This window comes from Lissotriton helveticus, chromosome 2_1 (genome assembly GCF_964261635.1).
Source record: "Lissotriton helveticus chromosome 2_1, aLisHel1.1, whole genome shotgun sequence".
Classification (NCBI taxonomy): Eukaryota; Metazoa; Chordata; class Amphibia; order Caudata; family Salamandridae; genus Lissotriton; species Lissotriton helveticus.
The window spans coordinates 167,411,076-167,483,164 of NC_136059.1; positions in this window are offsets into that span (position 1 = coordinate 167,411,076).

A 72,089-nucleotide genomic window follows, 5' to 3' on the forward strand; every position below is an offset into this window, starting at 1 on the left:
CTTGACCCCTTTTTGGACAGACATTCCAAGGCTCACTTTGTTCCTAATAAGTCACATAAACTCTTCTCTCAAGCTATCTCTCAACATAAACTCACTGATGCCTGGCGTCTGTGTAATCCAGAGCTGCAGGAATTCACTTTTTACTCTCCTTGTCATCATTCACAATCCCGGATTGATTACATTTTCGTTACTCATGACATTGCCCAAACCCTTACTCATGCAGAGATAGGCCCGATACTACTTTCAGACCATGCCCTCACTCTAGTTCAACTTGACATTCTCCCTAAATCAGTTGGACCCAAGCGATGGCGTTTCAATAATTCCCTTCTTTTAGACCCCAAGTTCACTGCATCCTTCACTGAACTTTCAGATGAATTTGTTTTACTTAATGACACTCCCTCCATTCCTAACCACACCATCTGGGATACCTTCAAGGCTCCAGCAAGAGATTTTATAATTGGCTTTGTGGCAAAGAAACGGAGAGCTGCTCGTAGCTTCACAGCTACTCTCCTTCTTGACATTAAGAAATTGGAGCATTCTTATTGTACCTCTCGTTCGCAGGACAGCTTAACAGCCCTGATTAATGCCAAAATGAAATTTAACAAAAAGTCCACAGATGATGCGTCTTTATATTTATTGAAATCGAGTGCAAAGTTTTACGGGGGTAAAAATAAGGCTGGGAAGATTCTTGCTAATTATTTGAAAGTAAAGCATAACAAATTAAATATTGAATCAATCTATGACACACACTCTGCTCCCAAACATAAAGATACAGATATTCTTGCTGAATTTTCTGCCTTTTACAAAACCTTATACTCTTCCGAAACCCAACCCTCCTCTCAATCCTTAGACCGCTTTTTCTCCAATATCCTAAAACCAGCTCACTTCCCGCTTGACCTCTCTCATTTAGAGCTTGATATCTCTCAGCGAGAGTTACTTACAGCCCTTCAGAATCTCCAAAAAGATAAAGCTCCTGGGCCGGATGGCTTTACTGTTGAATTTTTCCTTCACTTCTCAAAACTTCTCATACCTAAACTACACTCCCTCATTGATGCTTTCCTCACCTTGGGTTCTTCCTCAGGCTCTTTCTCTGATGCACATATCTGCCTCATACCCAAGGAGGGTAAAGATGCTCAACATTGTACGAATTATAGGCCAATCTCCTTGGTTAACATTGATTATAAAATATTTGCGAAGTCTCTTGCAGCCCGTCTTGATCTTCTTCTCCCGGATCTTCTGGGTGAGGAACAATCAGGCTTTGTCAAAGGACGCTTTATCACTGACAACACTAGACTGCTATTCAATGTTTTATCTAAGTCCCGTCATTTGCCCCATTCCCTTGCGGCCATTGCCCTTGATGCTGAAAAAGCTTTTGATAGAGTTGAATGGACCTATCTTTTTCACACCCTTCATTGGTTTGGTTTTGGTCCCAAATTTATTTCTCTGATCTCTTTACTTTACTCCAATCCACGTGCAGCTGTTTGTGCCAATGGTCAAATATCCTCCTTTTTTGATTTGGGAAGGGGTGTTCGTCAAGGGTGCCCCTTATCTCCATTTCTTTTTAATTTGGCCTTAGAACCCTTTTTGTCTAAACTTCGTCAGAACCCTACCATTCAAGGCTTTCAAATATCAGATTCTCAAGTTAAGCTAGCCGCATACGCGGATGACATCCTTCTTTTTATTTCTAACCCTACTGATTCTATTCCCGCCTTCCTTGCTGAAGTGCATGAATATTCTCAAATATCTGGCTATAAACTCAATAATGATAAATGTGAGATCTTACCTTTAACGAAATTCACATTTAAACCCGATTTTATTGCCTCCAACTTCACATCGAAATCCTCCCATATTAAATACCTCGGCTTGCATATTACTTCTACCATTCCAGATACTGTTTCCCTCTGTTTATCCAAATGCACCCAAAAATTAGTGGACTTAACGTCCAAGTGGCATCCTCTTTACTTGTCCTGGTGGGGCCGCCTTGATACTATTAAAATTATGTTATCTCCCATACTCCTCTATACTATTTCCAATATTCCTGTATCCATTCCTTCCAAATAAAAAAAAAAAATTAACTCCATTCTGATGTCCTTTCTTTGGAATAAGAAAAAGCCTAGAATGTCTCTTGCCCGATTGACTCGTCCTAAGACGGAGGGTGGAGTTAACTTTCCAAATTTCCCTGCTTACCATAAAGCGTTTTTATTACGACAAGCTTTTTTCTGGCTGCAAGATCCTAGCATCCCTTGTCCTTTATGGGCTAAATTCGAACGCCTCCTTCTTTCTCCTTTTTCCTTCGCTGAATATCTTTCCTTCTCCCGTAAACCCTCTTCCATTTCCACTCCCATCCATAAATTTACTACTAAACTGCTCCTATCTTCCTCCCATTCCCCCCCCTCGACCATTGCTGATTTCCTTTCCTCCACCATTTGGCACAACACCGCCCTACTTATTCGTAACAAACCCTTCTTTTGTAAAACATGGCATCACAGAGGATTGATATGGATCTCTCAACTCTTTTCTCAATCCTCTTTCTTATCTTTCACTACTCTCCGTTCCCTCTATGGCTTACCTACCTCTTTCACTCGTAACTATCATTTACTTAGGGAGGCTGTACTAACAAATTACAATCAGCTCTCTCAGCTACATCCATCTCCTGCTTCTCCCACTCCTGTCTCCTTACTTCACTCATTTTTGTGCAAGACTCCAAAGGCCTCCTCCATTTATAAATACCTACACACTATTGACTCTCCTAGGCCTAAATCCAAAGTAGAGGAATGTTGGGAACATGACCTCTCCACATCCTGGCCAATTTCTTTATGGGACAAAGTTTGGATAAAGATCCGTAAATCCTCAAGAGCGGCAACCTTGACACAGTCCCTGTTTTTTATTTATAACAGACTTCTCTATACACCTTTTGACCTTCATAAACGCTTCCCAAACACTTCTCATACATGCTGGTCTTGCTCATCCCCACAAGCAACTTTGTTTCACATGTTGTTCTTATGTGCCTCTGTTCATGCTTTTTGGTTACAGGTCTGGGCTCAAATTAACTTGATTTTTCACACAAGTATCCCTTTCTCTCACATAAACATTTTTCTAGGCAGCCTTTCCCCTTGCTGGGATAATGTTGAACTTAAGCCTCAGATTATTGACTTGTTATTGGCCGCTGCATTCCAGCAGATAACGGTAAACTGGAAGGACTCCTCCAATGTCTCCTTTAAGGCGTGGTGGTTTCATGTTTGCCATAACCACAGACTTGACACTGCTTTTGTTTTTCCGGCTCACTTGGCCGCAAAGCGTTTAGACTTATGGCTCCCTATCACGCTTTACTTGGATACTTGTGCTAATCGCTCGTTTCGTCCACTGCCCTCGCAACAGGAAGTCCTTAAACCTCCTTAAATACTCACTGCATTCCATTTTTCTTTTCCTCATTGTATCATTTTTATATTTCATTCAGGTTATTTCTTGCTTTTATGATTAATGTTTATATGCCTTTTCCTTTTTTCATTCCATTGCCCGGATTTTCCTTTTAATACTATTTACAACCTTGTGCTTGTTTTTTTTTATCATAATTCTCAATGTTTTACATTTACATTGTACTTTGTATTGACACCTTGCTTTTTTTTAATTTTTTTTTATATCAAATAAAAATTTTCTTGAACTTAAAAAGAAATTAACATGGTAAATAAGAATATGGTGATATTGATACTAAAGTACAGGATAGAAGCTTGAAGTTTTGAGGGATGATACTTAAAGTGATATAGATTATGAATAACTAAAACCGATTTTGATCTTTTAGAGAATCGGAAATGTGGAGATTGTGATGATAACAAATGTGTGCAGTAATAGGGTATATTTAGTGATGAATAACATGAGGAAAATGAAATATACAAGTATTAATAATGATTTATGAAGAAGTATTGAAATGACAGCAAATGATTTACTGTATGACATGATAATGTGCTTCTGCAGATCATGCAATGCTTCATGGCATTGCTCAGCCAGTTTAAACATGTTCTAAGACGAACAATGGTCTACTCATATTAGAAATTGTTATATTTTTCCTATGCTTGCAGAAGCGAACATTCCCATGGATGTAATGTGATTCGGTGCTCATTACGATATTTAGACCTTGGGAGCCATAGTAACCGTAGGATGTATATTACTATTATTGTTTCTTTTCGGCATTTGATAATGGACTTGTACTTTTGCATTCTCGTGAAGCGCATGAGAATATTCCTTGATGTATTTACTTTTCTAAATGAGCTAATTCTACATCCTTGGCTGGTGATGTGATGAAATGGTGGTGGGACACCGTCTGACATGGACCTTTGCAAGAAACATTATATAATGTAATACCCCAGAGGAGGGGCTAGAGCATTTCATTGTTTTGAGGCTGCAATGAATTTGATGCCCGACGCCTTAAAGTTTTGATTTCATTACTTTGTTTTGGATGCAATTTATGCTTTTGATTCGACCTGATTTTTGAGGATTCTAAATTCCCTTTTTGAATGTAGGGCTCAAAGCTACATTCGGTAGCAGATGAACAGAGCTCGCCTTGCCCAACCAAATGAACTTTGATGTGAGATAGGCTCTCTTTAGCTAATGGACTTTGCCCCTAGAGACTTTCATTTTCCAAACCGTGGATTAGTGGAGCATTTTCTTGTTAGGCCCTGGAGAATATTCCTCTATTTACCTATGGGAAGAATGATTCTGTACCCCCGTATTTGCTTTTGACGTATCTTGCTCAACAAGCTGAAACCGTTGATTTAAGCTATTGTATTACTAACTGAAATATGGAAAAAAGTCTTGTTATTGACGAATTTTGAATCTTTAATACAATAACTAAACTAAATACTGGCTTATGACTTTTATTTGATGTCTATGTCATTTCATTGAATTGTGCAAATTACTCGAGAGTTGGGGTGACAGAGCTTTATGAAGTGAGTGGGAAAGTCCACTCCTATCTAAGAAAAGGCCTATCATAATGGGGGTAGTTTAAAGGCAGAGTAAGAAAAGACTAATTTGAGTAACTCTGCCCATAGGAGGACCCTGTGTGGTGAGAGTAGTGCAGAAGTAAATAAGCTTTACGCTTCCACACAGAGAAGAAATTATAATTATATAAAGAAAAACTCTAACACCCCCTTTTGATTGCTGAGATTAAACATTTAGTTATCTGACCCACATATTTTGGAGTGGTCCCTCTACAGCGGAACATAATTGCCTCTGATACAGTTCCTATCCCTTCCATTTTAAAAACCTGTTTCAAGTATTTCCCAAGAATATCCAGTAACCCATTGTTGAAACTGGCCCTTCTTGCAGGGTCATCCTCAAACTTTTTGCTTCTTCCTCCCTTATTTTTCCTGACCCGTGGCAATAGGACTCAGCGTACTTTACCACTGCTGATCAGTGCTAAAGTGCATACGCTCTCTGTGTAAATTGTTATTATGATTGGATATACATGATTGGCATATTTGTATCACCATGAAGTCCCTAGTAAAGGGCACTGGGTGGGCCAGGGCTGGCGATGACAAATGCTACTAGTGGGCCTACAGCACTGATTGTGCCACCCACAGGAGTAGCTCTATGTAGTAACCAAGTCCACGCTGGTAGTAGTATTTCAAGAAAATGTATTCAAGTTGGTTACAGCATAGTAGTACAGTAGATATAAGCCCCACCAGGAGCACCCAGCTAGACGCTCAGCCCTTCTCCAACTGTGAATTCCCACTCCCAACATTCCATTTTACATCACTCAAGCAGGGTTCCACTGGCACAGAATAAATAATAGCAACCCAGGATACTACACTCTAAAATAGTGTCTAAGGCCTGCCACTGCAGTGCCTGTGTGCAGTTTAGAAACTGCCATGTCCTCCTGGTCAGTGTCCCCACTGACCAGGCCTAACCCTTCCCTTTTTGTGCGCATCAGTCACCACTATGGAAGGCCCAAGGTACCCCCCTGGGCAGGGTGCAGTGTATGTAAAAGGTAGAGCATGTACTAGTGCAGGTGACATGCTCTGATAGCCATTTTCGTTTTCACTATTGTAAGGCTATCTTGCTCCATAGATTAACATGGGGGATGCTGGCTACAGTGGTTAACAGCATTTCGTCCCATAGGAACAAGATAGGATATAAGTATCTAGTATCCCTGAACTCAGAATTTAATAACACATCTTTTAGGAAAGGTTGTTTTTAAATCCTGTGTTTGAGAACAGCACTTTTAGGAAGTTGCTGTTCTCTTGTTTGACCCTTCTGTGTGCCTTGGCCTGTTTGTGGATTGACTGTCTGGTTTGAGAGTGACAGAGGCTGGGGATGCTCCAGGAGGCTGGCTGAGTCAGCCCTAGGCTGAAGACTGCATTTGCAACTGGAGTGGTGGGAGGAGTTAGCACCTGGGCCTGAATAGGGTTGTGCCTGCCTTCCACAATGCTGGCTCCACTGATGAAGCAAGATTTCGCACATTACGCGACTTGCTGAAGTCAAGAACCTCGATTCATGTATAACTCTGTAATCAAAATTGTACGTTTTACTAATTTCCTTTATTTTACTATGTACATGTATCCTAGCGATGCTTGCCTATGTGTTTTACTAATACGATTAATTTGTGTTACTAAAATGGCCGCCGTTTAGAAGATTGCTTCTGCGCATGCGTTAGTCACACTCATGTGACGTGACGTAGTTGTGATTTTGGAGGGAAAGGGTGCGCATGCGTAATAGCCACAAGATGGCTGCTTGTGTAATAATATGATGAAGCTTGTGCAGATGCTCTCGTGTTATTGTGTATTGCACTAATAAATAATTGCATAGTATATTTTTTATAGTGATAATTCATAAGTACACAATCATGTTATGTAGTTTATTCATTTATTTCTATGTTTTAATTTGTTTTCGCTTACTTTTCATGTATCCTCGGTACGGAGGGGTGATGGGGTGCTTGGGAGGCCGTGCTGGAGTGCAGTACCGCGCAGAATCAGAAGTAGCGAGGTGGCATTGACACAGCGCCAAGAGAAAGTCGCTGCCAAGATGTGCCTGGGAAGATGCACCTTCACCCAGCCAGAGAAGCTGAAAACTGTTACTTTATTAACAATGTATTCTTCCTATTGTATTCAGTGCGACTTCTCATGGGAACCCCAATCTTGCTAGGCGGTACCCAAGAATGTAAATTTAGGCTTGCAGTAGTCTGTTCTGATTGGTGTGTTAACCTAGCCTACTTTGGGACCAATCGAAATTGTGGATTCTGACACTTTGCAACATTGGGGGGTGGTACACTGACCCGAAAACAGTATATCTAGCCTAGGTTTAGCTATAGAATTGGTCCGACTTGTCTGAATAGCTGACCTGTCACTGACCCAACGCACTCAATAGGTGACTGAATACAGAGGTGCTGCGGAGCACTCTGTCCGAATTTGACCATAGACTTTTTGAAGGTTTTACTAAACCTTAAGTGCTGGCGGAGCACTTTGCTGAGGAGTTCGCTAACCCAATCGGGGTTCTGACTGATAGCTGCAGAGAGGGTGGAGCGCAGGCGTTGCTTCCGAACTGCGGGTGCTGGTCGTGCCTTGGTGGTCCTGTCCTGATCCTAATCCGGGTTTCCTGTTCTGTCCTGGGGTGTCCATTCTGCACCTGCTGTCCCATTGATGACTGCTATTCCTTGGGGTATTTCCTGTCCTTGACTGATCCGTGGCCAGGGTTGGTTTTCACAACATTCTAGGTAAATATATAGATAGGGCTGAGAACTCTATACTGCACCTTTCTATTTTTCTGTCTTTGCTTCAATAAAGACATACCTTTGCACATGTTATATTTTCCATGCTTTCCGCAGTCTACCATATGAAAACCTATTGCATTTTTATTCTCATAGTATGTTTCTATGTTACCTTACCTTTTAGAGCACAATTCTTCCCCATACTGTTTATGAATTTAGATGTGGTTTATATTTTCTCCTGAATTCTATTCTTGAAATAATCATATTAGAATATTAGCGTGTTTCACTTTTACCCCCTTTTGATAGATGTATAGGATTCCTAAATTTCCACTCATTGTTCATGAAGTACGTCCCATAGTATAATTCTAGTACATACAATAAGCTTTGCTCACTTATAGATGTCCATTCTTAAGTTTCAGTTTAAGTCTACTTAGCGTGTTCCCTGTCACTCTATTTACAAACTTAAATGATTGCCCTTACACTTTTCTTGTATGGTTACGTGCTTTTTGTTATCTTGATTATTGATTGCCTTTTAACTGTAAGCCTAATACTCGCAGATACTGATTTCTAGATAAAACCTTTAAAACTTCTCAGTTGTCCGTGGTCATTTTATGAAAATCAAAGTTTATGAAGTTGGGTTTGTATTTTGCCTGCCTTTCTTCACAGCTAGCTCCCTGATCCATTGTGGTCATAGGTACCCGTAACGGTGGATGGTAAGTCGGGTACACTAGAATACAACAGGAAGGAATCAGGGTGCTGATGGTAGATTGTGGGTTCGCCTGATTAATGTATATGGTGAATTGAAATTTATGGGCCCGAAAACTATATGGTGAAATTATTGGTCAGGTGACCCCCGATCTCTATCAGTATTTTCTGGTAGCAGAGGATGGTTAGGGACTAGTTAAAGTTAGGTAGGACTAGATAAGTTAGATAAGTTAGATGCTGCTAAGTAACAAACCTTGTTGCTGCTAAGAGGGTAGGCAGTTCGGTTGATTTGATCACTCACTTGAAATGTTTGCTTTGAAAAGATTATGAAATGTTTTAAATTTGTTATTCTTGTTATTATACTGTTATATGTATTTATCCATTCGTTCGTAAAACGTCTTCTATGTTGTTGGGAATCCCCGGGGAATTGAATAGCGAGTGGTGAAGAGAATCCACTTGCTTTGAGGTCACTTACTCCAGGAAGGTTAGTGCAGGTTGGGTAGAACTGGAAGCACTAACTAGGGTTTTCTGAATATATGATTGAATAAATGTTAGCAACGAGGTTCATAGGCAAAATTCCTATTGTGGCATAACCTAGTGAGGGTCACACCGGAAAAGTAGCAGGTTCATCGGAGCTTGGGTGAAAGCAAAGGGGCTCGCTGGTGAAACTTTAGACTTGGATATATCCCGGAAAGGTGGATGAGTCTAGGGAAGTAGCAGGTTCTCCAATGCTTGTGTGAAGGGTAGGCAGAAGAGATCTATCCGTAGTGTGTGAAAAGTAGACGGAAGTAGTTTACTTGCAGTAAAACAAATCTTTCCTGTCTAGACACTTGAGTACAGTGGCGAATATGTATTCGTTGTAAAATAACCAAGCACTAGCACTTTAGAAAGAAATAAAGTTTCCGTTATCTTGTGAAGGAGGGAGTCAGTCGCGAAGCTGCTCTGACGTCACTCTGTGCCACGCTGGGATTGGTAGACGCAGCGGGTGCATAGCGGAGCTGGAATTGTAAAGGAGGGGTGAGTGCCGAAGCGTGAGAACCTGTCTCGCGAAAGGCCGCGCACCCATTGGTCGAAATTATTTTGAATTCGTGCATTTCATTGGTCGCACGAAAATAAGAAACGCACTAGGATTGGGAGCGACTTGTAAACAAAGCCGCTCGCAGAAGTCGTATGTGGCATTCGTATAGACCGCATACTCGACCTGATCCTCGGTATATGGGATTTGAGGACGATCAGTGGAAAGGTGTTAAAAATGACATTATGTACGGAAACAAAAGAAAAGTGTCCCTAGTAAAGAAAGTAAAGAATTACTTCAAAAAGGACAAACCGATTAGAACCAGCGAAGGTGTTGTCATTCCGCCACCAAATACTCCCGCATCTTTCATGCTGTTTGACAAAGGGTACCATACCTGCGTATGGTTGGAAAATTGGGTGGAGTACACCAAGGATGACCGAGTATTGGCTTTTCCGTTAGACGGCACATTTAATGGCAGAATTTTATTTAATTTGAGAACCCGAATGAATGACTTACATCCCAGACCTAGATTAACGCAGTATGAAGCACTAGAATTATGGGAGATTGAAGCTTTTGAAAGGGATAAGCCACGAATGGATAAAGGGTTAACTACATTTTATCCGAAACTGAAACAAGAGACCCGTGACAAAAAGATGAAGCAGTGGAGACAGAATATGATTGTAGAAGGACTGTTTCCAATGATGCCAGCGGGTGGTCCTCCTGGGGGGGAAAAGAAGACAGAAAAGTGCAAACATTGGGTGCCTATTGGAGAGTCGGATGATGAATTGTTAGATGACCTGTTTTTAAGAAGTCCACCTCCTTATAATGAAGGACACCGACCTTCTAGTGAAGGGGATAATTCTCGAAGACCTCCGCCCCAGGAAGAGGCTAGATCTGCCAGTGGGGGAGGGGGTTGCTTCATGCCTCCCTATACCGAGAGTTTAGGTCCCGTAGATGCAAGGGATATTTATCCAAGAATGCCAGCTAGTGGGGACGCAAGATACTCCCGGGAAAGAGACTTTTGCTCTAGATCTCCCTATGAAGGTGAGGCAAGACCATCGGGTTCAGGAATGCCGTTTCTAAACCCTCCATATGAGGAGGAACCCAGATCCCTAGGTACAGGTACTTTGCACCCTAGACCTAGTTATGGTGAAAGACCCAGAGAGACACCTCCCACTGCCCCGAGTTGTGCTCCAACTTTAACCCCACAAGTATTACAAGACACTTCCGTTGAAAGGATACTGGAGGACAGAGAACGAGAAGCACTAGCTAAGCAGAGAGCTGAAATAGTTCAGAGGATTTCTCAGTTAAATGCAAGTCCTGAGTCTTTAACAATTCCGGTTACTATTGGACCAGTGGTTCCATTGTATGGGGACCGACAGGGAAGTCCAAGAACTCCAGTTATTACCCCAGTTGTAGCCCAACCGAGATCAGAGCCCTTAATTGTAGACGACTTAACGAGTGAAAGTGAGTCTGAAGTCCCTCTAATGGATCTGCCCAGTAGGGAACCAGGGAAAAGGATGCAGAAAAGACATAATCCTTTTAATGTGAGGGAGATTCAAATGGAATCAACTTCAGGTACTAAGAGTGTCACGGTAGTAACTCCTGAAGAAAATTGAAAGATGGAGTCGAGAATTAGAAAAACAAACTCTTCAGTCGAAACCTCTAGATCTCTACAAACTGAGAGTAGAAATAGAAGAACTTATGGCAGGAAATGTAGGATTAGATCGATTAAATACCTACACAGAAGAAGAGCTGTTGTTTATCTGCAAGAGGCTTACTCGAAATGCCAGGGTACTCCATGAAAATCTAACTGACACTGCAGCTAGTATGGGAATAGATATCTCAAAATCAAAGCCTTTGCAAAAGCCGTACAGAGCAGATTTCTCAGACAAAGATCTGGAAAACCTGAACATATCAGGGAAGAAGGCACAGGTCAAGGAGTTATTGACAGTATTACAGAAATGGGGAAATGTGGACAGATGGAAAGCCAGGTGGGCCAAAAAGAAAGATGAGGCTAGATCTAAACAAGTGACTCCTCAGTTCGTTCTAAAAGAAGCTGATAAACCAGAACAGTTATGTCCTATGCGTGAAGTGCCAGGTGGAAAATACGTATATGTTCCATGGTCCAGACAGTAAGTAAAGTTTATTGTGTTGATTATTTAAAATCTTACAATATTGCACGTTCGATAGGAAAAGGTCATATAAAAGCTATATACATGCAGCAAACAATTAAAAAACAATACAGATTTAAAAAGTTAAAATAGTTGCATCTCCTAGTTTCCCTTTGACAATCTTAAGAAATTTTACAAAAGCAGCATTTAAAATAATGTCATTTGAATCCAAACACCTTATTAGGGCCTGCCTGCATGTCCTTATGCCCCGTGCATTAAGAGGAATCTTAAGCAATGTTTTTCTCTCTTGGGAGAGTTCCGGACAAGTACAAAGAAGATGGAGGATATCCTCCTCACAGGCATTGCACAATCTACATTTGGTTTGCGTTACTGATCTTGCCCAGGGAGGGCGATGGCATAGGCCTGGAGTATTGCCAAATCTTGCGTTGAGGAGCACGTGTTTATTTATTTCCGTCCATGGAGTCACCAAATATTGTTGGATTTCTTTCTTTTTGTAACCATTTATTATTGTCCAAGCATGTTTTCTTTTGGTAAGGATAGCTTTATCCTTTAGAATAGATAGAAAGCTTGCAGTTTTGTTAATTATCCTCTTAAATGATGTCTTGGTAATATTTGTATCCCATATTGACGTCACCTCAAACTCATTTATCGCTTTCATTAGGTAAAGCCCTGCCAATGAGTTTGTGTCATTACTTAATTCCTTCCATAAAAGTTGCGATATTTCATTTTGGTGGTCGGTTTTTATCTGATTCCAAACTTTTATGAAATGTGCTTGCCTTGTATATTGTTGATTAATTAGTCCAAACTCCAACCTTACTTGTGCCGGAGAAGCGTTTACTGGAAGCCGGAATAACGCCCGATATACTCTGGTTATGTTTTTATTCAGGGATTCAGTATCCCTACCCATCGCTGCTTCGCTACCGTATGTGATAGTCGGTTCAAGTCTTGCAGAAATAATACTGAGGAGAGGGCCATAAGTTAGATTGGGAAGTGATTTCTGCACAATTCTGAAAGCAGCAGTGAGTGCATTTGTTTTCCTTTGGATGTCCCTTTTTTGTAGTTGAAAATTGCCTTTTGAATCAAATAGGACCCCCAGATATTTATAGGACTCCACTTGCTCCAGCTCGATGTTATCCATATACATCTTAATAGTGTGTTTTTTTGTCTTATTTTTAGTAACTACCATAATCTTGGTTTTTGTATCATTTATGACCATACCATTTGCCTTAGAGTACGTAAGAGTCCTCCTAATTAATCGCTGTAAACCCACTTTGGTATGGCTCAATAATATCACGTCATCTGCGTATAATAGGTTTGTGAGCCGCTTATCTGCTAACTTTGGGGGGTGCGCATTTTCATTGTCCAATATTGGCGTCAGGTCAGCAAGAAACAAATTAAAAAGGAGGGGAGCCAAAACACATCCTTGTTTCAGGCCTTCATTTGCTGGAATTTCATTGGACAATGTTCTGCCGTCCCCCATCCTCACGCTTACCCATGTGTCTGTGTACAAGAGACGGATCAGTTTTAGTAGTGAGGATGGTATTTTCATTGTCTCGAGTTTTTCCCAAAGTAGATTCCTGCCAACACAATCAAATGCGGATTTAAAGTCTATGAAACATAAATATAAGGGTAGCTTCCGTCTAATTGACTTGTCCATAAGAAGGGTGAGAATAAGAATATTTGTGGTTGTACCCAAACCTTGAATGAAGCCTGTTTGATTTAAAGGCAATTTCTTATTGTCCGACACCCATTCTGTTAGTTTAGTCAACAAGATTCTGGCAAACAGCTTGGCGTCAGCGTCTTGTAGGGTGATTAGCCTATAGTTTTCTGCCAATGCCCAGTCCCCTTTTTTGAAAATTGGGGTTATTAGGGATCCTCGCCATGACCTGGGGACAGTTCCTGTTAGTATGACCTCTGAGAATAATTTCTCTAGGATAGGCGCCCAAAGTTCGGGGTTTTCCTTAAAAAGTGCAAATGGTAACCCGTTTGGTCCGGGTGCACCGTTTTTCTGTTTTTTTATTAATTTAATTATCTCTTCTTTCTCGACTAGTATTTGCATATCCAGATCTTTACAATGAGTGGAAGATTCCCTGTTGTTATCGTTTTTATCTTCATAGGACTTATCCGACGCGATAGTTTGAGTTATATCCTGATTTAGATGGTTCCTCAGGTAGGTATCCCATTCCTGCTCAGTTAGCGGTGATGACACTATTTGCTTATTGGGCCTAGCCAGTTGATTGATAATTTTCCAGAATTCTCTTTGGTTCTTCTGATTACTGGCGAAAAGCAGTTTTGCCCAGCTTTCTTGTTTTGCTTTATTTTTCTCACACCAAATTAATTTTTTTAGATTTTGATTTAGTTGCTTTAAAATTCCCATATTTTCTGCATTGACTTCTGGTTTCTTCATTGACCTAATAATCTTGTTGCGCTCTTTCTTTAATTTTGTAATTGTATACGGTAGGTTTAACTGCTGACCTTTGTTCCTAGGTAAGTCATTCCTACTTCGGTTCTTGTTTGTTTGCCATTCATTTTGAGTCTTGATTAGTAATCCAGTGAAATATTCCCATTGCTCAATTCCTGATTCAAGTGGAGTATCTTTAAAACTTGTTTCGATGAGCCTTTCTATCTGCTCGTTCATTACTTCTTTGTTTTCCACATTCCAAAATATTTTTTTTATAGTTAGTTGTGCCAATTTGCCCTTGAACAGTCCGGTAAAGCTTATTTGTATTTGGTCCGATGTTCATTGTAATTATTTGCTGGGCATGGTCACTTTCCTTTACTTTCTTTAGTTGGTACAAAGTAATGCTACGAAACATATATAATGTGGTCATAGTGTAATCAAGCCTGGAGTGGGCATTATACCCAAAGTAACTATATGCAGGAGGCACGTCCGATTTAATTCTGCCATTTAGAATTCGAAGTCCCATTGCTTCAATATCCCTTACAAATTTTTTTCCCATTCTGTTCCTATCGACAGACTTATCATTGCCCAAATCCTGTTCCGGAATTAGCCATTGGTGATTTTGTGATTGGATTATATCATCTCTTATGTGGGTTGACATCAGGTTAAGGTTGAAATCCCCAGTAATCAAATAGTCTGCTAGCGGTTCCTCTAGCATCATGGTGATTAAAACATTATTTAGTGTTCCGCAAATTGTTTCTCTACTTTGGTTATTTGGCAATATGTAGACAGTGATCAGGTATAAGGTTTTAGTTTTTTGATTATTTGTTTTGTAGTTTAATTTAACTATCAAAATGTTAGTGCTATTTACTTCCACTTGCTCGTGATGTGCCTGTAAGTTGTTTGAAATAAATATCGCCTGACCCCCGCTAGCTCGCCCGAACCTTTGATCTTTCCTGGCATGTTCGTAATAGCCAGCATATCCATGTAAAAGAAATGGGTTGGTTTCCCATGTTTCTTGTAATGCTACAATGTGGAATGTATCTACTAGGGCATCAATTTGTGCGTTCTGGATCTTACCTCTTAACCCGTTAATATTCCAAGAACACATTTTAATCAATTCTTTATTATTGCTCCTTCCTCCTAGTTGCGGGGTAGTACCGTTTCATTGTTTGTACTTGGTGTGAAGGGCCTCATTGATCCATTTTTCATTTATTTCTAAACTTTTTTCTTGTAAGGGTTCAGTTAGGGTACATACGTTTTTCGTTGGTGATCTACCCAATGCGTTTTTCAGGACAGTAACTATCTGTGTTTCCGCTTTATTCTGTTTTAGTACTGGTTCGTCCCCTATAAAGGGAATAGGATAAACCTCAGGGCTATGTTTTGTTATTACTATACCCCAGGTTTTGAATGTCAGACTCTCATTCAGAATCTGTTCCGATATTGTGGGAGATGTTAGTGTCATCAACGTTGGGGTATGTCTACTGTTTATCCCCTCTAGGAACTCAATCGAGATAATATCCTTACTTACAATTTTATTCAGTGCTGGTATAGAGTTGAAAAGTCTAAGCAAGTTCCCGCGGTTTAATATGTCGTGCCTACCCCTTGACTGGAATTCTGGAGTAAACAACAGTTTTACCGCAGATTTGGGATTCTCTTGAAGGGGGAGCTGGTTTTTCTCAATTTGTTTTGGGTTATAGATAATTATTTTTTTTCCCTCTGTACTTTTAATCTGCAGTTGATCCCATTCTTGTATACTTGGTAGGGGTTTCACCTCATTCTTCCCTGTCTGGACCCCGTCTTTTATTGTTCTTTTACTCAAAACTTGATTTAAGTGCGGAATCGTTATTAGGGTTGATTTAATAGGGCTAGTTTCCTGGACTTTGTCAGAGTGACCTTTATTTGACTCTTTTTTTTCTTCTTTTAGATTTGTATCCACTTCGGTTACCTGAGGCGGTGTATTATGGAACCTGGAAACCTCTTTCCCTTCAAGTAGTTGATGATTTTTCCTAAATAGGTTTTCAATTGCGTTGGGTTTCGGTATTTCTGTTAGTTCAGTCTTTTGAGGTTTATCAAATATGGAATAGAAGTTGATTGTACCATTCCTTATATCTTCTGGAGTTGTTATTGTCTGGTCCGCCTCTGGCAGGCTTTCAACAGACCTTTTCAATTTTTCATTTTTTCTGGCTTTACGAAGTTTTTTTCTTTGTCGTTTTGACATTGTCGTGAAACCAGCCGTTTCGATGTTTATGTTAGTTTGGTCCTCATGATTAAATTTACTCTTAGTTTCATTTCGTAGTTGTTCTCTAGCTTGGTAGACTGGTGATTTAACTATTGCATCATGTAGTTTTGGTGTTTGTTTTAGTTCAATGCCTTTCATGTCGTCATTGTCATTTCCAATTTCGTTTTTATTCCATTCCTTTGAATTAGTTTTATCTTTTATAACTTTATCCTTGCTGACTTGGATGTTTCTTTTTGTGTCTTCTAATATGCTTGTTAAAACGGCCGGTAATGCTGCCAGTTTGTCCATAATGGGAATATAGATACTGTCAGTAGATGTTTTTTCGTTTTCTGACTGAACTCTGGTTATCAAGTTGTTTAGTTGAGCAAGTTTGTTGTCAATTCCCGCCACATTATTTGCCATCATTTTTAATAAATCAATTTGTATGTCCATTTTATTTGATTGATAGTTTAAAGCTTCTAACGTGAGGGTCGAGGTTTGATAAAAGATATCCCATGGTATACCTGCTTCTTGTTGTTTTGTATCTCCCTTACTTGGTTTAGTGAAATTAGTTGGATTTTCCATCTTGTATTTCATTTCCACATTTCTTTTTTCAGTACTATTCTTGGCTGTAACGTTGTTTTCTAGAGGAGATTCAAGGTCCTCCCTAAGCACAGTTGTTTCAAGGGGTTGCTCGTTCTTATTTACCCAACCCAGCTCTACACTCTCCTGATTTTGATGTATTTTAGATTCCTCCGTAGTTACCGGCAGCCGTTTTTTTATTTCAACATTGACTTCAATTGGGAGGCATGCTGGTGCATGTCCCATTCTTATTTCATGGTATTGGTGGGTGGTTCCCTCGTTTTTTAAATACAATTTGTTTGAAGGAGAGTTAGGATCAATTTCCTTTGTTGTCGCCGTTTCATCTAGCTCCGTATTTGTATTTGTATTGCAGTTTATCAGCACTTTCACGGGGTTTTGATATGTTATTCCTTGAGTTTCATCTGTAGACAGTATTTCTTGGTCCTCTATTTCGTTTTCGTCACCAATTTGTTCACTTTGTTCCATTTGCTGAGTGTTGTATATCCTATTATGTGTCTCACTGCTAATTGGTTTCATTGGGGTCTGTAGTTTGACATTTTTCGAGTCTGTTTTCATTAGGATCATAGCTCCAGTTGGATCCTTCATGAATTGGAATTTGTCCGGTATTTTACTGGATTTCTCAAACATCCTTGCAATCGGGGAGATAAGTGACTGAGACAATCCTGATGCATTGGTTTTTAGCTTTTTTGATACCGTAGATTGCTGCATCTTTTTTACTCGTTTTGCAGATGTCCCTAAAGTCCGTTCCCTTCCCGATCTCATATTAATGGCTTTATTACGCGGGCTGATTTCTTTGTAATCAAAAATGTTTTTAAGTTGTAATGTTCCCCACTCTGCTGCCTCTATCTAGCTAGTAAGTCCGAGTGATCCACAGAGGTCTGCACTTCCACCCAAGCCTGTCTACACCTTATATAGCGTGGAGCCGTGTTACCACTTCCAAGATTGACACAGTTTGTAGTTAGAGATACTTAGGTATACACAGTAAGCCGTAGGAGTAGCTGCCATCAGGGAGGGGCAATAGCTGTGGATATGTATTAGTACGTTTTAATACAGTATTTGAAAACTGATAAAGGTTTAGTGCAGGTTATTATGTTTACATACTGCGCATCAGTCTAGTGGGGATAGGGCGCTTGTGGTTTATGTTGGGTGCGTGGTACTTGAGTTAGTACTTTAATTTGAGGGACTTACCCTCCCTAGTTATTAACCTCCTCTTTGTCAAAGGAAACCCAATCAGATTGGACAGTGAAATGGCAGCGTGGATAGTTCCAGACCACAAAAGGACACCCCCAGTCCAATGCCCTGGTGAACTATGGGTTTTTGGTGGACTTAAAGGGCTCAGTATGGAGGGCTCAGGACAAACAAACCCCCCATTCACCAATATTTTTTGGGGGCTCGCTGATTGAACGGTGATTATATGCTGAAGAAAAAAGAGGTGATCTAATTTGCCTGATTGTGTGAACAGGCTTACCTTGCCCACATTTCTGCCACCTCTGCTGTAATATGACCCACGTCGTCCTCGTCCTTGCCAAGTCTCAGGGAGTCACCACTTCCACCCTGCCGCTACCGCCTCTATCTCAGGTGCAAATTTCACACATCAAGCAACAAGCGGTTGCCAGCGGTAATCAGTTCAAGCGGCGAGCGGTAATTGGGTAAAACAGGTCGAACAGGCCCCCGGTGTTAGCTCTGGTGATGCGGGAAGCTCACACCTGTGCTTGCTGCCGCTAAAGCTGACCCAATCCACTCAGCGCGGCCCGTGTTCCGTGCAATGGAGATCTGGCGCCCCACACGCGGCTCTCTGCTGCGCTCTAGTGGACCCGACTGGGCATGGCACAGGTAATGGACTACCCGCGGCTCTTACGGTTCCACCGGCTGCCCTCGACCATGCGTCTCAAAACGGTTGCCCAGGATCTGGCACCTCCGCAAAACCTCCGCAGTAGCCGCCGCCGCCGCCGCTTCCCGGACTCTCGGCGCTTTATCTTTTGGCACTTCAGTGCAGTTTTCCGACGGGAGGTCGTGGCAGCTGCCTTAGTGATCCTTTTCTTGCCTTATCTTGCCTGATCACTTGCTGCCTGCTGCCTGGTCGCCGCCTCCTGCAGAGTGCCGCTACTCTACAAACAGCTCCTCGGCAGCTCCTTCGCAGCTCCTCACTCCTTGGCTGCTCGGCTGCTCTACTCTGCCACAGTCCGTAGTTCGTAGTTGCTCTCTAGCGCCTCCCGAGTCACTCAAGCAACAGGTACCAATGAGTCTCATTGATTCTTGGACTGGTCAGATGCAGTAGCTTCAGTTCAAATGAAGCCAGCAAAATATGAGATGTAGCTACATTTTATCACGGCTGGCAGATGGTGAAAAAGTACTGTAGCTTGGAGCTGATGGTCTCTTGAACACGACTGCCTTGCAGGATTACAGAAGTGCCACTGTTTGAGCTGTGTACTCCCAAGCCAGACAGCTTACATCTCTCTACAGGATGGTGCTACAACACGGAAGTGGAGCAGCGACGGTCTGTAGGCAGAGAAGTGAAAGAGTCTGCGGATGACAAATGACGACAGCAAAGACGGGTGGCTCTCGGCGTCCAACTGCGCTACAGACCCTGTATGCGGATTCAAGTTCTCTCTGGTTCGTGAATTTCGAGTGAACATGTGAAAATCCAGGATATTGTGTCCTTTACAAATGATTTCCCAAAATTACGAGAGAAGCCTGTGGACTGGTACAGACAGGTGGAAAGGTTTGTAAAGGTTCAAAAATGCCTGTGGAAAGATTTGGATGGGTTCTTTGATATCGTGGTTCCGGTAGACTTATGGACCGAGTGTAAAATAGCCATAGCATGGCCTAGTGAGGAGTACCCGAGGGACTCTAGAACAGGGGAACCCTCTAAAGAAGTGATGAGGAAATATGATCAAGTAATTCAACATTTGAAGCTAAAAGTGCCCGCAAAGGAAACTGATTGGACAAAAATAGATAGAACTACGCAGGAAAGGGACGAGACTGTGCACTCCTTTTATGAAAGATTGTTACAGGTGTTTAAAACGTACAGCGGTATAGATAACATCGAGATGAAGGACATGACCCACTTCATTTACAGGTTTGAAAACGGTTTAAGACCAGAAATTTGTCAGTGGATCAAAGATAACAAAATCTGTTGGCAGTCCAAGAAAATAGACGAGGTCCTACGGTATGCAAAATACTGTGAGGACGAGATGGCAGATAAGAAAAAGGCCCTCAAGGAAAAGGTGATGTGGGCACAGGTAAAGCTTGCAGAACAACAGGAAAAGCAATTCAGTAAATTGAGTAAAAGTACCCAAAATCAAGGCCCTGGGGGTGGGGTAAAGCCCAAAGTAAAAATGAGCAGAGAAGAAGCTAAGAAGAAATTCCCCTGCCATCAGTGCGGGGAAATTGGACATTGGCGAGACGAGTGTCCGTATTTACAGCATGATAATACCCAAACCCCTGATTTAATTCCACAGACGCAGAATGAAAGACCAAGAAAGACTCAGCAGCAGGTAAAAACAATCCAAGTGCCCCGAGCGCCAAAACCTAATTTTAAGGGAAAATCACCGCAGGGTGACGACAAGAGATCTGGGGAGGTAATGAGAACAGAAATGCAGCAACTTCGCAGTATTTGTTAAATGACACTTTTCTCTGTGATGACAAGTACTGACGGGGCCTGAGAGGGGAGGACAAGGAGTGTGTACTTGGCGCCTCCTTGCCGGTAGACCAGTCTGGGCCATACATTGAAGGAAAGGTTGATGGAAATGATGTCACCTTTCTGTTGGACACTGGTGCTACCGGTTCTACTGTGAGAACAGCGGACGTTCCAAACCTACCCCTCTCGGGAGAAGCAATCCAGGTAGTAGGTGTATCTAATCAATTGATTAGTACCCCAGTCACTGAGCCCATGGAGATTACAATAGGGAACTTTAAAGAAATGCATAGATTTGTCGTTTGTGACACCAGTCCAGTAAACTTACTGGGACGTGATTTGTTGTGCAAAATGAACTGTACTATCTTTTGCACACCAAAAGGCGTCGAAATTCAGACCCCAGACGAAGATGGCATCTACAAATTAATGTTAATCAGGCCTGACTCAGAAATTAAACGAATGACTGTTCAAGACTTACCCGAAGAACTTCAAAAGACAGTGAAATCAGAAGTATGGGACTTTACTGGAAAGGATGTAGGATTAATGGCAAATGTAGATCCCATACAAATAGCCATGAAAGAAAAAGCAGTTTACCCCAATACCAAGCCTTACAGAATGAGTGCTGAAGTGAGAGCAGGAGTTGCCATTGAAATACAGAAATTACTAGAAGCAAACATCATACAAGAAGTGATGAGCAGTCCTTGTAATTCTCCAATAATTGGAATCAAGAAACCTAGTGGCAAGTACAGAGTAGTGCAGGACCTGAGAAAGGTAAACAAGATCGTTGTTCCTTGCTGGCCTATTGTCCCGAACCCCGCAGTAATCCTGTATCAAATTCCTTGGGATGCTGAGTGGTTCACCGTGATTGACCTATGTCATGCATTCTTTTCGATCCCATTGCATCCAGACAGCAAATTTCTTTTCTCATTTGCTTTCAATAGTCACGTGTACGTTTGGAATAGGGTCCCCCAAGGGTACACAGAAAGCCCCTCTATCTTTAATCAGATCCTGAAAAAATGCCTCGAATCTTTAGTCTTACCTGGGAAGTCTGTTTTGGTACAATATATAGATGACCTTTTGGTGGCGTCTAAAAGTCATAGAGATTGTGTGATTGACACCATTGCCTTGCTGAATCACCTAGGTGAAAAGGGACATAAAGTGGCCCCTGAAAAATTGCAGTTCTGTTCAAAATCAGTGAAATATCTGGGGCACCAGATAGAAAAAGGCATCAGAAAAGTCACTTCAGAGAGAGTCAGTATAATTCAAAAGATGCAGTTACCCCGTACTCAGAAAGAGATCAGAATGTTTCTTGGGGTTGTAGGTTACTGCAGGCAATGGATTGTGGGATTCGCAGTCCTAGCAAAGCCTTTGATAAATATGACCAAGAAAGGAGCAAAGGACCCAGTTGAATGGGATGATGAAAGTTTGACAGCATTCACTAAATTACGAGACTGCCTGTGTACAGCCCCTGCTTTAGGAATGTGCATTGTCAGTCTTAACCAGGAGCATGGGTTGATTAGACGCCCAGTGGCATATTTTTCTGCCACTATGGATCCAGTGGCTGCTGGATTATCTGGATGTCTGAAAGCAGTAGCTGCCACTTGCACAAGCTTAGAGCAGAGTGAATCCATTGTAATGGGACATCCTGTAACTGTGTATGTTCCACATGCAGTTGTAATTTTACTGACCCGAACCAAGACTCAGTATCTCACCCCTAGTCGGATGACTAAATACGAGAGGATTCTCGTGGGTGCTGCAAATGTAGTTATTACTCGGTGTAATAACCTGAACCCAGCCACCATACTCCCTGACTCAATGGTTGTAGAAGACCAAGGAGAGTACGAGCATGACTGCATTGACCTGACAGAATTCAGTACTAAACCCCTCCCAGACATTAAGGAAACACCTTTGCCTGTACATGATGAGGAATGGTTTGTGGATGGCTCATGTATGAGACACGAACTGGTGGGCCTAAGTGCTGCTTATGCTGTAGTCTCTTTAAACAGCATTAAAGAAGCATCATGTTTATTCAGAGTAAAGTCTGCACAAGTAGCCGAATTGATAGCATTGATAAGAGCTTGCAAATTGGGAAAAGACAAAAAGATAACAGTGTATACTGACAGTCAGTACTGTTATGAGGTTGTGCATGACTTTGGCCAATTATGGCTACAAAGAGAATTCCTGACTTCATCAGGTACCCCCATTCGGAATGGAAGGATTGTACAAAATTTACTGGAGGCAATCCAATTACCAAAAGAATTAGCAGTGGTCAAATGTGTTGCCCATAAGAAGGGCCTTGACGCTGTATCTATGGGAAATGATTTTGCTGATCGAGTGGCAAAACAATGTGCTATGGATCGCATGTCAATAAATATCAAACTGGGAGGGACTGGAAACAGCTGCCAACTTATGGTGTTTGAAGAAGTGCCTACCTGGGATGAGGTGAGAGAATGGCAGCATGCTGTGCCTTGGGAAGAGAAAGAGAAGTGGAAGGAACTTGGTTGTCGACCAAGGAGTGAGGATGGTGTCATTGTGGGCCCAAAGGGTATGCCTGTGTTACCTAGACACTTGCTCTCCTCTATGGCAAGATTAATACATGGAAGTTCACACACTGGTAGGGATGCCATGGTTCTGGTGTTTCAGCAGACCTGGTTTAATCCGAAGTTCAGGAAGGTAGCAGAATCACTCTGCCAGAGGTGCTTAACATGCCAACAGTTCAACGCTGGTAAAAGAACAGTAGTTGAACTGGGAAAAATTGGAAGATCAGGGGGTCCCTTTGTAAGAATTCAGATTGACTTCATCACCATGCCTCGTTGTGAGGGAAAAAGGTATGTCCTTGTCATTGTCTGCCTGTTTTCAAAATGGGTGGAAGCTTACCCGGCCACACAGAATGATGCCATAACAGTAGCCAAACTGTTACTGAAAGAGTTGATACCTAGGTTCGGGGTTCCAGTCATGATTGAATCAGATAGAGGCGGCCATTTTCAGAATGAGATAATGGCTCAGCTCTGTAAAGCATTTGGATTTACACAAAAGCTGCACTGTGCACATCGTCCAGAGGCTTCTGGAGGGTATACAACCTTTACCACGCAACTTTTACCACGACCTACCTTTACCACGCAACTTTTACAACGCAGGACCCTTGACCACGCATACCATTACAACGCAGGTATTTACAACGCAGGTACCTTTACAACGCATACCATTAAAACGTAAGTATTGGTAAGTATATAATTTTATTTAAAATATTTAAGTTTGGGTTTCGGGTAAATGGGTATTTTTAGGGTTCAGGGTCAGTTTTCAGTTTTTGGGTAAAGGGGTATTTTTAGGGTTCAGGGTCAGTTTTCAGTTTTTGGGTAAAGGGGTATTTTTAGGGTTCAGGGTCAGTTTTCAGTTTTTGGGTAAAGGGGTATTTTTAGGGTTCAGGGTCAGTTTTCAGTTTTTGGGTAAAGGGGTATTTTTAGGGTTCAGGGTCAGTTTTCAGTTTTGGGTAAAGGGGTATTTTTAGGGTTCAGGGTCAGTTTTCAGTTTTTGGGTAAAGGGGTATTTTTAGGGTTCAGGGTCAGTTTTCAGTTTTTGGGGTACAGGGGTATTTTTAGGGTTCAGGGCTGGGTTTGGGTTTTGGGGTACAGGGGTATTTTTAGGTTTCAGGGCTGGGTTTGGGTTTTGGGGTACAGGGGTATTTTTAACATATATATTTAAAAATTAATAAATAAATATTAATATAAATAATTAAAATATTAAATATTAAAATAATATTTTATTAATTAAAAAAAATATTATTAATAATTACATTATTTTACCATATTATTTACTTACCTATACTTACGTTGTAATGGTATGCGTTGTAATAGTACCTGCGTTGTAGTGTATTGCGTTGTAAAGGTATTCGTGGTAAAGGGTCCTGCGTTGTAAAAAATGCGTGGTAATGGTCTGCGTGGTAAAAGAACGCGTGGTAACGTCATATATCCCTTCTGGAGTAGTCGAGCAGATAAATGGCACTATAAAATCGAGATTAGCAAAAATGTGTGATTCTACTGGCATGAATTGGATTACTGCCTTGCCTCTTGTTCTGATGGGACTCAGAAGTATTCCAGACCGGAAAACAGGCCTGAGCTCCCATGAAATCCTAATGGGAAGAGTTATGAGACAAGCATAGGTACCAGGATACAAACTGTTAAGCATTACTGATGATTTGGTACTTGAATACTGCAAGCAACTGGGTGACCAAGTGCGTTCTATCTCTCGCTAGATTGGGGAAGACGCCGTCGCCAACCCGACAACTCCAGTTCACAAGTTGGTTCCTGGTGACTGGGTTAGAATCAAGAAGCATACTCGTTCGAGTTGCCTTGCACCAAGGTGGGGAGAAAAGCGCCAAATAATACTGGTGACCACGACAGCAGTGAAGTGTGCAGGCGTTCCTAAGTGGATCCATGCCAGCCATACACAGAAAGTAGTCCCAAACAAGGAACCTGGAGCTGAAGGTTGTCCAGCTGAGGGGTCTGCAGACGCCGGTCCTGAAGTAGCTGAGGACAAACAACCGAGCACCAGCCAAGATGATTGGATACCCATAATTGACTTAACTGAAGACCCAATCAGAACAAGAGAGAGGAACCAAGAAGATAGAGAGTGGAATAGAGAGGAAGAGATAGGCACAGGCGAAGACCCTCAGATCATTGAGATTCACGAGAAAAATCTGAGGAAGAAGAGGAAGGTCAGAGAGGGACAGAACAGGTGATTGATACACCTCCACTAACTCCTGAAATTGAAAAGGGACAGACTAGATCTAGTACAAAAGTTCGAGCAGAAGAAAATCAAGAGATCGAAGTGCTTGGACAGGATCAGATAGAATTAGAAGAACGTGTTCAGGACACAGAAACAGAGACACTCGAAAGCCAAAATCAAAATTCACCTGAACCAGGCCAGCTTAGTAACCAGGCAGGAGAAATAGATACAAGACCTGGGACTAGTCAGACAGGAAGGTAAGAGACAGAAACAGAAGTGCCACAAATAAATGAAAATAAAAGAGCGTTAGAAGAAAGCCAAAACACAGTGCCCACTAAAAGACTTAAGAAAAAGAGAAAAATGGAACCAGGATTTATTAAGAAACTGAGACTGAGAATAAAAACAGTAGAAGAAAAACTTGTAGAAAGAAGAAAAAGTCCTCGAATTGCAGAACAAGCTGGAGAAAGCTCCAAAAGAAGGAGTGATCGAATAAAAAGACTGAACGAGAAATACCAAGATCCTGAATGGACCTTTTTAATTTTGGAAGATTTTGAGGATCTTGATTTAACTGACGAAAGTGACGGAGAACCGATTGCTGATCAGTCTACAGAAGAGGAAGACGAATTAACCTGAAGTTGCACAAAGTAAGCTAACTGTGCAAAGTTACAGAGAGGGGTTGAGTAATCTTCTTCTGAACGAAAATGTCTGATTCAAACGTGAATGGAAGGCCTAGACGCAGTTGTTGCAAAACATGCTGCAAAGTATGTATATGTAGTATAGCTATAGTGATTATAATTTGGATAGGACTAACAGTTTTCATTCCTTTTATGGTAAGCAAAAGTACTAATATTGACCCTACTCAGACTGTGACCACTGACACTGAAGAACTGACAACACGAAGTGTAGAAAGACGTGAAAAAGCACTCAGACAAACAAAACGAGACTTAGAAGCATCAGATGAGGAAGGACTACATTATCATGGAGTTAAAAACCAGACACAGTTAAATGTTTTCGCTAATCTTTTAGTGCACTATGTAGAAACTATGGAAATAGAAGACTGCTATGTCTGCATGAAGCTACCTACTTCTGTAGCTGAAGGCGTGACTTATCATCACCTACCTTTGACTTATGGAATTTCCTGTAGCATTTTAGCTAGTTTATTTTACAAAAGAGGACCATTACAGTATTACTATTCTAATTCAGACGTGATATTTTCTGAACTTCCTATACGTGGAAATCTGAATCCTGTACATACCAAAAGTGACGTTACACGTTATATGGGAGAATACTTTCTGACTATAGGTACCATAGACTTAAATGAAGCACACAGAGACAACTTGACCTGTTCTTTACATGAACAAGAAAAAATATTTTTGAACATGGCAGAGAAAAGAAGGGAGAGTTTCCAAAGAAAGACAAATGACAAGAGACAGAAAACTCCTAAATGGGCTGAGAATATGTAAGGCACCTCAAATAGTGGGAGTGGTCCTGCTTTGTTGCTGGATTTCGAAAGGAAAGGGAAACTTTGTCTTCATCGCGAGAAGACTAGTTATTATAATAACATTTTCAATGGTTCCAGTCAATGTGAACACAATTACAAGGTAATTGGAGGTTGGGGTTTCAAAAATGGGTCAGAACCTGTGTTTCCCGGAATTTATTATATATGTGGAAACAAGGCTTATTTCAAATTGCCGGATCACTGGTATGGAAGCTGCTACTTTGGCATTGTTTTTCCGAAAATATACCATGTGAAAGAAATTGCTGGAAGCAGTGAAAACACTAATGGCTTAGTGCGTAGTAGAAGAGAAAGCGTAGGTGAAATAATGGGTAGTATTTTTAGTGCACTGATACCTGGCGTGGGAGTGGTTCAGAATTAGCAAATTGTCCACAATAGTGGATGTGTTGTCTACTGACACAGCTCATGGATTCCTGCTGGTCAATACCGAAATGGTTGCGATCAGATCAATGGTTTTGCAGAACAGACTTGCGCTAGACACCTTATTAGCAAAAGAGGGCGGAGTCTGCCGGATGCTGAAGGCGCAACATTGTTGCACTTACATACCGGACAAAAGTGTACAGATTAAAAAATATGTGAAAAACATTACTAATTTGGAAAAAGAACTCAAACCACTGGAGGTTGACAGTGCCTGGAAGAGACTTGTAGATGATCTCTCCAATGTAGGTCATTGGTTTGCCAATTTAGGTAGAAGTTTATTGTTTAAGGTACTGATGCCAATTGGAGTGATAGGTCTCATCCTTTTCCTCATATTCGTCTTTTGCAAATGTCGCAAACACACAAAGAAGTACACGGTGGATAGAAGTGGTGTGAAACGGAGTGTGGATGAGCTTGAATTGGAAGAAATGAATAATCAGATTTACAAAAAGGTGAAAAATTCTCACCCTGATAAAGATGTGAAAGAGAAATTGAATCGCTTGTTGGAAGAGATTGAGATGCATAAAGTGTGAAAAGTTGGCATCTGGTTCCATTTGTATTTGTGATGATAGTAAATATCATCAAAGAGGGGATTGATGAAGCAAGATTTCGCACATTACGCGACTTGCTGAAGTCAAGAACCTCGATTCATGTATAACTCTGTAATCAAAATTGTACGTTTTACTAATTTCCTTTATTTTACTATGTACATGTATCCTAGCGATGCTTGCCTATGTGTTTTACTAATACGATTAATTTGTGTTACTAAAATGGCCGCCGTTTAGAAGATTGCTTCTGCGCATGCGTTAGTCACACTCATATGACGTGACGTAATTGTGATTGTGGAGGGAAACGGTGCGCATGCGTAATAGCCACAAGATGGCTGCTTGTGTAATAATATGATGAAGCTTGTGCAGATGCTCTCGTGTTATTGTGTATTGCACTACTAAATAATTGCATAGTATATTTTTTATAGTGATAATTCATAAGTACACAATCATGTTATGTAGTTTATTCATTTATTTCTATGTTTTAATTTGTTTTCGCTTACTTTTCATGTATCCTCGGTACGGAGGGGTGATGGGGTGCTTGGGAGGCCGTGCTGGAGTGCAGTACCGCGCAGAATCAGAAGTAGAGAGGTGGCATTGACACAGCGCCAAGAGAAAGTCGCTGCCAAGATGTGCCTGGGAAGATGCACCTTCACCCAGCCAGAGAAGCTGAAAACTATTACTTTATTAACAATGTATTCTTCCTATTGTATTCAGTGCGACTTCTCATGGGAACCCCAATCTTGCTAGGCGGTACCCAAGAATGTAAATTTAGGCTTGCAGTAGTCTGTTCTGATTGGTGTGTTAACCTAGCCTACTTTGGGACCAATAGAAATTGTGGATTCTGACACTTTGCATCATTGGGGGGTGGTACACTGACCCGAAAACAGTATATCTAGCCTAGGTTTAGCTATAGAATGTGTCCGACTTGTCTGAATAGCTGACCTGTCACTGACCCAACGCACTCAATAGGTGACTGAATACAGAGGTGCTGCGGAGCACTCTGTCCGAATTTGACCATAGACTTTTTGAAGGTTTTACTAAACCTTAAGTGCTGGCGGAGCACTTTGCTGAGGAGTTCGCTAACCCAATCGGGGTTCTGACTGATAGCTGCAGAGAGGGTGGAGCGCAGGCGTTGCTTACGAACTGCGGGTGCTGGTCGTGCCTTGGTGGTCCTGTCCTGATCCTAATCCGGGTTTCCTGTCCTGTCCTGGGGTGTCCATTCTGCACCTGCTGTCCCATTGATGACTGCTATTCCTTGGGGTATTTCCTGTCCTTGACTGATCCGTGGCCAGGGTTGGTTTTCACACCATTCTAGGTAAATATATAGATAGGGCTGAGAACTCTATACTGCACCTTTCTATTTTTCTGTTTTTGCTTCAATAAAGACATACCTTTGCACATGTTATATTTTCCATGCTTTCCGCAGTCTACCATATGAAAACCTATTGCATTTTTATTCTCATAGTATGTTTCTATGTTACCTTACCTTTTAGAGCACAATTCTTCCCCATACTGTTTATGAATTTAGATGTGGTTTATATTTTCTCCTGAATTCTATTCTTGAAATAATCATATTAGAATATTAGCGTGTTTCACTTTTACCCCCTTTTGATAGATGTATAGGATTCCTAAATTTCCACTCATTGTTCATGAAGTACGTCCCATAGTATAATTCTAGTACATACAATAAGCTTTGCTCACTTATAGATGTCCATTCTTAAGTTTCAGTTTAAGTCTACTTAGCGTGTTCCCTGTCACTCTATTTACAAACTTAAATGATTGCCCTTACACTTTTCTTGTATGGTTACGTGCTTTTTGTTATCTTGATTATTGATTGCCTTTTAACTGTAAGCCTAATACTCGCAGATACTGATTTCTAGATAAAACCTTTAAAACTTCTCAGTTGTCCGTGGTCATTTTATGAAAATCAAAGTTTATGAAGTTGGGTTTGTATTTTGCCTGCCTTTCTTCACAGCTAGCTCACTGATCCATTGTGGTCATAGGTACCCGTAACGGTGGATGGTAAGTCGGGTACACTAGAATACAACAGGAAGGAATCAGGGTGCTGATTCTAGATTGTGAGGTCGCCTGATTAATGTATATGGTGAATTGAAATTTATGGGCCCGAAAACTATATGGTGAAATTATTGGTCAGGTGACCCCCGATCTCTATCTGACGACCCTGCCCCTCACTCTGAAAGGAAAGAAGAAGCCAGCAAAACAAAGTACTCAGGAGACACCCAGAACTGGTTCAGACCGGGCTCAGGGCCCACATGCACAAAGAGAACAAAGACTTTTAGGGGTATAAGAAAAGGAATCAAGAAGGAACCTCTGCCAAGGAGAAAGCTGAAACTGAAGAAGGAAGACTGTCCTGCTGTTGCTCTGCTGGACTGACCTGTTGCTTTGCTGCCAAGGAGAGGGGAAGGACTTTGCTGTTGAGCTGTGTCCCATGTCTTGAAGGAATCTCCAAGGGCCTGAGTAGAGCTGGCTCCCTGTTCTGAAGTCCCAGGAACAAAAGGACTTCACCCCCAGCTTCCCTGAACTCTGCTGAGAGAGTTCTGTCCTTCCTAGAGTGCTTGATCCAGTTGTGGGGCCTCTTGGAAGTTGTACCTGTGCTGGGAAGCTTGAAACTAAGCTTGAGAGACTTTTGAAATTGAAAAGTGCCGCATCGCTCGCTTGCGGAGTGCATCCCCGACAGTGCGAGAAGTTTCCCGCCACTACGAAGGTCGAGATCCTACGTTTGCGGGACGCACCAGACCGGTGCGGGAAAGTCGAACATCGCTGCGAGTGTCGTCGCAGAGCCTGTCGTCGTTGGGTGAGATCGCCGCACCGCTTGCTTGCGGACCGCATCACGTCGCTGCGAGCATCGTCGCAGAACCATCGCATCGAGGAGCTGCAAGAGAGAGGATCACCGCTGGACCGCGCATCGTTGCCCCGGAGATCGTCGCAGCCCCTACGAGATCGTGGCATCGTGCCTTTGCGAGAACAAACTTCCTACGGAACCTACGCACCGGAATCCATACAAGTGGCCTTCCTCCCCATACAGACCGGATTCGTCGCAACACGCCCGTTGCTGCAGCGGGGTTTTCGCATCGCCTCCCCAGGGTCTCAGGAGCAACACATCGCTTGTTTTCCACCGCACCAGCTTCTGCTTTTTAGAACTTTGTTGCAACTAAAAGGTACTGTGAGTAAACGTGACGCAACTGTGAACTTTTCACGCATCTGTGGTTTATTTTACCGCAACTTGAAGAACTTTAACGCAAACCTTAAGAACTTTTTAGAAACCATATTCTGGAACTGTGTATGTTGGATTTTTGTCGTTTTGGTCTTGTGTAGTTTAGATTAAATACCTTTATTTTTCTAAACTGTTGTGGAGTCAGTTTGTGGTGTTTTCACTGTGCTACTGTGAGTGTTGGTACAAATACTTTACACATTGCCTCTGGTTAGCCTAGACTGCTCGTGCCAAGCTACCTAGAGGGTGAGCAGGGGTTATCTCAGAGAGTTTCCTCCTTACCCTGACTAGAAGCAAGGGTCCCTATTTGGACAGTGGTACCTACCCCTGCCAACTAGAGACCCCCAGTTCTAACACCCATGATGTAGGCAAATAAGGTGATCCAAAGTTTCCGCACATGCTCTTAGATCTTGGGGGTTTGTTCTGCTTACTCTATCAAACTTATCAAAAGGTGGACAAAGAAGTCTGAAGCAAAAGAAAGATATTTTGACTGACTGATCATACTAAAGTCTAGGTATAGTTGCCATTGAGTCGTGTATGACGTCAAGATATATTTGGAGTTTTTATATTACGTCGCCCTCTCAATATCAGAGCGGCAGCTGGCCCTTCTGACTTCCTCTAATCTTGGTCATTTTATACAAATCGTTTATGGTCGGCAAATTGTATTTGGCCAAGAAATCCTTAATGCAGTGTTCTGCCACCGGTGCTTCACTGTTCAATTTTGACAATACTTTATTGATATAAAATCTTTTAGTATTATTCTGCACCTTAACTATCTACACCATAGTTGATACTGTTTATTGTAATCCTGCTTTTAAGTGACATTATCCCATATTCCAATGTTATCATGCTTTGTGGAGTTGCTTTCCGTAGGTTGAATATCTTCCCTATTCCTTTCAGAAACACTGTTTCTGCTTTGCTGATGGGTTCCGTAGGTCAACAAACTGATCCATCTGTACAGACTGGTACCAATTTAGCATTCCCAACGGTTGAGGTTGGACCCATCCCACCTCCACCTTATTTTAGTGCAAACTTTTTTATGGTGCCTGTGATTGCTGCCAGAGGTTACACATGGGCGTACCTGCGTCATTTATTCTCAAATGTAACCCCTAAATATGTGTATGTGGTCACATAGTCCATGTTATCCGAATCTATGTTCCAGGTGAACAAGGACTTTGACAACACAATGAAAACACTTTTGTTTTTTGATATTCACCTGCACATTATGGTCCAAGTTATTGGTGTGTACTCTAGTCAATTCAATTCAAATTTTAGCTTTATTCGATTTTAGGAGTTTAAAATCACAAAAGCATACACAGGCATAACATTTTTTTAAAAACATTTGATATGATCTTTATACGTTATCTAGTGCAAAATGCATATTGTGCATTCAGTTAGCTTATATAGTAATAGTGCCCGAGCAATAATAACATCCATTTAATTCATTTGGGCTTTTCCTGACTCTAAAAATATTGTACTCTAGTCAATTGCTCTTGGAGGGCACACTGTGTAGTTGAAAGCATGACTAAGTCATCAGTATAAGCCAAGAATTCGAGTTTAGTATTAACTTGTTTGAGGGGATCCCCCCTGTCGGGCCAATAGAGGTGTTAATTTATGGTGCCCATCCTCTACTGTCTGAGAGTTTCACCCTCACCCAGATGTTGCTGTGGAGATCAGTTATGAGTGTTATCAGGCCATGCTCGATCCTCCACGCCTCCAGCTTTGCCCACAGTTTAGCTCTATTTACCTTATCAAAGGCAGTCGAAAATGAAGGAATCATTCAGACAATGTCTTCTCTTTAACTCTTCCTGCTTTCTGAGTGAGGATAGAGAGCGTGTCGAGATAGTGTTTGTGGTGGAGCATTTTCTCCGGAAGCCTGTTTTATGGAATAAAATGTAGAGGGACTGCTTTAATTTCTTCCAGATCTAAACACCTGCACCTGCTGCTGATCAAGTAAAGAATCCTTCCTAATATGATTCATTTCTCTGATCCTCCCTTTATATCCAATAATGTAATTGCTACAATCTTGTTCTGTTTCTCTGGCCATGTGGCTCGCTATCCCTAAAACAGAGAAAACCGAGAGCAAAAGGATTTGGAGACAGAACCTTTCAGTATGTGCAGCCAGAGGGTAGAATAGTTCTCAAATGACCTTTAATTGGCTTTCTTCCTGCTAAACTTCTACAAACTCTTAACCTTTTTAATCTGTTTGTTTTTATCGCTCCTACTGTTTTTCCAATTTCTTCATTTGTTTTGCTTTTTCTTTTAGTGCCAAGACACTCCAGTGGATGTGTGCTTAAGAAACACAAATACCATATTAATCCATACAGCTCACCTGCACTTGCAGATTCTTTGGATAAGCCCTCATATGGTGTTATGATCCCCAATGTACCCCAATTTAGGCCTAGGTAATTGCACAACCTTTTACCTACATTTGTCCTACCTTGCTCTACTTAACGGCTCTGGTACTGACCTTTTAACCTAGTTAGGTGCTGAATAAATATTGTGTGATTTTCTTCAAAACTAGCCTCATGTATTATGCATGAGGATTCTCAGTGTCACAGCAGGATTACTATTTTCTGCATAATAACTCTGTGCAAGAGTCACCACTATTGTCATCCTTGGCCGACAGACCCACAGTACCATGACACATCTAGGTAGAACCTGTGAGGGTACCTTTGAGGTATATAAGTCCCACAACTTTGCTGGGCAAGCCAGAGGAGAAAACTTCCATGCTGACACGCTGACACAAGGCGCTGAAGTCCCTGCCCTCAGACACTTCAGCAGGGCAGGGACATCCCTTGTGGGGTGTCCAACTCGAGACCCAGACAGGGTCCTTCATTCTCTCCCATCTGGTAACAGGGGTTAGCTCTTTCCTAGGGGCATTCTTGGCTGTACACCTCCATACATGCTAAGTACACTTAGGTACATATAGTTAGGCTTTGAATCTTAGGAGTACTCATGATTACTGCTCTATACCTGTATGCCTGCATATATTCGCTGTTTTAGCACCATGGTAGAATTCTACATTTTATTCACTCTGTTGGTGCTTATAACCGTATACATCTGTTTCTCTCTAATGGTTGTTTCAGCACAAGTATTTTATACTAGAATGACGCTGGGTCAATAACTGCTTATTAAAAACATTCCCTCTGTTTATTCTGAATAGCTCTCTGAGAACAGGTGAGCACAATTGACTGAGCGAAATGTACTGTACTTTTTCTACGATCCCTGAGGGGTCAGGGTTGCCAGTCAGTCAATAATAACTTTATTCGATTCAAAAGAAAGAATCATAAAAGTATACAGTTTTAAACATACAAATTCAAAAATGGTATTTCATATCCCAAGATTCAAACACAAGACACTGACACAGTATATCAAAAAGCACAATATATATAGACATTATATTCATATACTTAAACATAAAAGTTACATTAAAAACAATTTTAAAAAATCTCGGTTGCACCAGACTTCCTTATGTAATCTCCTCAATCAAATATCCCTCACGAGCTAATAAGCAAAATAAAGTGCACTGTACAGTATCAAAATCTTCATCCTCACATTATATAAAGCGGTTAGGCTCTCACGCTGGCCCACTTGAATTTATAGGGCCACTGGAAGTACTTAGGGCATTGTAGCTAAGTGCAATTTATTATATTAAAAACAATGTTTTTTTTTTGGTTTAAAATATAAATAGCACCAGAATTCCTTATGTAGTCACGATCAATTGTCCTTCAAGAAGCTAATGAGCAAATATAAATATAAAATGCACTGTGTATTATCCAAACTTCATCATCACGTTATGTAAATGGGTTAGCCTCTCACGCCAACCCACTTAAATTTATGGGACCACTTACAAAACGTAGTACATTATAGCTAAATGCATTCATATAGATCATCATTTCTATCAAATTTCAGTAATTTTCAAAGGCAGAATCACAAACATCATAACAAGAGACATAATATCAGTAACGATTCCTAATTAAAATTGCCGATCTAATGAAACTGAGCATAGAGCTACTTATAGCAGCAGTTGATAATGATCTTAAGTGCTCAAAACCTTCCCTAAAATTACAAGGTCTAATATCCCTTAGGAGGGGTTTAATAAAGCAATCTCGCGGAGCTTTATTCAGACTACAAAAAAGCACAAAGTGCAATGTGCATTGTTGAGCTTCATTATCACATGGGCAAGAGGTAATCTCTCACACCAACCTCCTTGCTTTGGAAAAGCCACTAAAAAGTGCAGTGCATTTAACCGAAATCTAGTCAAATAGAAACGCCATTGCGTGTGTACAGTAAAAGATAAGTAAAATTGTTGCTGAGATATAACTGCTTGATATGGAAGATGATTTTCATGGTTAGACAAACCTAATATAGTACGATATGCATTCTTAATCGCCATCTTTGTATCTGATTTAATCGAGTCTGGGTTATTATAAAAATCACCAAGACCAATTGTAACAAAGGTTTCCTTTACATAACACAACCATGGAATTTTCAAAGCATTTTCCAAATTTACGCAATCTTTCAAGATTTCTTTTGAGAACAGCAGGTCTTCTGGGGACGATATTTTTCCCCATAAAAGCAATGGGGAAACATGAATACTGTCACTCACGAAGTCTAGGCCTATCTCGGAATGACAAACTGTATTTGGAGAACTATTTGGCACTGATAAGAGGCGTTTTAAAAACGTATTCTCCATAATTTGTATCTGTGCACTTTTATGGTATCCCCATACCCCTGCGCCATAAGTTGCAACAGGCAAACATTTTGATTTATACAGTGTCTTTAACTCAGCAATTGGTTTTTGACCTAGTTTGCTAGCAAAACGGAAGAGGGCCTCTATCGATCTGGTTGTCTATTGTACCCGGGATGTTATGAGAGGATCCCAATTCAAAGTTTTGTTAAAGACATTTCCCAAGTAATTAAAATGTGGAACTTTTTCGATAACCAAATTATCCACAACAAATTTACTGGTTTTGGTCTTATTTGGGCCACAGACCATTGTGAATGATTTTGTGAAGTTTACCTTTAGGTCTAAACCCAGCATAAATTCATTAAAGGCATTCAAGCATATTTGCATACTATTTGCAGTCAAAGTCATTAACACAGTATCATCTGCGTAAGACAATAAAGGTATGTATTTACCATTAATTTTAGGAAATTCCAAACCTTTTTCCATCAAGAATTTTTCTAAACCATTTGTATAAACTAAAAATAAAAAAGGGGCCAAAATACAGCCCTGGCGGACACCTTCCGTTGATGGGATGGGCCCTGTCTTTTCGCCCCCCAGGCTCATATCGAATAGCCACGGAGGTAGCAGCATGTAATCTACGAAGCAAAGTGACCAACAATTTCTTCCTGCACACAGTATCAAAGCCGCTGGATAAGTCCATAAAGGCCAGGTGCATAGAAACACCCCTGGCCTTTATGTACTTACCCATAATCAGGGCCAAATTGAGACACTGCTCCGTTGTCCCTCTACTGTTTCTGAAGCCATATTGTGAATCCACAATGAGGCCAGAAGAGTTTGCCCATGTCTCTAGGCGAGCCAATATTACTCTCCCCAATAGCTTGCAAGATGCATCTATTAGGGAGATTGGCCTGTAACAACAGGGATCGCTTTTATTACCTTTTTTAAAAATTGGCACTACTACTGCCTCTTTCCATGATGATGGAATGCGCCCCACAATAATCGCCTTAAAAACATTAAGCAGCAGAGGTACCCAAACTACAGGATTATTTTTTAAGAAGTCCAAGGGTACAGCATCAAGGCCTGGTGCCTTAAGTGACATACCTCTTCTTAAGGCCTCCTCCACTTCACCCAAAGTGAGCGAGAGGCTAAGCTGTTGTGCAGTCTCAATATTAAGATGGATTTCGTCCTCACTTTCGTTTATCAAAGTAATACCTTTGGATTAAAAATCCTGGAGTAATGGGACTCCCAATCCTCCCCGGCTATCTGAATAATCATAGTTCTATTTGCACTGCTAAGGAAGGGTCGATTTATCACCTCCCAGAACAACTTACTATCCGTGAGGTCAGAGGCTTTCTCAAGGTCATCCCAAGCTAATTTTTTCAATTCCAGTTTCCTTTTTTCGATGGTCTCTTTATAGTTTAATCTATCTCTCTTTACCATCTCCTTATCCCGCGTGGTTCTATGTAAGGCCTTCTTCAATAGTGTTTGTGCTGCAGAATATTCAGCATCCAATCATTTGTTGACTCGGGTACCACCCTTCCCTGTAGGTTTAAGTAAAAACGTGGCCACGTTCTCACAGAGAGCTTCAAAGTTCTGAACTATTGGTTCCGGCTCACAAGTGTTTGTTAAACAGGTGGCTACTTGTAAACGGTTGGCCTTAAAAATAGTTTCCTCCAATTTTTTAGGATTAACCTTATCCCATTTTAGCCTAAGACCAGGATTCAGACTATATTTCATAGGTTGTTCAGAAGACTGTTCCTTACCGGCCACAGTACTCAACAGTAGGACAAGTGGATTATGATCGCTAACAGGATTTGCTTCTACTCTAAAATCTTCAATAAGATGAACATATCTACTAGAAACCAGTACAAAATCGATTAAACTCATTTGTCCCCCATTCCCTTGAAACGTTGGGATTGGCACCGATATAGTACTGGTCGACATATCTAGCATGCAAAGATCATTTATCACAATAATGTTATTCAGTGCGTCACCCTATATAGTGTGCTTAAAGTGTGCAAGTGGTTGATCATTAATATCAAGTAGACCACAGGCCTTGGTCCCACTTTGGTAGCATGTAGTACAATTAAAATCCCCCAGCCACATAATACACAGGGGGGAAGATCTTTCAGTCACTTTAGCTATTTCAGCCTATAAGCCATCAATAATGAGTGCAATCTGCGTATCAAAAATGTTATAGTACCAATTGATTAAAAGGAGAGGGACGGTGAGTAAATTAGTAATCCGGATCAATTGGTACCATGAAGAGACCCAATACTTTATCTATTTTTAATGACTTATATTTAACCAAAATTGAAGTCATTAAGCCACCTTTTGCACTTCCAGCCAATGAAGGTTCAGCATGAACAATAGATGAGAAATATCCATCCAGGCATAGGTCAGTTCTACTCCAAGTCTCTTGAAGACAAATAATGTCAAAGGAATTAATATATCTCATCCATACCTCATCCCGTAATCTTCGTGTGATGCCTGCCACAATCCACGAGATTAAGCGAAGGGTATATCTATCTAATTGATTTTTTACTCTATCTAGATGTTTACTTAGATTTAACCCCTCAGCCATTTGGTCAACTTGTATGGATTCCTGATTGTCTTCACAATCTGTAACAAGAGCCTGCGTTTTATCTTTATTACGAGACAGCTGAGGATCACCACATTCTCCCACAGGGTCGACAAATATTATATGCTCGCTGATGTTCCCATTACCTGATGGAAATGCAGTCTTATCTTTGGCATCATTTTCCATGAGGGTCCCTGTTTGTAGTCAATCGACCTCTACTAGGGAACTCAAAGGGTCAAAACGATTTACATGAAACCAGGGTGGACATTGTGATTGCTGGTTTGTTTTATTATAACACCCTATTCCTCTTAGTTTTGGTTGCCATGTGGGAGGACGGTAAAAGAACCCCAACGGTAGGATCATGACTTTTGATTTGTCTATGATTTGGTCGAACAGCCTATCATTTATAGCTCTCACCAGCCCTAGGGACCTGAACGTTAAAACTATACAATCTCCCTCGAGAGTTTTCTCACTTGGTCCAACCCATCTGACCCTTATTGCCATCTTCAGTTCAGAAAACAGGATACTACTGTTAATTCCTGTTTTAGCATTTACGAAGTACAATGATTTGTTCCTCAGGGATGGCCAGTCTTCCCCTTCCCCATGGTCAATGGTCGAACATTTACTAAAACAACAATGTAAGGTGTAGTTTGGGGTGGCAAATTTAGGATTGAATCTGGACTACTAACAGGTAAATGTCGTGGTGGACATTCCGCAGCAGTGGTCTTATGTGGGCTACCTTCATTTTGAGTGATTCCTACCCCTGCTGGTTTATTCTTGGTCGTCAGATTTATTGCCGGATTACCAGCCTGGGCCAAGGTATCTACGTCCAGAGAGGAACTTATGGGGCCCTTAGAGATCCCAAGTTGTGTCGTTTTTTTCCCCGGGCGGTCTGATGTAGTTACTTCCCCACTTCTATTTTTACCCGTTTGGGTGGTTAAACCAGATCTAGATTCAACTTGTGGTACACAGGTGTTTAAATGTTGGGTCTCAATGCTTGATAATCGTTTTTCAATATCAGCCAATTTACTTAAAATAGGTTGTAAATGAGCATTCATCACTAATTCAAGCTTGGTCCAGAAATTTTCCCCCATGCCATGGTGCATAATCGATGCTATCTGTGTTGATGTTGTATCTGTCGATAATGGATCATGACTAGACTCAGTTGCGAGTTCAGATGTTATCTCAACGGTCTCTTGCGCACCCTTCTTTACCTGGGGTTTAGTTATATACTGTTTACGTGTTTTTTTGGTTATCTGTGCCCTTCGTTTTTTACCCAATGGGACAGGACTACCTCCACCTATCTGTTTGGATCTCTGTGTCCTTGTTAATACAGTTGGTTTTTCTCCTATAGTGGGCGAATCCAGAATCTCTTCGATACTGGGAGAGTAGCTACACGCCACGGACTGATTTATGATTTACGGCTCTACTTCGAATTGTTCTGGATACTGGGGGCTGAATACAGCAAGTTTTGGAATTTTGGTATATACATTGAATCGGAGAACTAATTACTTTCTTACTGCTCTCACGATTTTCAGAGAGTTTTTGGGTGATCCCGTTACGAAATTTAGCTATAGCCCTGAAGAAGTCTATGGTTATACATACCAAGACGAAACACGTGTTGGCAACGGCTAGTGTTTGGTTTCTTGAAGAACAACATCAATAATAAAAGAAGATATGGAGAATACCCGCCTTCTGGAATATGTTCATTGATGTTTTCATTTAGCTCAGGATAAACTTCTTGTTTCTTGAATGTGGTTTTGTGTAAACATTACCAAACTTGGTTATTAGTGGGTGATAATAACCTTATCCTTTGAGCTGTTTATTGACTGTATGCTTCAAATATCGTCACATCCCAGCGCAATTTACACTCAGTCACCCTCTCTGTTGTATTGTAAAGAAGCTTCAATGATTGAGGCAATATACACACAAAGTCACTTCAACAGAAAATGGCCGACACGCTATGCTGTTTAATACCAAAGTCTTACTTCGTCCAGTCAGTCCAATGTAAGAGCCGTGGCCCGGCCCGGCCTCTTTTGGCCTCTGATGGCCACAGACGGCCCGCACTTTGCCCGGGCTTAGACCGGCGCCTGCCTGCGCGCGTCCCGCGGTGCGGGAGGGGCTAGTTGCCTTCTAAACCGTTCGATTACAGGGGGGAGGGGCGAGTTCTGCGATGCCCCACAGCGTCCTGGGCCCTGTAGTCCAGCAGTGACCCCCACCGGCACAGCAGCGGCAGCAGCGGCAATTCGAAGTGTCTCCCGTGGAGCGGGAGACGCGAGGAGTTAAAGTAGCCCCCCGGTTGCGGGGGGGAGGGGCGAGTTATGTGGTGCCCCACAGCGTCCTGGGCCCTGTAGTCCAGCAGTGATGACCCCCACCGGAACAGCAGCGGCAATTTGAAGTGTCTCCCGCAAAGCGGGAGACGCGAGGAGTTAAAGTAGCCCCCGGTTGCAGGGGGGCGGGGCGAGTTCTGTGGTGCCCCACAGCGTCCTGGGCCCTGTAGTCCAGCAGTGACCCCCACCGGCACAGCAGCGGCAGCAGCGGCAATTCAAAGCATCTCCCGTGGAGCGGGAGACGCGAGGAGTTAAAGTAGCCCCCGGTTGCAGGGAGGAGGGGCGAGTTCTGTGGTGCCCCACAGCGTCCTGGGCCCTGTAGTCCAGCAGTGACCCCCACCGGCACAGCAGCGGCAGCAGCGGCAATTCAAAGCGTCTCCCGCAGAGCGGGAGACACGAGGAGTTAAAGTAGTCCCTGGTTGCAGGGGGGTGGGGCGAGTTCTGCGGTGACCCACAGCGTCCTGGGCCCTGTAGTCCAGAAGTGACCCCCACCGGCACAGCAGCGGCAATTCGAAGCGTATCAGGGTTGTCATGTTTGGTAGTTGCCAGTAACTATTCCCTACTTGGTATGGTTGTAGGGCTTATAGTGACATTGCAAGCCAGCTGGTCTACAGACTGACATATCCTCTGGGGGTGTCTGGAATCACCCTGGACACCAATCCCTTCGTTTATGTTGTCTAAACATGCAGATCCTTTATAGATTTGTAGGAAATACACAACAATGGTCTCATCAAGGTGAGGTCCATTCCTCTGGACCCCTGGCCAGCTGGTGTTTCCATTGACACAAGACCAGCAGCAGAAGGGTTGTCCAGCAAAGCTTCACAAAGGGTATCCAGGTGGATTTCCAGTCACAAGGAAGTGGAAAGAACTCTGATCCACTTTCCCAAATCAGAGGCAACTGGATTAATTGTGGCTCAGATGGAAATAATTTTCAGTGAGTTGAATGGGAGCTTCAGTTTATGTTCCCTAAGTTAAGCAGATGAGCAACAGCCCATGAGCAATCAGTCTCTAGTAGATTTGATTACCAAACCAGGGGCTGCTATTATGCATAACCTTTTAATTGACACACACATGCAACGCCTTTAAAGTTTACATGATAGAGAACAATTCCAGAATTAGAAACTTAACAATCCATAACGAGTAGAACAGCAGAACCCTCTTCCTCTTTTAATTACTGTACCTGTTCAGATAAGTACTTTAAGTGTGTTTGGGTCGTATTGAATATGGTTGTTTGATATGGTAACAGTTTCAGCCAATAAGGCTGGATTTTGATTTTCCTTCTCTAAGATAAGTCTGGGAAGGTATTTTTTCTGAAAGTGCACTGCCCTGATCCCTGCCGACATGCATATGGCCATCTCCACCTTGAGAGGAGCTATTCCGGTGGGAAACTTTCTGTTTTCAAACCAAAGAGTCACTAAACCGCAGAGGAAGAAACTTGGAACGGGGTTGTCCTCTCTCAGCATCATCCTTCCTCTATGCTGCTAATACCTCACTGACCAAAAAGTAAAAGTTAGCGAACACTAGTGGCTACTTATTGAGAGTGGCAGAGCTACACAGCAATGTTCAGATGTCTTTTAGTATAGTCATTTGTTTTAATGTTCACAAAGGGCAAGGCAGTATGGCTGCCCATATGGTTTGGGAACATCACCTTTATTTAACAAGAAAATGTCCAGCTCTACCCGAAGCCACTGGATCTAATTTACATAAAGAAACTTGCATGGGTCCAACTTTGCACCCAATAAGGAAGAATGAGCTGCCATTAGCCAAGACATATGTGAACGATTTCAAAGGGGAATCTGATCTTTGCATTCTGCACAGCTCTGAGGTTTTCTTTGTGTCTTTGATGTATTCTGGATGAACTTTAAATGATCATAGATGAAGGAGGATCATATGCTCTGAAACAGAGGACCTCTGCTGAGGCATTTGACCCATAGTCTCACACCATTGTGTTTGTTTACCTACATAAAGTAGGCATCCAGGATTGTTCCGTAGACTGGATTTAATCATATCCTACAGCATTTTTACAAGCTGTTCACCATCACCCTTTTCCGTCCACTTCCAAGAAATTCCCTCATGAGTACCACAGAGCTCTTCTCTCGTTCCACTGGGTTTAATGTATTTGTCTCTTCCTTCTCAAACGTATCAGGCCCTAACTATTTTACAGATAACAACTTCTAGTTTTATAGCTGCCTCACAAAGACCCCTGCTTTAATGAGTTTCCACTCCTTCAGACTCAACATTGACAAGACTACGGTTTTGGTCATTGGTGGAGAGTCTTCCTCCTGGATGTCTTGATTGTGGCCAATCAACGTCAGTCCGCACCATCGCCTGTTCTTTAAACTCCGAATTAAGGCTTCTTCTTTGATCATTCACCGACTTAATCAACTCAAATCAGTAAGGTATCCTCGTCTTATTTTTTATTTATCTGTTTCTTTGGCAACTCAACCCTTGTCTTCCTTTCCCAACCCAATGGACAGTGACCCAAGCAATAAATGTTTTGCACCTACTGTATTTGTCTTTTTCTATGTCTACCACCTTATCTTCTTATGCAGCTGCAGAGAGTCCAAAATGCAGAAGCCGGGCTCTTTGATATTCTGCCACATTACTCTTACATATCCCTTTCTCTCTCTTCTTTACATTGGCTTCTGATTATCCAGTACATAGTTTTTGAAATACTTCCCTTTGTCTATCATGGTTTTGAAAATTCTGCCCCACTTACTTTTTATTCCCTTTCTTGCCTTATGTTCTGTCTCACTCACTCAGATCTTCTTTCCTTCACCTTTTTGCCCTTCCTGTTTTCCTTTCATGAGAAAGACTAGGGCTGATAGCTGCTCTTTCTGTTGTCTCAGAGCCATGCACTGCAAGGACCTTCCTCCTTCCCAGCATCTTTTCGACAACTACATGGCCTTCCACAAAACTGAATGAACCAGTATTTATTACATTAGTGTATCCATAACCTGATCCGGCCATGTTTTTCTGCAGACACAAACAATGCCCACAGGAATTGCCCATCTCTGATGTTTATCTGTGCCCACTTCTTGGTTCCCAAGATGGTAAAACAAAGAATAGGTAGCTCAGCCAAAAAGTGTGCACATTACTGTTACTATCTCAAGGCTGTTTTCCCTGTTCTTCGGATCTCAGCCTCGCCACCCGCTTCAATTTTTTTAAGAATCAGCCACATGACTATATTCTAAAATTCTGAATGCTAGTATATAAATGTGTGCTTTGCCAAGGCTTCACAAGCTTACCCACATTCAGTTCCGGATTAGCTATATATACAGAGTCCACTATGGGCCTCTCTTTCCATAAACTGGGTATTCTTCTAACACTAGTCTGAGGACACCAACAATTAATGAGTTACTGTAACATTCTAGTGGTAAGTTCTCAGTTGGGTTGTATTGACAAAAAACAATCAGACTGAGAAGGTTGTCTGTTGTTGTTATATATTCTCCAATATATATCCACATGACAGTACAACTAATATCACAAAAGTGCAGATGACTCAGCACTTAAGTGTGAGCATAAATACATAAAATATATTCAAAAGACACCATTGATTCTCCCTGGTTCATGACAAAGTTGTTTACCATACATGTGCATACAATATAGCACAAAGTGGATTCTAAATGATCAGTGAAGCAAGAGAGGTATATGTTGACGTTTCAGTCCCTTATATGTGAATGAGTCTCCTCAGAACCAAGTCACCTGGGTCAGTTTCACTGGTTTTAATTTCCTTCACATCCTTTCAAAGAACTATCCACTTGTGCCATCCAAGAAAAGACTTAAAAAATATGTGGTTAATGAGAATTCTAGATCAGGCTTCTACCACAGGCAAGCGACCTGCTAAATGCTGTGCCTGTTGTGCTGCTCTAGACCTCTCAGCGGCTTTCAACTCCATCTCCCACCACACCCTATTCAAAAGCCTCTATCAGATCAGCATCAAATACGATGCCCTCAAATGAATTGCATCCTTCCTCTCTGGAAGAACTTAGAGAGTCCACCTACCTCCATTCACCTCGTAGCCATCTGTGGCATCCCTCAAATCTCATCCCTAAGCACCACTCTTTTCACACCTACATGACTCCCCTGGCCAACATCGTCGGAAACCACGGACTGAACTCATCTCCTATGTGGACAACACCCAGCTCGTTTTCTCACTCTCTGAAGACCCCCTCCACCACGAAAGCAAACATCCACCACTGCATGACCGGCATCACCAACTGGACGCCAGACAACTGCCTCAAATTCAACACAGACAAGATGGAAGTTCTAATCTTCAGGAGCATCATCTCATCCTCGAAAGTCTTCTGGTGGCTCACCGACCTGGCAGCCCCTCCAACTTCCTTGGACCAAATCAGGAACAGCGGAAACATCCTGGACAGCAAACCCACTATGAGGTGCCAGATCAACGGAGTCTCCTCCGTCTGCTTTCTCACCCTCCACAATGGCTCCCTGTATCAACCAGAAATACCATCACCCGAGATCTCGTCACCAGCTGCCTGGACGATGGCAACGCTCTCTACACCGGAATCCATTCACACCTTTTGAAGTGGCTTCAGATCATCCAGATCTCAGCGGCCAGACTTATCCTCACCCTCCGCAGATGGACCCACATCATTCCCATCCAGAAGAAACTCCAATGGCTCCCCATACGTGAGATGTCCGTTCAAGATCCTGATGCATGCCTACAAGGCCCTGACAACCAAGGACCAGCATACATCAACCACCACCTGAACTCACACTGACCCTCCAGACACCTGCGTTCCACCTCTCTCTCCCTTACCCACACCCCCTGCATCCACCTCAGCAGCAATTGAGGTCATTCCTTCCACCTCACCGCAAAATCCTGGAGCAGCCTCTACATCCATCTGAGGACATCTCCCTTACTCCAGAAATTCAGAAGGGGACTCAAGACCTGGTTATTTGTAAGCATGGGCGTAAAATCCGTTACGCTCGCGGATTTTTCGTATTTCAATCCGCGAACTCTCGCGGATGTGGCGAGAATACGCAAATCCGCGCGAAGCGGATTTTTTGCTTGTGTTCGCACTGCTCGCGGTCCGCGGCGCGGGCAGCAACAATCTCGCACTCGCGAAAGTACAAAAATTACAAGGGGAGGGGTAAAGGAAGTGGCCCAGTCTCCAACTTCCTGTTCCTGTCCAGCAAGCTCCTCCCATAGGGGTGGGTGAAGGAAGTGCCCCAGTCTCCAACTTCCTGTTCCTGTCCAGCAAGCTCCTCCCATTGCTTATTCCATTTCCTGGCCACTTTGATTTCGATCTTGACTGGGAAGGATTACTTTTTGTGGTTGCTGCTGGATATTTGGATTTGAGGCCTTTTGGATTACTTTTGGATTCGAAATTTGATTTTCCAAAGAAGTAAGTTGATGTTGTTTGTTTGTGGTGATTTTTGTGTGTGTTGCTTTTTTTTCGACTTTTTTGGGGGGAAAATCTGCAAGGTCGCGAGCTGAGGATGTTTTTGCTTGTGTTCGCACTGCTCGTGTCCCGCGCAGCAACAATCTCGCACTCGCGAAATTGTAAAAATTACAATTCTGCACATGAATTGAAAACCACCAGGCTTAGTTATGGGTGCATGCATGATACAACAGTTTTGTTGAAATTTTTTTTTAACATGATTCTGGCCAGGGCATGGATGGCATTGGATTGTGGTGATTTTTGTGTGTTTTACGACTTTTTGAGGTGGTGTTGGGGGCTTGCTATGTGGGTGGGGGCCATTTTATTGCCTGGTCCCGTGTGGGTGGGGGTCTAGGGGCCATTTTTAAGCCAGTTTGTGTGCTTTGTGCCATAGGCCTGCACCCAGTGTGCTCTGATGTCATCCATTATGCCCAGGGGGCCCAGAATCTGTCTGTTCGCGGATTTTGCTGTTTTTTCGCCACGTTCGCGCCGTGAAGCAACAATCTCGCACTCGCGAAATTGTAAAAATTGCAATTTTGCACCGGAAAACCACCAGCAGGCAGCATAAGCCTTCTGAAACTTGATGGATGGCATTGGATTGTGGTGATTTGATTTGTGTTGTGTTTTTTTGACTTTTTGGAGTAGGGGTTGGGGGCTGGCTATGTTGGTGGTGGCCATTTTGAGGCATGGTCCTGGCCATGTGGATGGGGGTCAAGCGGCCATTTTGAAGGCAGGCAGTGAGCTTTGAGACATAGGCCTGCACCCATTGTGCCTTGCTTTCACCCATTGTGCCCAGGCGGAGTCAGGGGTACATGAAAGTACAACCCTCTCTGTGTGTGCTCTCTTGGATCAATGTTAAATTCCTGTTTCCCAAAAATTTAGCAAATCCTAATTTTGAAATTTCCATATTGTGTGGTGTGCACTGTGCACGTGTGTATTCCTAAATGCCTACTTGCAAACTGTTTATTGAAGCGCTACATAAGCAACATATATTTACTGATGTTCCTCTGTCTTCGTTTGCTTTTAGGTGCACAAAACTCTGCATCATCGTTGAGCATGAGTGCCAGGAAGAAGTCCTGCTGCGGCCTGTTGTTCCGACATCTGAAGAAGGTGGCTCCAAAAAGAGGTGCCCGTAGGTCCTCTTGCAAGAAAGATGTCTCTACTAAGGAGAAGAAGAAGTAAGTGGCACCACTTACCAAGGAGACTGGTGGCTCAACCAATACATTTTTTGGGGAAAAACAAAGGCCCACCATGAGTGCTGCACAGGTAGCCTGTTTAGTTGTTGAATCACCAACGACCAGTGATGTTGGTTCATCGCAAGAAAGTAGCAGCACACCATCAACACAGGTTGTAACTCATCTCACAAGTACTATTCAACAACCAAAGCCGCAACAACAACTGCATGGGCTACTAGTACAAGCAGAAGTACATGCGCAAGGAGCTGTCCGAGAAGGAGCTGTCCGAGAAGGAGCTGTCCGAGAAGGAGCTGTTCGAGAAGGAGCTGGCTGTGAAGGAGCTGGCTGTGAAGGAGCTGGCTGTGAAGGAGCTGGCCGAGAAGGAGCTGGCCGAGAAGGAGAAGGCCGAGAAGGAGAAGGCCGAGAAGGAGAAGGCCGAGAAGGAGAAGGAGAAGGCCGAGAAGGAGAAGGGCGAGAAGGAGAAGGCCGAGAAGGAGAAGGCCGAGAAGGAGAAGGCCGAGAAGGAGAGGTCCATGGAGACTTGCAAGTAGAGGTCAGTGAAGATGCCCATGTAGCGGCGCATGGAGCGGTGCAAGTGCCCACAATGGTTGTTCTTCCAGAAGTAGGGGCACAGGAGGAAATTGACTTTGGAGCCGGGGTATCATGTCAGGAAGACGAAGCCACTCCTCCTGATGATTCATTTTCTCCCAGCTCCCCAGCAAGGAAAAGATCAAGGAGGGTGTGTAGAAGTTCCTCTTCAAGCCCCGCTCCATCAGATGATGATCTGGATCTAGATTGGCAACCATCTCCGACGTCTGAGAGGGAGGCACACCATGAGCTGCGAAAGGTATCAAATGTTAAAAGGAAGGGCCCCGGAAAGCTCATACTTATGGATCCGAACGTCGGACTTGATGAAGTGGTTCATTCTGATGTTGATGAACAGGATGACAGCAATGACCTAGTCATCACACACGTCATTCCAGCCACACCGGCCATGCAGCAGACAGACATTTATACCCTATCCCGACGGCATGCCGAGCGTGACCCTGGCGACGTGGCACTGGTAGCACCACCAACGCAGTCAAGTAGTACAACAAGTTCAACAAAACCTACAGCTCCCATATTTTCTCCCCAGAGGGGGACTCCATCCAGCTCGACTCCCTCAAGTAAGGTTGCTGCAATAATTGCACAACCCAGTAGATGTCTGCAAGGCTCATCCACCACTGCTTCATCTGGCATTGGCAGCAGTATCACCTCGTGCGGCAAAACCAGAAGTTTCCAGTCCCCAGTTTGGAACTTTTTTAGTGTCCATGAAAAGTATGATAACATAGCCGTTTGTTGCATTTGTAAGACTAGCGTTAGCCGTGGTAAGACTGGTACCAACTATGGAACTGGAGGCCAGATAGGTCATCTTGAAAGAAAGCACGCTGTCGAATGGTTTCCGCACCTAGCAAACGTCAAGGGAAAGCGATCCCAAAGGGCAAGTGGCCAAAATATACCCATACTAGGTGTTTCATCTGAAGATGACGGGGAGGTAGAAGAAGCGTCAGACATGTGTCCGGTTGCACCCAGTACCCCTGGCAGCACCACACCCTCCGGAACACATAGGAGGCACACTGAGAGCCTGGGAGACACACCAATGCGGAAAATGTCAACACTGAGCACAAGTGGGTCGAAGAAGGCATCAGCATCATCCCGTAAATTTGTCCAGCGCACCATTTCAGCCATGTTCTCCTCAGATGTGCAATTTCAACGTAACCACCCAACTGTACGCCTGTATAACACTAAGCTGGCTAAAATGCTAGCGGTGGACCTTCTCCCTTTTTCGTTTGTCGAAGGTGTGGGTTTCCTTGAACTCGTGGCAACACTGGCCCCTAAATGGAAGGTTCCTAGCCGGTTCTATTTTGCCAGGGTTGCTGTTCCAGCACTACATAAAGAGGTGCTTGAGTTGGTGGGGGCAGCTTTGCAGAAGAGTGCTGTTCACACTATACACCTGACAACAGACATGTGGACCAGTTGCCAAGCCCTTGATTACATGTGCATCACTGCACACTGGGTCTCTTTTTCAGGAGTCATAAAACAGATAAATGCAGGTGGTGACTTGGTCGAGATTTTTAAGGGTGCTCGTAAACATGCAACATTAGCCATGTTTGGCATGGAGAAAAGTCATACTGCAGTCAACATTTTGGCTGACTTTAACAAAAAGGTCTCGCAATGGCTGCCCCCAAGACATTGCAAGGTTGGTTATGTTTCTACAGATAATGGCAGCAATGTAGTTAGGGCCATGGAGGACGGTTTCTATTTCAGAGTGCCGTGTTTGGCGCACTGTATCAACCTTGTTGTGCAAAATTTTTTGAAAAAAGAACGTGCAGTCGACAAAACACTGACCATCTGCAGAAGAATATGCACACATTTCAACCATTCTTTTAAGGCCCGGAAGGAGCTGAGGCGCAAGCAAAATGAACGTAGAATGCCAGTGAAAGCACTTATCCAGGAGGTGGCAACACGTTGGAACTCAACCTTCTACATGCTTGAGCGTCTGCATGAGCTGTTTCCAGTAGTCAATGAGTATTTCTACAACCTGGGTGGTGATAGGACAGAAATGATGCTAGCGGTGGAGCAATGGCAGCTAGTTAAAAGCCTGACAGACATGCTTCGTCCTTTTGAGGTCTTCACGCGTGACGTCAGCAGGGAGGACTGTTCTTTGAGCAAAGCTATCCCATTGTTGCTGAAGCTCGAGCACCAAGTCAAGGTGGTGTCTTCACAATTAAAGGACGTTGGAAAGAACGAAGCACATGAGTTGGCGCAGAGATTATTAGAACGCCTAGTTAGCAATGAACGGCTTGTAAAAATCAAGAAACAACAGCACTACATTTGTGCTACTATTCTGGATCCACGTTACAAAAAGCCATTGTTTGGCAAAGTAATAATTCCTTTTGAAACATCGGATGTTACAGAGTACAAAGGTTGGCTAGCTCAGTCAGCCATTCGTTTTGAAAGAGAGCGGAAGGAAACTGTAGGAGAAGACAGTACTACTAGTGAATCAGCAGGCCATCAGGCGTCCCAAAAAAGCACTTCTGCATCTGTGCCTGTGGCAGAAGTGAGTGTCTTTTCCTCTGAGCCGTTAACCACACCAGCAACCGTATCATCTGCACCAGGCCCAGGCGATATGTCTGAAGCGGGTTGGCTAACTCAGCTAGGGTTTCCTTGTCCTAGAAAGGACACAGAAGTGCAAAGTACAGGAATCCGGGAGGACATTCTTTCAATGGTGCAGGCCTATCTGGATGACTCAACAGAGGTCAATATTACTGAGGATCCATTGGCGTATTGGCATGGGAAAAGAAAAATATGGCGAGAGCTCACCAACCTGGCTATCAATTACTTGTCTTGCCCCCTCGCAAGCGTGTCCTCAGAACGTGTTTTTAGTTCTGCTGGTGGCATTGTGACTTCCAAAAGGTCCCGCCTCTTGCCCGCAAATGTGGAGCGGCTCACCTTGATAAAGATGAACCAGCACTTCATACCACCAGATTACAGAGTACGAGAATCCACGCAGGAAGAAGAGGACACCGACCTACCTGAGGAAAGTTCTCCTCAGTTACTAGAAGTAACCCCGACTGATGATTTAGCAGAGTATGAGGACGAGTTCTGCTTCCCTGACAGCGAGTTCTGAAAATGAGTCAATCTTTCATTAATTTTAAATTTAGTCCTCCTTATTCACTTTTATTCCTGTGTGTCTGTCTTTCTTTAGCAAGTGCTTCATCACATTCCCAACAAAACTGTAATCAACCAATAAAACAACAAGCCCATCAACAGAACTGTCTTGATTTTGATGCCGCAGCATTCCTCAGGTTCACAACAGTTAGTTGACAAGAACTCAGTCCTGGTCGTCTATCCTGAGTCCTCCTCCTCCAGACTCACCCTATCCATTACCCATAATGCTGATGCCTGGATTCTGCACAATGAAGAAACTTACGTTGACGAGTCCCCTAACGCCTTAGGACACTGTGAATTCCAGGTGGAGCCAGCCCTCAAACACAAATTACAGGTAAGATAAGCGTTTGGATGGGAGGTAGTATAATGGAGTGTTCGGAGAGGCGAGAGAGTGACAGTGGTACTAGCAGTAAAGTCCTAGGGCTCTTGAATTAACAAACTCTGTGACAGGCATTTACTTTGGAAAACATTTGGCCTATTACACGTGAATGTTTAGGCGTTATTATTGCTCGCTTGCCTGTCTCAGGGGTGCTGTCTGTGGGGCTTCTAGGTTTTTGGGTTGTGTGAGCACCGCTGCCACATTTCTAATGTTGATTGCTTTTGTTTTGCAGAAAATCCACGCCGGGAAACTCCAGTTGGGGCCCTGCTGCAGAACGCCTTAGGACACTGTGAATTCCAGGTGGAGCCAGCCCTCAAACACAAATTACAGGTAAGATAAGCGTTTGGATGGGAGGTAGTATAATGGAGTGTTCGGAGAGGCGAGAGAGTGACAGTGGTACTCGCAGTAAAGTCCTAGGGCTCTTGAATTAACAAACTCTGTGACAGGCATTTACTTTGGAAAACATTTGGCCTATTACACGTGAACGTTTAGGCGTTATTATTGCTCGCTTGCCTGTCTCAGGGGTGCTGTCTGTGGGGCTTCTAGGTTTTTGGGTTGTGTGAGCACCGCTGCCACATTTCTAATGTTGATTGCTTTTGTTTTGCAGAAAATCCACGCCGGGAAACTCCAGTTGGGGCCCTGCTGCAGAACGCCTTAGGACACTGTGAATTCCAGGTGGAGCCAGCCCTCAAACACAAATTACAGGTAAGATAAGCGTTTGGATGGGAGGTAGTATAATGGAGTGTTCGGAGAGGCGAGAGAGTGACAGTGGTACTCGCAGTAAAGTCCTAGGGCTCTTGAATTAACAAACTCTGTGACAGGCATTTACTTTGGAAAACATTTGGCCTATTACACGTGAACGTTTAGGCGTTATTATTGCTCGCTTGCCTGTCTCAGGGGTGCTGTCTGTGGGGCTTCTAGGTTTTTGGGTTGTGTGAGCACCGCTGCCACATTTCTAATGTTGATTGCTTTTGTTTTGCAGAAAATCCACGCCGGGAAACTCCAGTTGGGGCACTGCTGCAGAACGCCTTAGGACACTGTGAATTCCAGGTGGAGCCAGCCCTCAAACACAAATTACAGGTAAGATAAGCGTTTGGATGGGAGGTAGTATAATGGAGTGTTCGGAGAGGCGAGAGAGTGTCAGTGGTACTCGCAGTAAAGTCCTAGGGCTCTTGAATTAACAAACTCTGTGACAGGCATTTACTTTGGAAAACATTTGGCCTATTACACGTGAACCAACACGATGACAGTGTTCAGTAAAACGAACTTACTGCAAAACCACCACCCACCAGGCTCAAAAGTAGTAAAAAACAGGTATGCTCAGATAAAGTTTGAAAAAGTATATTTATATCCCTAACAAAATAATCTCCCGCAAGACCCTCCCTAACCCCAACAAATAAATAGTCCATCAAAAGTCCCCAAAAAACCCAACTCCCAATTCCCACCCCCCAAAAGTCTCTAAAAAAGGGGCAAGGGACACTCTACGGATGCAGGTTGTTCACTTTGGCCTCCAGGGCATCATGCCTTAGGGCCAGGGCATCGTACTCCTCCCGGAGCATGGCGTGATCTAAGCAGAGGCCCTCCATCACCTTTTTGTACTCCTCCCATTTCTTGACCTCCGCCTCCAGGTTGGACACTCTGCGGAGTGCACGGCGCAAGCGTGCCTTTACAGTACTGTGAGGAGGTGCAGCCTTTGCTGCTCGGCGGTGGCGTCTTCCAGCACGGCTCTGGTTGGCTGGAGCACTGCGCTTACCGGCAGAACGTGGGGTCACGGAGGAGGATGCAGTAGATGTAACATTTGATGCACTTGAGTGCGTGTCGTCCCCCTCCATTTCCACCAGCCGGCGATATTGCGCAACAGTGGCATCCAGCCTCCGTTGCCGGGCCAGTACAGCCAGCATACTCCTGCTCGGTTTTGCAGTTTTAGTATTACCAACTATAGAAGAAAGAAAGACATAATCTGTAACGAATGCTCTTTAAAAATATGATTAACACAAAATGATTCAGCAGGAAGTTGTGTCACAGTACAACTAGCAACTAGCCAGCGCAGTACAAATCTATTCAGGCCAGTATCATGGGCGTCTGCATGGAGGGGCAAGGTGGGGCGCTTATGGTTTGGTGCTCTTTCATATGAAAGAGATCTGGCAGAAGTGAGTGACTTTTCCTCTGAGCTGTTAACCACACCAGCAACCGTATCATCTGCACCAGGCCCAGGCGATATGTCTGTTTCCCTCCCTCTCTCTCTCTCTCTCTCTGTCTCCCTCTTTCTGTCTCCCTGTGTCTCCCTCTACCTCGCTGTCTCTCTCTCTCTCTGTCTCCCTCCCTCACCCTCCCTCTGGCTCCCTCCCTCTCTCTCTCTCTCCTTCTGTCTTCTTCTCTCTCTGCCTCTATCTGTCTGTCGGTCCCAGCCTGCTGTAATTACCATATTGTAATTTGTCACTGGGCCAGCACTGGATACACATCATATGCTATCTAAGAGTCAGATAGTACCATGATCCAGCTTACCTGTACTCGCCACCACCACTGCCTGCTTCCTCACAGTCTGATTGTCCTCTGGCGCCGCATCCTCCACAGAGTAGTCCTCAGACTCGGAGTCGATCACGATCACGTCCGAGCTGGCCCCGCCACCAGATGTTCCACCTAAAAAATATATTTAAGACTGTTAGATTACACCACTCACTAGTATTTGGTTTAGGAAGGAAGAAATTTGAAAACAACAGAAAAATTAATTGACTGTCTACTCTAGTCTAAAGTAAAAATGTCCCTCCTTCCAGGGAAGGCTGTTGTCTTGCTGCTTTTCTTTGTCACAATTGATGAATGCTTGCTTAATTTTAACACACACCATTTTTCTCTGAACAGACAGACGCTGGACTTCTACGGACAAGAGCAACATCAACTAAACCAGGTGAAAGCTCGGCTCGACCACAAGAAATGTGTTCCAACTTCCATTACTCATCAACTCAGCAGCAGCAAGCACTTTTCCTTTTCCAGCTAACTTTATTTTAATATATGTGTTTACTTTTACTTTTAATGAAGCTTTTCATCTTGAATAAACTCTGTGGTTTTTTGGTCCTCCAGACTAGAGTGACTGAGCGAAAGGTTTTGTAATTTTTGCAAGGAGGAGTCCGTGCCGCTGACACTACCAGGTTTATACAGTGTGCCAAACACACCACTCTGAAATATTATGACTCTGGTCTTTCGTGTCCATAGTTTGGTTTGTGGAGATTTGTCCCTGCAACAGTAGTATTATTGATTTTGCTCCTATCTAAACACTGTTTCGAAAAAATTAAATTAGGAACGCTTGGACAACAATAGGTCCTCTATATTTAAATGAAAACTTACAGGGGCCAGCAAAGGAGCACTCGCCGCCCTGGCCTGCATCCTCCTCCTTTGGAACCACTGCATCCACTGTTTCTGTCCGCTTGCCCCTGGGCGGACCTGACGTACAACATGAAAGAAAGAACAGAAAAAATTGATGATTGCTGCGTGTCGATGTCCTTGTCAACCAAATCAAACATTTAGAAAGAACAAGAACCAACTATTTCAGCCAAAAAGAGGGCTACAAAGGAAGGACTGCACCTGAGCCTCTACTCTAGGGGCAGATTTACAAGCCCCTTGCAGCTCTTTTGCTCCGTTCTTGCGTCACTTTTGTGACGCAGCGCCACAACAAGAGAGGCGCCATGGTGTGGCGTATATTAACAACGTGACGCATATGGGAGATGCATCCCATTCTAAAGCCCTGCGCCATAAGGGAGCGTTCCAGCGCAAGGGAGGGCGTTCCTGCGCAGGAACGCATGCTAAAAATGGCTATGGGGAATAGATAAAATTTCAATCAGTCATTTAGGACAATGATCCGTCACTGAAACCCTGCGCCTGCATGAAGCAGACTTACGGCTTGACGCAGCATTGCTGGAGCTGCGCCATCGTTGCAACGCAACTCCATCAATGAGCCGCCTTTACGGCACCGATGCGTAACGCTTCGGTGACGTTTTGGCACCATGGCGTGCCGCATTGAAAATACGGCGCACCATGGGTGGTGGTGGCGTGCCTCACACTTTGCAGGGATGCGCAGGTAATTGCTAATCTGACACTTAGGGGCATACTTACGAGTTCTGAGCTGGACACCTCCAGATGTGCACCAGAACAAATGCGTAATGCAAAACTAACCTTGCGTCACGGCAGATGCGCCGCAATTACAATGCGCAAACCCTGGCGCAAGGGTAGGCAGATGCGTGACACATCTCGTGACGAAAGAGGGGTGCATCTCTACAGTCGCATCGCAGGCGCGATGCAACTCTAGCAATGCTCAGGGCTGCCCAATACTCAACATACCGCATCAGTCCTTACGCCTGCTTCAAGCAAGCAGGCATAAAGAATTGACGTAGCAGCGTCGCGGAAGTGCCTGCGTTAAATCTTGTAGATTTCACGCAGGCACTTTTGCGAGGCACACATCTGCCTGACCGCCACCCGCCCCCCTCCCCCTGCGTGGGAACGCTCCCATTGTGGCGCAGGCCCAGGTCTTAACGTGGCGCATCTCCCTAGATGCATCACGTCGTACATGACTCGCAGGGATGCGCCACGTTTACGTCGCTGTGCGTCAGGTAAGGCAGCGTAAACGTGGCGCAAGGGGCTTGTAAATCTGCCCCTTTGTGTCTAGCATTACGCAGTTCTGTAAAGTACACTCATACATTACTCAGCCCAAATAAATGAACACATAATAGAAAACAAATAAGCAGTGGCACCGCCACAGAGAAGGAGAGCAGTGAGTGCAGCTGAAATGCACAGAAGATTTTGAAATATTAATTTACCTCTCCTATCAATGTAATCAGCAGCATTATTGCTCTTTGTAAAAAAGTTAAAGCAAACATTTGCAATATGATATAACACACAGAGCAGGAGAAAAAACAGAGTAGTGACGAGTGATGAAAAAATTGCTACTACTACTCACCAAGCCCGGGGACCTCCACTTCCAGCAGGTCGAGCAGGTCGTGCTCCCGGTCCAGGATGTCGGTCCAGCGGTGGGTCACCTGATTATAGGTGCGCTGGACCCCCGTGATGTTAAAAAGGGCCCGTCACACCTGCCCCCACCGCTTCCGTCGCTCCTGGCTGTTGGTGTAACCGGCAGCGATCCTGCCGCCTGCCGCGATGGTCCTGGGGAGACGGCGCTGCACATAATAAACAAGTGAGCCCACCTCCTCAGGACTGAAGATCTCCCGGGGCACCACCATTTCCGCCCTCAAGCGGCCACACGGGCTGCGGCGGCCGTCTTGGGCAGCTTGACTGCTGTCTTCACCATGTTCTGGGCAGGTAAGGAGATAAAATGAAAAAGAATAAGAGTAGAAAAGAAGGAAATAAAAGTTTAAAAAAGTAGTTGAAAAGTAAACAAAAGTAGACTAAAACACAAAAATATAGACCTAGAAAACAAGAGGGATAGAAAAAAAGTTTAATAGATCAAAAAAAAAATAAAACAAGCAAAGGATGGCAGAGATATACACAGGATAGAAACACCATGCCCAGACACATAGGAATGAATGAAAAACAAGATGGCCGCCCGAACACGTGCGTGTAAGTAAGTTCGCACGCGATTTCTCTCGCGAACTCGTGCGAACTTGTATTCGCAAGGCGCTCATCGCGCGAGATTACACATAGCGGGCGGAAACGGAAATACGTCACGCAAACAAAATGGCGGCGCCCATAGTCAACCTTGTGGTAACTCGCACGAGTTCGCGGCTTCCACGGTCAATTTCGCACGACGCCGCGCCTCGCGAATAGGGCGAAATTACCGAAAAACGAGTTTTGCAAAAGCAAAACCAACAAGCAGGTGCAAAAGTTCGAGCTCATCATTTGTAACCATTTCCCTGTAGTGCTTCCTGAAGGGGCCCTCCAGAATCTGGTTGCCTACTTGCAACTATTGTGTGACCCTGCTCTGACAGTCACAGAATAGTTACAAGTATGCCATTGCATCCTGTTAAAAAAAAATTACATTGCAACAAAAAGGAAAGGGAGCAGACAAGCAGGTGCCAGCCTTCATTAATGTCAGTTGGGGCAGGGCAGGTGTTGTTGTTTGCAAAACTTAAAGCACTTAGCAGGTGTGCTTTGCTTTGCCTCAATAATGTACACTCACTGGTCAATCAAAGGGTGCTGTGATGACACCGAGGGTGGCATGGGTGTGCCAGCCAGAGGGTGGCATGGGTGAACCAGAGTGCCAGTGTTGACAGGATGGCAGTGCTTTGCTTTGCCCCAATAATGTACACTGGTGAACCAGAGGGTGCTGTGATGACACAGAGGGTAACATGGGTGAGCCAGAGGGTGGCATGGGTGACCAAAGAGAGTGCCAGTGGTAACAGAGGGTGGCAGTGATGAAGAAAGCCTTGCAAACAGGCTGGGCACGTAGAAACAACAAGTTCGCAAAACTGGCGACCCGACAAGTAAGTTTGCAATTTGCGAAATTGTACAAAACCCTCGCGAACTTGCAGAAACCCGTGCAAACACCCCCCCCCAAAAAATACGCAAATCCGCAAGAATTCGCCGAATTTGTGGATTTTCGCAATCCGCAAATACGCAAATCCGCAAATTCGCGGATTGCGAATCCGCAAAATACGCCCATGCTTAGTTATTTGCCTGAGATCCCTGAGCAGCCTCGACCCCGTGCCTGGATACCCTCTGGGTGAACAGTGCACTGTACAAATTCAGATGATTGATTGATTGACTGTTCCGTCAAGCTCCAGACCTGAGAAGAGTTGATTAGAGATGGAGGGCTTTGGTGATGACAGTAAACATAGTTCTTTTAGTGCTCTGTGAGATATTGTACTTATTACCCACTTGCAAAAAGTCTAATAATGAAAGCACTTAAATATGGGTACATGTTTTAGGGAGTGATTGAGGTTTATCATAAGAGCTCCACAGAGAACTCATAAATATGACAGGTGCATCTGTTTGGTCAAGATAAGTGTGTCTTGTGGGAGTTCCGTAGAAGTGCAAGCACTGAGATATAAGTGCCGGCTGTGGGGCAGCATAGAAGTTCATTGTGAGAGCTCGGTGGCTATCTCCCTACTGTTGTAACAGTGCTTGGTGCGGATCAGGACAGAGGTGCACTGTAAGAGCTCTGGATAGATGTGATGTCTGAAACTTTTCTCTCTACATTTCTGCACCATAATACCAGCTCAGGTTATCAATGAAATGACAGTCCTACAGATATCCCACTCCAGTTGTAATGGTGTATAATGCAACCAGTGACCCTTGACCCTCTGGGTCGGTCACCCCACGCACCGCACACACTCCCCGTGAGTGAGCCCAGGCTGCCCCCGATCCCGCCGAGTGCTGCCGCTGCCCACAGCTGTGCCCCTGATCGTTTGTATTCTGTTCCTTGCCACTGTTGTTTTGTATTTTGTATTTTGCCTTTTCTTGTCGATTACCTGTGTTGCCATCGTGTGCTTGCCCCACTTGCTGTGCCCAGCCCCTGCCGGGTTTCCCGCCCTCTCCCTGCTCCCTGCCGCTGCTCCCCTGCGGCCCCACTCCCTTCTTTTTTGTGTCCCTTCCCATTCGCCGCCCCGCTCCTGCCTCCCAGCTGCTCCTCCCTCCCACTTAGCCATTTATGGCGGAGTGCACGCGTACGCGCAGCGAGCACGCGCAGCGGGCGCGCCGATTGTGCGCCAAAGGCAAGCCTGTCTACGCCCGTCCACGCCTGGACCACGCCCAGCGCCAGGAGCCCTGGCCCCCGACGATGCCAGCCCACACGACGGACCTACGCCGCCGCCACCCTCATCGCACTCAAACCCGACCGAAACAGAGCCTGCCACCGAGCCACCCTGAGACACACCCACGGACCCTTCACCTGTCAAGCCTGCAAGTTCACCTGCCTCCGGACCTGCACCACACCCACCAAGCCGAGCACCAACAACAGCCACCTCAAGTGCATCCTGCTCAACACCCGCTCCATCCACAGACATGCCATCGAACTTTGGAACCTGCTCGACACAACTTCACCAGACGTCGCCTTCCTCACAGAAACCTGGTTGAACGCCTCCTCTGCACCCGACATCGCCATCGCCATCCCAGACGGATACAAGATCACCCGGAGGGACCGCGTCAACCAGACTGGAGGAGGCATCGCCATCGTACAAAAGAACACCATCTGCATCACGACCGACTCCAACGACACCTTCTCTGCCGCCGAGCACCTCCACTTCCAGATCACACCGACCCAAAGGCGACCCTCAGAGGCACCCTCGTTTACAGACCCCCGGGACCACGCACACAATTCAGCGAAGACATCACGGGCTTCATCAGCCCGCACGCCCTCCCCTCCGCTGACTACATCCTCCTAGGGGACCTCAACTTCCACCTGGAGAACAACAAGGACCGCAACACCGCCGCCCTGCTGGACAACCTCGCCAACCTCGGACTCAAGCAACTGGTCAACACCCCCACCCACTACGCCGGCCACACGCTTGATCCCGTCTTCTCAATCAGCAAGCACATCACCTTCAGCCACTCCACCGGACTTCACTGGACCGACCACAGCGGCGTCCACTTCAGCTTCAGAAGAACCATGACCCACCACCACCCGCAACAGGTTCCTCACAGGAGCTGGAGCAAGATCACCGCCGAGCAGCTCACCACCTCCCTCAGCCAGAACCCACCCGCCAGCACAACGGACCCCAACAAAGCAGCCCGCAACTTCACTCAGTGGCTGACCGCCTGCGCCGACGACCTCGCGCCACTGAAGAACCCTCCCAGCAGACCCAGAAGCAAGAAAGCCTCCTGGTTCACCGACAAACTCAAGGACTCCAAGAAGAACTGCCGCGCCCTCGAGAAAGCCTTGCTCCTCGACCAGACCACAGACAACATAACCGCCCTCAAACAAGCCACCCTCAAGCACCACCAGCTTATCCGCACCACCAAGAAGAAATCACTGAAGGAACGACTGGACAACAATGCCCACGACAGCAAGGAACTCTTCAGCATCGTCAAAGAGTTCTCCAACCCCAGCACCGGCAACAACGATATCACTCCTTCACAAGATCTCTACGACTCTCTCGCCTCGTTCTTCCACCACAAGATCGCCGACATCCACAGCAGCTTCGGCGCACCATCCACGCACCCAACCGTTGAACCAACGCCCCCCACCGCCACCCTCCGCACCTGGACCACGGTGACCACCGAAGACACAGCCCGCACGATGAATACCATCCACTCCGGATCTCCAACCGACCCATGCCCCCACCACGTCTTCAACAAGGCCGACTCCACCATCGCACCCCAACTCCAGAACATCATCAACACCTCCTTCAACACCGCCACCTTCCCGGAGAGCTGGAAGCATGCCGAGCTCAGCGCCCTACTGAAGAAACCAACAGCGGACCCCACTGACCTCAAGAACTTCCGCCCCATCTCGCTCCTCCCTTTTCCTGCCAAAGTCATCGAGAAGACCGTCAACAGACAGCTTGCCGCCTTCCTCGAGACGAACGGATCCCTCGACCCCTCGCAGTCCAGTTTCCGAGCCAACCACAGCACCGAGACCGCCCTTATCGCAGCCACCGACGACATCAGAACCCTGCTCGACAATGAAGAAACAGTGGCCCTCATCCTCCTGGACCTCTCTGCAGCGTTCGACACGGTCTGCCACCTAACCCTAGTTCAACGCCTCAGCAACATCGGTATCCAAGAGAGGGCACTAGAGTGGATCATCTCGTTCCTCGCCGGAAGAACACAGAGAGTCCGTCTCCCCCCGTTTTGATCCAAGGCCACCGAAGTCATCTGCGACATACCGCAAGGATCATCACTCAGCCCCACCCTCTTCAACGTCTACATGAGACCTCTTGCAGCCATCGCACGCCAACACAACCTCAACATCATCTCCTACGCCAACGACACCCAACTGATCCTCTCCCTCACCAGAGACCCCGCCACCGCCAGAACTAGCCTACACGAAGGGATGAAAGACGTCGCCGAGTGGATGAAGAACAGCCGCCTGAAACTGAACTCAGACAAGACGGAAGTCCTCATTCCGGGGGCCATCGCCCTCCGCCTGGGACGACTCCTGGTGCCCCCCTGCCCTGGGCACCACTCCCAAGCCAACAGACCACGCACGCAACCTGGGCTTCATCCTTGACTCCTCCCTCTCGATGACCAGACAAGTCAACGCCGTCTCCTCATCATGCTTCAACACCCTACGCATGTTCCGCAAGATCTTCCGATGGATCCCGACCGAAACCAGGAAGACGGTCACCCAGGCACTCGTCACCAGCCGACTGGACTACGGAAACACCCTCTACGCTGGAACCACAGCCAAGCTACAGAAAAGACTTCAACGCATCCAGAACGCCTCCGCCCGACTCATCCTGGACATCCCCCGACGCAGCCACATCTCCGGCCACCTGGGGGACCTGCACTGGCTCCCCGTCAGCAAGAGGATCATGTTCAGGCTCCTCACCCACGCACAAAAGTCTCTCCATGACCTGGGCCCCAGGTACCTCAACGACCGCCTGACCTTCTACACGCCCACCCGCCAGCTACGTTCTACAAGCCTCGCCCTCGCCGCCGTACCATGCATCCGAAGAGCCACCGCCGGAGGAAGATCCTTCTCCTACCTGGCGGCCAAGACATGGAACTCCCTCCCCATCCACCTTCAGCTGACCCAGGACCATCTCGCCTTCAGGAGACAACTCAAGACCTGGCTGTTCGAGCAATAGCGGACCCCTTCCCGCAAGCGCCTTGAGACCCTTCCGGGTGAGTAGTGCGCTATACAAACGTTATGATTGATTGATTGAGTGGCGAGCTCTGCAGACATGTTATATTGTTATTTTACACAGTATTTGTAAAGCGCACATACACCATGCAGGTATCATGGCGCTGGATAAAAGGAGGTAACAACAAGATCAAGGGCCCGATGTAGGTAAATGTCATTTACCGATTTTAAAATACCGATTTTTACCGAATCGGTATTCTGAAATCGGAAAATGATATGTAGAGAAAAAAAATCGGTAAAATACCGAATCGGTAACATTCGGTATCGTGTTTCGACACTTACCGATTCGGTATTGACCGAATCGGTAGATACCGAATCGGTAATGGCAATACAACCGTATGGGCCAAAAGGCCCATAGGAATGCATTGGCAAAACCGAATCGGTATTTCCCGATTCGGTATTTCCCGATTCGGTATTTCCCGATTCGGTAAATACCGAATCGGTAAATACCGAATCGATAAACACGTGATCGGCAAACAAGGAAGTGAAACTAATGAAAGCAGCCAATGAGGTGAAAGCTCCCTCCCCCACCCTAGCAGGGAGTGGCAACCCAGGCAGGTGCAACTCATCAGAACTTTCTGGAGAGGCAGCCAGAGCTGAGCAGTGCGAGTGAGCAGCATGGAGAGTGTTTGGAGATCTGTCAACACAGTGGAAATGGCAAGCAGCTCTGAGAGCCAGAAGGCTGACAGAAAGCGCAAGGTCAAGTTCAGCAGCATGGAGCTGCAAGTATTGGTGGAGGAGGTGGTGAGGGTCCACAGGCAGCTGTATGGGAGGCTGTCCCTCACAGTCCCTGAGTCAACAAAGAGGAAACTGTGGAGTGCCATCAGTGAGAGGGTCAATGCTGTTGGTGTGACCCCCAGGAGCATGGATGACCTGAAGAAGAGGTTCTATGATATCCGGAGCCTCACCAAGAGGAAATTGGCGGAGATCAACAAGCAGGCAGGACTGACCGGTGGCGGCAGGAACCCCGCGCCCCCCCTCACTGAACTGGAGGAACTGGTGTCCACAACGATTGAGAGGGAGAGTGTGGTTGGAGTTGGGGACATGGACAGCTCAGCCAGAGCCAAAGATAAAGGTAAGAAGCATGCACAGCATGACACACCCTACCAGGCACCTCCCCATTGGCCCCCATGTACAGCCAAACCCCAGTCCAGTACTGCTAGCAAAATAAATGAGCAATGCATGATGGGAAATGTAGACAGCTAATGTAGGAACATTTAACAGTGCACATAAACTGCAATGCACCTTACGAAAGAATCAGAGTAATGAAAATGACATGTGCAATGCATTTATTGTAGTGACAGGAAGACATTTCCACTCAGTTGACAAATGCTACTTTATTCCTAGGGGCGCCATCAGGTAGTGGAGCAGCAGCTGCACAAGTGTCAGCTCCAGCAACAGCGGACAGTGCGGTGGCAGGGCCAAGCAGCATGGATGACTCGCAGGAGGTGGAGGACAGCAGTGCCATGGCTAATGAGGATGACTCAGGACATGCCCTCTTATTTGCCCACTCCCCCCAATTGTCACAATCCCCAACATTGCCGTTCTCACCAGAGAACTCACCCACAAGGTCCCAGCCAGCACCTGCCACAGCTCCAGCCAGGAGGAGTATTGTGGCCCCATTGTCCATCATGGAGGGAGCTGCGGGTCAGGCTCCAGCACCCACACCTGTGACACCTGTGGCACAGCAGGCCACCCAGCAGACCAGCACTGATCACCCCCGTCCACGTACTTCCAGCAGTGCAATTCCATCACAGGAGGGCAGCGTCTTTCAAGGGCTTGAGGGGAGCATGGTCCGAATACAGCGGATGCAGGCCAAGTCCATCCTCGCTTGCCACCGGCAATTGCGTCAACATAACCTGCAGATGGGGGAGTTGACAAAGGGAATTGTTAATTTAGTGGCAAGTAACCGGGAAATTGCTACAGGAATGGGTCAAATGACAACTGCCATGACACCGCTGTGTGCCAAGATGGACCAGCATGAGCACATAAGGCGCAGGGATGCCCGTGTACAAAACCGGGCAATTAACCGGCTTGCCGCAGCAACAGCCCTGCTATGCCGCAGAGGGGCAAATATGGAAGAGTGTCTCACTCAAAACACTGCGGAGGTGACCTGGGGCATGGCCCGCATCACCAGTGCCATGGAGACACTCATCATTTCCAACGCAGTGGTGAATCCTGCCCTGGACGTGGCCGAGGCTGGGGACAGCAGCAGCAGCAGCAGTCTGGCCAGCGCAGTGTCCGAGCCGCACCGGAGCTCCAGGCGCTCCGCAGAGGCAGCCGGACATGCAGAAGGGGGGGAGCCGCATCCCAGTGGGTCTGCAAAGCGCAGCAGGAAATGACACTGCCAGTGTGGGTGAAGCAACCCGGCCCATTTCCTGTCCCCACATTGTAGTTTATCTTTTCATGTTTTGCACATCAGTGCTGTAACGTTGTACCAAAAATTAAAAATTGCTAATCTTCACATACTTAACATGTCTGTGCATCTGTACTCACTCAGAAATAGTTGTCTGTTATCTCCTCACGTCTGAACCTGCCATCACTTGGTGTAGACACTCCAGCAGGTTGTATTTGTGGCACAGCAATGTCATCGTCAGGGTCCTCGTAGTCAGACAACTCTACCTCTGTGCCCTTCTTGACCGCAAGGTTGTGCAACATTGCACAGACAGCAATTATCTTGCAGCAGGTGATGGGGGTATATTGCCTTGCACCTCCGCTCTTGTGCAAGCATCTGAACCTGCTTTTCCAGATGCCAAAGGTCCATTTGACTACATTCCTTGTGCTTTTGTGTGCACGGTTATACCTCCTTTGGCTGGGTGTTGAGGGGTTGAGGTAGGGGGTGAGAATGAATGAGCGGAGGGCATATGCACTGTCGCCTAGAAGGAAAAGGGGTAACATTACTCACATGCATACATGTACTTCACACTGCTATTGAGGTTTTGGGGGTCTGACACTGTGTCTTACCTAGGAGGTATCCTTCACCGTATTCCCCTGCCGTCAGCCGTGCATAAATTCCGCTATTTTGAAAGATGTAGGAGTCATGGGTACTCCCTGGAAATGTTGCTACCACGTCAGTGATGACACACTTCGCATTACAAATCACCTGCACATTTATGGTGTGCCGTGACTTCCGATTGCGGTATACGTATTCCGTGTCAGCAGGGGGGCAAATCGGAATGTGTGTGCCATCTATGCAGCCAATGATGTGGGGGAATCCTGCCATCTGGTAGAAGTCTGCTTTTGTCTGTACCAGTTCGGCATGGGTTGCAGGGAAGGAAATGTATTGGTCCATCCTTTGTATCATGGCGTCAAGGAACTTGTGGAAGAACCTTGACAGGCTGCTCTGGGTCACCCCTCCTGCCACAGCAACTACACTTTGATAGCTGCCAGACGCAAGCAGGTGTAGGCTGCATAGCACCTGCACGTGCACTGGGATTGCGTGTGCCCTTGGGGTGGTGTGCTGCAACAGGGGTTGGAGGTCCCTAATGAGCTCTAAGATGGTCTCTGAGTCCAGCCTGTACCTCTGTAGGATCTCTGCATCTGTCAGCATGACCAGGGTGATCCGCTGTCTATACACCTGCTCCTGTCTCAGCCATTCCCTCTCTCCTTCCTGCTGTAGCCGTAGCCGTCTTGCAATGACATAAAATGCCGCCATGGTGCAAGAAGAATTGCATTTTGGGTCCATTTTTATAGGTTGCACCTGGTTACCACCTGATTCCAATCTATGGTAACTACCGATTCTTAAATACCGAATTTGACGCAAAATCGGTATTTCACAGCTTTCCTACATCTCAATCTTCAGTTTTTCACACAGAATCGGATTTATACCGATTCGGTAATTTTACCGATTCGATGACTTTACCGAATCGTTTTTTTTCTCCGATTCTGTGTTTTTTCCGAATCGGTATTCTACCGATTCGGTGATTTTTCCGAATCCCTATTTTTACCGATTCGGTAACTTTTCCGATTCGGTATTTTCCCCGATTTGGGCGGTTTTCGGACTGCTACATCCCGATTGCTCGATACTGATCGGTAACGGCCGAAAATACCGATTTTCGGCCGTTACCGAGCGACCTACATCGGGCCCCTAGAGTCTAGCCATACACTTGTCTGAAGAGCACTTTGACTCCAGCACATTGTATACATCAGGACAGAAGTCCACTTGAGATCCCTGCAGATGTTTCAGTTCTGGTTTAATGGTGTGGCCATCATGAGAGTGTTGTGCAGTAGTCTTTGCAAATGTATATTCAGCTTAAGACTCACAAGCATATTCCCATACTCTGCCCATTGAGAGCCCTTTAGGGGCCCTATCATTGATGATGTGACAGTAGATTTACAACCCAATCAGATGTCATCCAACACAAAACATTCTATATCCTCGGTTGTTGGTGACTGTTGGTGAAGGCAGAGTGTTCAAGTGAATAGGATTTTTACATTTCATTAAATGGCCACATTAACAGCTTTTTTTCAGAACTCTCTCTCAGAATTCCATTTCATTTCCCCCCAACTTCATTTTTTCTCTAGCACCTTCCATCTGGGAGGCATTTCAGCAGAACACTGAGAGGGCTGGCAAATGTATTATCTGCGGTGCGCCGCTTTCCCGGTCATCAGTAAATAGAAAGCATCAACTCTTTAACTAAAATGATAAAGAAGGAAGGGGTGCTTGCATGCTCCTCCCTTTTGTCCTCAGGGCTTGGTCATCATCTGTCTCCTCCACACCATCTGGGTTTCATCTTACAGGCTGGTTTACTCTTCCTGGGATTTGTTGGAATGGAAGGTGGCGCTTTTTACTGAAAGAGCCTCCACTAATATCTCAGAAGGGTACACACACTAGCAGCCTTAGCAAATATATACTTCTACATCGCATTTGTTTATAATGCATGCGATTACAACGCGGTCGTCACAACAACCACGTTGCTACATCGCAGTACCATTAATACAAGTTACAATAACTTGCTGTAGGGGGCGCTGGATGTTGGAATAGTATAATTTACTATTTGAACTCCAGTGTGTGCAACAGTAGGAAAGGTGTTGGAATAGTAAATTATACTATTCCTTATCTTAGAGCGCCCCCTATAGCAAGTCATTGTAAAAAACATGCGTAGTAATGGTACTGCGATGTAACAACGCAGTCATTCTAACGAGCGCATTGTAATCGCATGCGTTGTTATGCATGCAATGTAATGGCTGTTTCCTGCCTTAGCAGGCCTGTCCAGCTGTGGCTATGTGTCCCTGGTATCCTCTGAAATATAAGGTGTGTCCCATCGTCTTTGGTAGAAGTGCAAGAAATTAGGGGAATCCAGCAGGATCTGGCAGTTAATATTGAGCCGGATCTGGGATCCAGACTAACCCCAGTGAAATATGCTGAATTTGTCCCAGGTATTTTGCCCTCACCGGAACACATTCAGCAGTCCCGTTGGGAGCTGCAGCCTTCAGGGGGTGATGGAGATTTCTCCTTTTCACTCACCTAAAGGCACATCAGCCCTCCTTTTATTGGAGTCCCAACCGGAATGGGTGCCATCTATCAGCCTGCAGTGGGCAGAGGAAGGATTCTTGTTTGCACTCACTTAAAGGCACATCAGCCCTCTCTTTATTGGAGTCTCATCCTGGCCGAGTGCTATCTACCAGCCTGCAGTAGGTGAGGGAGGTTTCTTGTTTTCACTCACTTAAAGGCCCATCAACCCTCCTTTTACAGGAATCTGATCCTGGCTGGGCGCTATCTACCAGCCTGCAGTGGACGATGGAGGTTTCTTCATTTCACCCACTTCAAGGTCCATCAGGCCTCTTTTTATTGGACTCTCATCTTGGCTGGACGCTATCCACCAGCCTGCAGTGGACAGGGGAAGGTTTCTTCTTTTCACTCACTTAAAAGCCCATCAACCCGGCTTTTATTGGATTGTCATCCTGGCTGGACACTATTACCAACCTGCAGTGGGCGATGGAGATTTCTTCTTTTCACTCACTTAAAACCCCATCAACCCTGCTTTTATTGGAAATCTCATCCTGGCCGGGCGCTATCTACCAACCTGCAGAGGGCGATGGAGATTTCTTCTTTTCACTCATTTAAAGGCTCATCAACCCACCTTTTTTTGGAATCTCATCCTGGCCGGGCGCTATCTACCAGCCTGCAGTGGGCAAGGGAGATTTCTTCTTTTCACTCCTTTAAAAGCCCATCAACCCTGCTTTTATTGCAATCTCATCCTGGCCAGGCGCTATCTTCATAATCTGCAGTGGGTGATGGAGATTTCTTCTTTTCACTGACTTAAAGGCCCATCAACCCTCCTTTCATTGGAATCTCATCCTGGCCTGGCGCTATCTACCAGCCTGCAGTGGGCGAGAGAGATTTCTTCTTTTCACTCAATTCAAGGTCCATCAGACCTCCTTTTATTGTAATCTCATCCTGGCCAGGCGCTCTCTACCAGCCTGCAGTGGGCGTGGGAGATTTCTTCTTTTCATTTCACATAAAGGCCCATCAACCCTCCTTCTACTGGAGTCTCATCCTGGCTGGGTGCTATCTAGAGCCTAGTACGTAGGTGCCAGTGCAAATGAGGGAAACACATGTACTCAGCTTGTCATCACTTGACAAGTGGAAAACACAAATGATAACTTGGAGGCACCATTTGTTTCACCCCTGTATGTAGTAGTCAGGCATGCCCTGTAAGAATGTCAGATGTGTCTGTCTGTATGAGTGATTGCTTTATTTAAATAGCACTAATTTATTTTGCATTTTGTTTTGTAGCACTGCTCATCCCAATGTAGGATGTCACAGCACTTTTCATCACCCACACATATTATACATGGACCATGAATCATGCAAGCTTGTAAATCAATGTAAAGAGAGTGTTGGATATGACTTTGAGATTTGGAAGCCGTTAGAGTTGCATGTCATCCAGACTCGTGAGCGTCATATGTTAAGAGTGCTTGGTCTTGAGTAACACAAAATCAGGATTTAAAACTGAAAGTAATAGTTGGGGATGTCTGTGCTAAAAAGACTTCATTACTAGTGAAAGGAACACCTTTTGAAAACTAATGATTGTGAAAAATATACAATAAGGATCTAAACCTATGCCATAATGGTTGAGTGCAGGTTCTTGATGCCAATTCATAGCTCACAGTGCTATATTACAAGGGTTGGAACTTATGAACAGCAAGTAAGAAAGGATTTTGCTGACAAAAGCAGTAACCACCTGAGTTAGCCACATAAAATATATATCTGTGATCTGCATACTACCCAATGGGCTTTGCAGCAGGGACATTACCCCCTGAATCTTTCTGGGCACGAAAATATCTCTGCAGCTGGTGCCTTGACCCTGTACGATATTTCAAAATACAACCTGCCTGTGACCACCTAAGCCAGATCATATTTACCGCAACATCTGTCATTGTTACCAATTTATTTGCTGAAGAATTAAAAAAAACAAATGTAAGAATCAAACTTTTTGGAATTGTCCTTCCACTTTATGAGTGCTGTGAGTAGATTTTTATCGTTTCCAGCCATGCACGTCAATTCACCAAAACGCGTGGGGTAGCGGAAGTGACATTGCACACCCTTTAACCTACACTCACTCACAGAGACATGCTTACACATACAGACACATTCACACTTACACACATGCTCACATAAACGCACTTTCACTCGCAAGAACACAACATACATTTAGAAGCATTTTTTAGATACCTCAGCTCCCAGAGACGTTTATATTTCATATATATATATATATATATATATATATATATATATATATATATTCACTGAAAAAACCATAGGTTTCACACCAGTTATAGTTAGCTGGAAATTTTACTTGCATAAAACCATTGAAATTCCCACGTTATAGTTAGTTGGACTTAATATAACTTGCGCATGCAATGCACTGCTGATGACGTCACATATTACATCACTCATGACATGGCCAGTGACATCACTCATGACATCACTGATGACACCATCCAGTGAATGTGTGTATTTAAAAAAAAAAATATGTGTTATATATGTATATGTAAAAGTTGATGGAAGAATAAATGTTTAAATAAGGGTTTACATGGATGTTTTTTAAAAAAAAAATTGATTAGTTCACTGGCTTATTAAGTGTATCTTAGTGTATACATATATTAGTGAGTAATATTTAAATATAAGGATTAGTGTTTCACTTTGTGTATAAGTGGCTGCATGGGTTGGTGAGTAGCTACATGTGTATTTATATGGGTTATTAGATTTTTTTTAATATCAATATGAGTGTCTATATGTTTGGTGGGGGTATTACTTAGAACATAGATGCATGAGTGACTGACTCTCTGTTTGTATGTGTTTTGAAGACAGCATATGTGCAGGACTGTATGGGTGGATGACTGTGTATATGTGTGTGAGAAGTTGGCCTGATATATGATGTTTCCAATTCTGGAACCACCTTGTATCAGTCCAAACAACCCCTTATGGTGTCTGGTTGTAAGTCAACCTTGTAGACAAGCTATCTTAAGGGTACCATAGACTAAGCAGCCTTAAAGGCTTAACTCAAGAGGTCGTGTTAAGCGAGCTGTTTTACCAATCACAGTCCTGTAATATCAAATGAAAGGACACCACACAAGTATATATTATAAAAATATATGTATTTATTACTTAAAATAATCCCAAGTATTCTTTATGAACAAAGGGGCACAAGCGTTAAATCAAAAGCACAGTATAACATACAAAGTTGCACAATTATGGACGAGGGCGGGGGGCCACTCAGACCATATACTAAGAAAGTGGTATAAGAGATACCAATCGAACAGTGGTTAGGCCTAGGGCCTAGGGAATCGCTGGGAGCAGTCGGGACAAGCAATGCTGAAGTCGGGAAAAGCCCGCGGGATTCGGGTGCAGTGCTGAAAGCACACGCATGCACCAATGCAAGTCACTGGTGCGTAAAAGTTACACAAATAGAGTTTTAGGACACTTCTGCTGAACCTAGAAAGACAAAACTTAAGACACAGACCCTAGAGGTGTATACCAGTGTGGGAACACCGGCGTTGCAATGTTACCTCACCCACAGGAAGTGGGTGCACAGGGTCGAAGTAGCGTCGGGTTTCGTCACGCTGGTTCTTGGTGCTTGAAGCTGAAGAAGCTGCAGGCGCTGTGAAGGAGAAGTGTCCGGTGGGATCCAAGGGTGGATCAAAGTCGAAAAGTACCTGAAAGCAGAGGGGACAGAGTCTGGGTTACTCAGCAGTGACCAGGGTGGAACCAGGATGGAACCAGGCAATGTCGGGCGCAATCAGGTGGTTGTCGAGGAGCTTCTCTCCGCTGTCACGTGGGCTCTGGGGCATCTACGAAGTCCAAGAGTGGGTCACAATCTGTCCCACAAAGGCTCTCGCCGTCGGCGCTGTCGGCTTCAAGATTGGAGCAAACAACACTTGGCAAAAGCAATCCACACGGAACCGGGAGATTGCTTCTCACTCAGACCAGGAGGGCCAGAGTGGGTCCTCCTTTTCAGGGGAGTGGGAGCAAATCTGGAGCAACCAGAATCACAAGTCGTATTTCAGTTTTCGTTGGCACAGGAGCCACAAGCCAGCTGGCAAGTGACTGGACCAATGCATTGAGCCAAAAGAAGCAGAAGGGCCCCACGCAGCACTCGTTGAGTGTGGAGGGCTGAACTTTAGTGCAAGAGTGGCTCAGGGTTGGGGCTTCTCAAACCCTGGTGTACAGCTTCGAGGGTCACTCGTGAGCTGCACGGTCAGCGTCTCGTGGTATTTCCAAGATGGCGTGCCTCACGCTTCCGGTCGCCTCCACGGGTCTCAGGTCTGCAGGGACTGTGGATCGGGCTGTTAGAAGGCAGGCAAGCTTGATCTCGTTGATCTCTGTTGCTCGAGTTCCGGCAGGAACTGCAACAAAGCAGACGTCGATGGTTGGATGGTGCCTGTTTGCACAGGGTGGTCACTCCTTGACCACAAGGGAGATTCTTCAGTCTTCTACGTTGAGTAGGATGTCGAAGGGTCCAGAGTTTTGTTTCTTATGTTTCATCAGGATAATCTGAAGTGCATTGGCACTGCTCCCACTCTTATTCGAATCTGGGGGGCTGGATTACCTGCTAGGTCCCCTCCTACGGGTGGGACCCAGGAAGGGGGTGGGTACACCCCTTTCCTTTGATCCAGGCCGCGCTGGGACTGGGGCTGGTGTGCCCCAGAACCAGTTTGACCGGATTATGCAAGGGGCAGCCTTGTGCTCCCCATGCAGT